Here is a 72,089-nt window from a genome sequence, read left to right as displayed (position 1 = left end):
CCTGGTAACGATAAGTTTGTTTTCTACATCTGTGACTCTACTTCTGTTCTGTAAATAAGTTCATTTATACCTTTTTTTTTAGATTCCATATATAAGCGATATCATATATTTGTCTTTCTGTGTCTGACTTACTTCACTCAGTATGACAATCTCTAGGTCCATCCATGTTGCTGCAAATGGCATTATTTTGTTCTTTTTTATTGCTGAGTAATATTCCGTTGTATATATGTACCACACCTTCTTTATGCATTCCTCTGTTGATGGACATTTAGGTTGCTTCCATGTTCTGGCTATTGTAAATAGTGCTGCAGTGAACATTGTGGTACACGACTCTTTTTGAATTATGGTTTTCTCCGGGTATTTGCCCAGTAGTGGGATTGTTGGATCATATGGTAGTTCTACTTTTAGTTTTTTAAGGAACCTCCATACTGTTATCCATAGTGGCTGTACCAATTTACATTCCCACCAACAGTGTAGGAGGGTTCCCTTTTCTCCATACCCTCTCCAGCATTTATTGTTTGTAGATTTTTCGATGATGGCCATTCTGACTAGTGTGAGGTGATACCTCACTGTAGTTTTGATTTGCATTTCTCTAAAAATTTGTGATGTTAAGCATCTTTTCATGTGCTTTTGGGTCTTTGGAGAAATGTCTCTAGATCTTCCACTCATTTTATGATTGGGTTATTTGCTTTTCTGATATTAAGCTACATGAGCTGTTTATATATTTTGGAGATTAATCCCTTGTCAGTTGCTTTGTTTGCAAATATTTTCTCCCATTCTGAGGACTGTCTTTTTGTTTTGTTTATGGTTTCCTTTGCTGCGCAAATGCTTTTAAGTTTAATTAGATCCCATTTGTTTATTTTTGCTTTTATTTTCATTACTCTAGGAGGTGGATCAAAAAAAGATCTTGCTGTGATTTATGTCAAAGAGTGTTCTGTCTGTGTTTTCCTGTATGAGTTTTATAGTGTCTGGCCTTACATTTAGGTCTTTAATCCATTTTGAGTTTATTTTTGTATACAGTGTTAGGGAGTGTTCTAATTTCATTCTTTTTTTTTAAATTTTATTTTTGGCTGCATTGGGTCTTCGTTGCTGTGCATGGGCTTTCTCTAGTTGCGGCGAGTGGGGGCTACTCTTCGTTGCGGTGCATGGGCTTCTCATTGCGGTGGCTTCTCTTGCTGCAGAGCACAGGCTCTAGGCATGCGGGCTTCAGTAGTTGTGGAGAGCAGGCTTCAGTAGTTGTGGCTTGCAGGCTCTAGAGCACAGGTTCAGTAGTTGTGGCGCACAGGCTTAGTTGCTCCGTGGCATGTGGGATCTTCCCGGACCAGGGCTCGAACCCGTGTCCCCTGCATTGGCAGGCGGATTCTTAACCACTGCACCACCAGGGAAGTCCCTAATTTCATTCTTTTACATGTAGCTATACAGTTTTCCCAGCACCATTTATTGAAGAGACTGTCTTTTCTCCATTGTATACTTACATCCTTTGTCATAGCTTAGGTGACCATAGGTGTGTGGGTTTATTTCTGGGCTTTCTATCCTGTTCCATTGATCTATACTTCTGTTTTTTTTTTGCCAGTACCATACTGTCTTGATTACTGTAGCTTTGTAGTATAGTCTGAAGTCAGACAGCCTGATTCCTCCAGCTCCGTTTTTCTTTCTCAAGATTGCTTTGGCTATTCGGGGTCTTTTGTGCTTCCATACAAATTGTAAAATCTTTTGTTCGAGTTCTGTGAGAAATGCCATTGGTATGTTTGTGTTTTTAGACTTGACGTATAAGTGATAACACACAATAATTGTCTTTGTGTGACTTATTTCACTAAGCATAATACCCTCTAGGTCCATCCATGTTATTGCAAATGGCAGAATTTCATTCTTTTTTATGGCTGAGTAACATTCCATTGTGTGTGTAAATATATATAAATAAAATAAATAAATAAATAAATATAAATATATGTAATACACAACATCTTCTTTATCCATGTATCTGTCAATGGACACTTAGGTTGCTTTCATATGTTGGCTACTGTAAATAATGCTACTATGAACAGTGGGGTGCATGTATCTTTCCACATTAGTGTTTTCATTTTCTTCTGGTACATACCTAAGAGTGGAATTGCTGGGTTGTATGGCAGTTTTATTTTTATTTTTTGAGGAACCTCCTTTTGGAAAACATACTGTTCTCCACAGTGGCTGTACCAGTTTACATTCCCACCAGCCGTGCATGAGGGTTCCCTTTTCTCTACATCCTTGCCAACACTTATTTGTTGTCTTTTTTTTTTTTGGCTGCATTGGGTCTTTGTTGCTGCATGTGGGCTTTCTCTAGTTGCAGCAACTGGGGGCTACTCTTCAATGCAGTGCGTGGGCTTCTTATTGTGGTGGCTTCTCTTGTTGTGAAGCATGGGCTCTAGGCACATGGACATCAATAATTGCAGCACACAGGCTCAGTAGTTGCAGTATGTGGGCCCTAGAGTGCATGCGCTTCAGTAGTTGTGGCATGTGGGCTCAGTAGTTGTGGCTTGCAGGCTCAAGAGCACAGGCTCAGTAGTTGTGGCACACGGGCTTAGTTGCTCTGTGGCATGTGAGATCTTCCCGGACCAGGGATTGAACCCATGTCCCCTGCATTGGCAGGTGGATTCTTAACCACTGCACCACCAGGGAAGTCCCTGTTGTCTTTTTGATGATAGCTTTTCTGACAGGCATGAGTTGATATCTCACTGTGGTTTTCATTTGCATGTCTCTGATGATTAGCGATGTTGAGCATATTTCATGTGCCTATTGGCCATCTGTATCTCTTTTTTGGAAAAACGTCTATTCAGGTCTTCTGCCCATTTTTTTAAAAAAAAATAAATTTATTTATTCATTTTTGGCTGTGTTGAGTCTTTGTTGCTGCGCGAGGGCTTTCTCTAGTTGTGGCGAGTGGGGGCTACTCTTTGTTGCCGTGTGTGGGCTTCTCATTGTGGTGGCTTCTCTTGTTGCGGATCACGGGCTGTAGGCATGTGGGCTTCTGTAGTTGCAGCAGGCGGGCTCAGTAGTTGTGGTGCGCGGGCTCTGGAGCGCTGGTTCAGCAGTTGTGGCACACGGGCTTAGTTGCTCCGTGGCATGTGGGATCTTCCCGGACCAGGGCTCGAACCCGTGTGCCCTGCATTGGCAGGTGGATTCTTATCCACTGCACCACCAAGGAAGTCCCTGCCTATTTTTTAATTGGGTTGTTGGGGTTTGTTTGGTATTAAGTTGTATGAGTTATTTATTTTTGATATTAACCCCTTATTGGTCATATCAATTGCAAATATTTTCTCCCATTCAGTGGGTTGTGTTTTGATTTTGTTGATGGTTTCCATTGATGTGCAAAAGATTTTAAGTTTAATTAGTCCCATTTGTTTATTTTTGCTTTTATTTCCTTTGCCTTAGGAGACAGACCCAAAAAATATTGCTACAATTTATGTCAAAGAGTGTTCTGCCTATGTTTTCTTCTAGGAGTTTTATGGTTTCTGGTCTTGCATTTAGGTATTTAATCTACTTTGAGTTTATTTTTGTATGTGGTATGAGAAAATATTCTAATTTTTATTTACATGTAGCTGTTCAGTTTTCCCAGCACCATGTATTGAAGAGAGTGTCTTTTCTCCATTGTATGCTCTTGACTCCTTTTTCATAGATTGACCATAAGTGTGTAGGTTTATTTCTGGGCTCTCTATTCTATTCCATTGGTCTATGTGTCTGTTTTTGTGCCAGTACCATATTGTTTTGAATACTGTAGCTTTGTAGTATAAAGTCAGGGAGTGTGATACCTCTAGCTTTGTTCTTTTTTCTTAAGACTGCTTTGGCTATTTGGGGTCTTATGTGGTTCCATATAAATTTTAGGATTATTCGTTGTAGTTGATTTAATTCTTTATAGTTTTCAGAGTATAGGTGTTTGACCTCCTTGGTTAGGTTTATTCCTAGGTATTTTATTTTATTTTAATTAATTTATTTATTTTTATTTTATTTTTTTGCGGTATGCGGGCCTCTCACTGTTGTGGCCTCTCCCGTTGCGGAGCACAGGCTCCGGACACACAGGCTCAGCGGCCATGTAAATTTTTTTACTCCCCTCCTCCATGTTTTGTGTTTTTGATGTCATATTGTACATTTCATGTTTATCATTTCACTGTCTAAGGTAATTATAGTTGGTTTTACAATTTTTTATCTTTTAATCTTAGGACTAGCTTATTTAAGTGGTTGCTCCACAGTCTTTACTATGTATTTGCCTTTACTAGTGGTATTTTTCCTTTCCTATAGATTCTTACTTTTTGTGGCCTTTTCTTTTTCACTTAGAGAAGACCCTTTAACATTTCTTTTAGGGTAGGTTTAGTATTGCTGAATTCTTTTAGTTTTTGCTTGTCTGAAAAATTCTGTATCTCTCCTTTTATTCTAAATGATAATCTTGCTTGGTAGGGTGTCCTAGGTTGCAGGTTTTTCCCTTTCAGGACTTTGAATATATTATGCCACTCCCTTCTGGCCTGCAAAGTTTCTGCAGAGAAATCAGCTGATAGCCTTATGGGGGTTCCCTTGAACTGACTCTTTGTTTTTCTCTTGCTGCCTTCAGAATCCTCTCATTACCTTTAAATTTTGCCATTTTATTTATGATATGTCTTGGTGTGGGTCTGTTTGGGTTCATCTTGTTTGGGACCCTCTGTGGTTCCTGTAGCTGGATATCTCTTTCCTTCTTTAGGTTTAGTAAGTTTTCAGCCATAATTTCATGAAATACATTTTCAACCCCTTTCTCTCTCTCTTCTCCTTATAATGTGAATGTTTTCACACTTGATGTTGTCCTAGAGGTCCCTTAAACTGTTCTCATTTTTTAAATTTGTTTTTCTTTCTGCTGTTCTGATTGGGTGGTTTCCATTATTCTACCTTCCAGATCACATATGCATCACCTGGTCTGCTGTTAAGTCCCTCTAGTTTCTTTTCATTTCAGTTATCATATTCTTCTGTACTGATTGATTCTTTTTCATATTTTCTAGTTCTTTGTTACAATTGTCACTGTGTTAATCAATTCTTTTCCCTAATTCAGTTAGCATTCTTATTACTAACGCTTGAACTCTTTATCTGGTAAATTATTTATTCTGTTTCATTAGTTGTTTTTTCAGGGTTTTTCTCTTATTCATTCATTTGAAACAAACTGCTCTCTCTTCTCGTTCTGCTTAAATTTCTCCATTTCTATGAAATTAGCTCAATCAGTTACCTATTGTGGTTTTGAAAAGGTGTCCTTACGTGGGACTGTCCCTATACAGTCTGTTCGTGCCCAGTGGCTTTGGTGGGAAAGCTGGATCCGATGTGATCATGAGTTACGTCTTTCCCCAGGGTATGCTGGCAGCTATCACCTTGATAAGAGGTGGGGCTGGACATGGAGGGGACAGAGCTAGAGCCAGAGCTAGGTGTGAGCCAGGGATTCTCCACTGCTCAGTGGCCAACACTACCCTATTGAAGGAAGGGTCAGGTCCCAAGTTCCTGGAGCAGAAGTCCTGAGGGTCAAGTCAGAGCTGGCTCCCTTCCCTCTAATTGTGTTCTCCCTCCTCCCAGCACTGTCACCCTTGCCCCAAAAGGGAGCAGTGCTGGAACAAGAGGGACTGGAACAGGCTTTTGGCATGGGTTGGGGTGTAGGCTGTGGTGGTCCTGGCAGCAGTCTGCATTCCAGACTGCTCCCAATCCGCTGACTCTGCTGGTGCCAGCAATGGCTGCCCTTGCCCTGTTTAGATGCTGTGTCAGGTCTGAGCCGGCTCTGTTCCCCAAAACTGTGCACTCCCCTCGGCTGCAGTAGCCCTTGCCTGGAATGGAGCTGCACCACAGAGTAGGTGGGGCTGGAGTGCCCAGTGTGGGTCGGGGTGTGGGCTGTGGCAGTCCCAGCACCAGTGAGCGTTCTGGACCACTCCCGACCCACTGCCTCCACTAGTGCCAGAAATGGCCACCCTTGCCCTATTCAGATGCTTTTCTGTGTTTGAGCTGGCTCTGTCCCCCAGAGCTGTGCACTCCCCTTGGCCATGGAAGGCTATGAGCCAGTGTGAAGCTGTACTGCAGAGCAAGTGGGGCTGGAGTTGGTGTTTGTCTCAGGCCGGGGTGCACACCGGGGTGCACACCGGGGTGGTGGCAGGAAACTGGCCAGAGTCCCAGGCAGTTTCTATCTGCTTCCTCTGCCTTGTTTTGGTAGTGTGTGTGATCTTCACAAGTGGAGTCTAGGTTTCTTACAGCCCTGCTGTCAGTCCCTCTGGTTTTCAAACCTGCTAAGGCAACTTGTCTTCTCAGTGTCAGACCCCCAGGCTGGGGATACCTGAAAGGTGGATTGAACCTCTCACTCCCCAGGGAGTGAGCCTGTGTAATCCCTCTCCTCTTCCCTGTTCCCTCCCGACCTGATCATTTCTCTTCCCTTCCTACCCAATTCCATCTGGATCTTGGATCTTTGTTACGACCTTGGTTGTATAAGAGTCTTTCTGCCAGATGACTTCCAGTGTGTTTTCAGTGAGAATTGCTCCACGTGTAGATATATTTTTGATGTGTTTGTAGTGGGAGGTGAGCTCTACCTGCATCCTCCTCCTCCACCATTATGATCTCCCTCTGGGCCCTTTTAATCTAGACACTCCTGTCATTAACTTTCTAGGGAATTTTCTTGTACTAATTTTTTCCTAATTTCCCCCAAAACATTTTCTCTATGTCTTTTTCCAGAATTAATATTTGACTTCTTGAATTAATCTTCTGATTTTATCTTTTTCTCTATTATTATTCACCTCTGTCTTTTAAAAATCTGTTTTCTAAAATCTTTTGCCTATAATGTCTAACCCTTTCACATGTAATTTATTTCAGATATCACATTAGTGGTAAAACTAGTGAAATCTGAAGAAGGTATATAGTTAAGAGAATTGTATTATTGTTCATTTCCTGTACCAGTGCCCTCCAGTCAAAGAACAGCAGGGTGAAGTATATATAGAAACTATTATTTCTGTGACTTTTCTGTAAATCTGAAATTATTTCAGAATACAAAGCTGAAAAAAATTAAAAGGACTAAGTTTTTTTTTTTTTTTTGCGGTATGTGGGCCTCTCACTGTTGTGGCTTCTCCCTTTGTGGAGCACAGGCTCTGGACGCGCAGGCTCAGCGGCCATGGCTCACGGGCCTAGCTGCTCCGCGGCATGTGGGATCTTCCCGGACTGGGGCACGAATCCGTGTCCCCTGCATCGGCAGGCGGACTCTCAACCACTGTGCCACCAGGGAAGCCCAGGACTAAGATGTTTGAGAAAAAATAAAGTGTTTTCTGGGATGACTATGCATGGACCACTTCTCATAAATTTTCTCTTATCTCTGAGAGGATATTAATTATAGTTTCTTTGGTTTTTTTCTGCTCCCTGAATTATATGTTTCGTCTGAATTTCTTTTTTTATCTGTTTGTTTTGGTCTCTCATTCTGAAAGCTTACTTCTAATGTGACTGCACACCCATATTTAATAGGGCAGACTAAAATCCTAATGGGAAGTTCTTTGTGAATGATGGGTTTGTCAGTGAGCTTCACTGTAGGTATTTCAGAGGGCCAGCCAACTTTTTCTCATTGGTATCAAGCATACAGTAAAGACAAATTTAATTCTTTCCATCATATTAATAGTTTCATACAGTGTTTTCTTACACTGGCTAGCAACCATTTTATCTTTCCTCTTTTTTAGTTTGTAATTTCCAGGAACATGGGATATATTTTTGAAAATTAATTTAATTTCCTCTTATATATGTTCTTATACATTATATATATATATATATATGCTATTTATCCTTATCTTCAATGTACTGCCATATGCAAAAAATTTTTCATGAGACCCATGCAGTGTGTACTTTTCTGTTTATTCATCACTGAATGGAGATCCATGACAATTCTAAAAATTGGTTTCATGAGTCCTTGACTCCCCTTACTGTTCTCTGTCCCCTCTGAGGCTATCTATAGTTAGACCTATGCACAGTCCATGAAAATTTTTACCCTCTTGTATGCTCAGAGCTGCAAAGCACAGGTTTTTCCTATTCCTGCCCTCCAGAATGCAATACTTTACAATTGTCCTCCTCTACCCTGAGGATCTGCTGAATATGAAGGAATTTTAATCTCTAAATGTTTTATAGGAAGTGTTAATGATACTGAAATGAGGAAATGGTTAGGAAGAAGACAGTAGTAGAATTTTTCTGTAAGGTAAGATAGTTGCTAATGTTTAGGTGAACGCACATTATGGGTCTCTGAGCTAAAAAAACAGACAGTGGTAGTAGGTCAAATCCCTTTCCAATTTACTTTTGAATCATTCTGTCTTTCCAACAAGTAAGGTCTGACAGGCCAATAGTTGTGTTTTTCATTCAAGCCCAATCAGTGCCTTAATTAGAAGAAATTCCTCATAGCCTGGCAAGTGGTTAAATATTATCCTTAATATAAAATGTTTTCATGAATAGCTAGTAATACATTGGAGTTAAATAAAAAGAACATTTAACTTAAAGGTTAATTTCAAATTATAATTTACTCACTTTCCAGTATCTCAATTAATCCTCATAAGAATAAACTTATTAGACACTTAAATTAATGCAAAAATGGAAAAACACTGTAAGGAAACATAAATACTTTACAATTCTCCACTTACACCCTTATTACCTAGGGATCTGATATTCATCTTAAAAGCTTCAAATGCCCAAATAGACAAAGATTTTCCTTTTGTTCCTTCCTATAGTCTAGTTCAATGGGATAATTTTAACATTATGTGATTTTGCTTTATTGACTTTAAAATTAATTCTGTATGTGACTCTGCTGAACTAGGGAATGATACCCTAATTAATACCATGTTAACCTAATAAATAGTTTCTATATTGGTCTGATTTACAATGTATTATTTGATTTGACAGAATACAGTAGCCTGTGGCTTACCGTCAGTGAGTAGCTTCTGGCAAACAGTCATTTATAGCAGTTAGACTTGTGCTCTGAACTCTGGATAAGGTCTCTGTTTTATTGATTAGATTTGTTGCTTTAAGATAGTTCTGACGTCTGAAATCACTACTTCTGGATATATACAATTAACATCCTTAAAATTATAATAGAGTTTTAAAAATGACTTACACCTTACACTTTTTTATAAAAACAATAGGCTCAAATTCTTCCAAGGAGTATTTCTACAATTGCGGTACGCAGGCCTGTCACTGTTGTGGTCTCTCCCGTTGCGGAGCACAGGCTCTGGATGTGCAGGCTCAGCGGCCATGGCTCATAGGCCCAGCCGCTCCGTGGCATGTGGGATCTTCTCGGTCCACGGCACAAACCCGTGTCCCCTGCATCGGCAGGCGGACTCTCAACCACTGTGCCATCAGGGAAGCCCAACTTTTCTATAATTTTAAGTCACCAAGGTTTTTGGTACACCAGGGAAAATTTGCATAGGAAGAAAAAAGGTTAATGTTTCAAATGTCAATATTTTAATATTAGTCTACTTTAATAAATTTTAGGAAACAATCGTCTCCTATTGATTTAGTAACATTTGTGGATTAATATTCCTATATTATAATACAAATGCACTATAAACAAAAGTAGATAATTTTCCACACAGCAAAATTTGTATAGTAAAGTATGTCTACAAGATTGTATAGTTTTAGAAAACTATACAATTGGTTTTGGAGTTTCTGTTGCTGAGTGGGGCACCATTTTCTATTGAGTGCCATCAAATCACCTAAAGAAAAATATTTGAGTATAAAATACATGGAACCTTCAACCTTGAAAGATAAAATAGGAAATATAAAACTCTATACAAAAGCCCTGTGTTGCAGTTTTGATTTTGAAGGTTTATTTAATTGAATTTTCTTTGTTTCCCCTCATCTCTAACAAAAGGGGAATTGTGGGGGTTTTTTCTGCCCCTTAACTCAAGCTTCCTACAATCCTGCATATCTAAATTAAAAATAAAATATGCCAGGGACTTCCCTGGTGGTCCAGTGGTTAAGATTCTGTGCTTCCAATGCAGGGAGCATGGGTTCGATCCCTGGTCCGGGAACTAAGTTCCCACATGCCGCACAGCACGGCCAAAAAATATAAATAAATGAATAAAAATAAAACATGCCAAACTTCATTGATTCTGAGATATACATCTTTTCATATTTCAAAAACTCTGAATCAGTATACATTTACAATTGATGGCAAGTTTTTTTTCTTTCATAGTGATACATAAAATAATGGTGTGTTGTATAATCCATGCTAGCTCAGATTCGATGAAATCTAATTACAGTTGTGTGAGACATGGGCTTTGGAGTAAGCTAGTTAACCACAGTTCATAGCTCTTAAACTCTTCCCTAGTCCTGAAATCTTAACTCTGTCAGGACCAAAATCTTCCCTAGGATGTATCCCATGTGAAAACCAGAATTATTATAAGCCTTAACAAGACAGATTAAATACAAATAGAAACAAGTCAGTGGTTTTGTTAGCCTTTAGCCTGTGGCACAGCAGAGCAAAGATCTGTATCAGGATAGAAAGGGTAAAGTTCCTCTTAGCAGCATTTCTCCAGACAAGCAAGAGGCAGATTTCTGATTCCAGTTTTATGCTTATATGCACAAAGAAAGGTGTCTATTCACACCACTGTTATGACTTATATTCAACATATGTATAATTTTTATATGGTAAAGAATAAGATACCAGTTTCTCTGTACAATTTCTGAATTACCTACTCACAGATTTAAGAAAATGTAGAAAAGTGTATACTCTTAAACGAGAAGAATTAAACTTTAAATCAAGGATGTTTAACATTAATATTCTTTGGAAATTTCTCCTATCCAACTACCACTCTATCCTCTATTGGAATTATTTAGAAGTACAACTTCAATCATTTGTGTTTATATATATGTATAATGTGTGTGTGTATAATATATATATAATCTGCAATTGATTATCTAATATGGCATAGCTATTTCAGCTATTTCTAAAGAAGTGTATCTGGAGAAAGTATTAACATTAGGAGAAGTTTGTTTTAGAAGATTTTGATACTATAATGAGCTCTCTATAAGTAACGTTTACTAACACTTTAGGCTTTGGTATTAGGTCAAAATTATGATTTTAGTCCATGTTTGCAGTACAGTGGCAAGAGCAGTGAAGGAATGCAGTGAAGGGGTGAGGAGATTCGAAAGACTGTGGAGGCTCCTTAAAGTAGACTGTCCTGGCATTGAGTTCCAATATATGGTCTGGGTCAGAAGCAAAAATATGAGTGTGAAATCGCTAACCTCCATCATTTTACTGTAAAGAGTACACTGCAAGCAAGATTCATACTACCATCATAATAGTTAATCAGTTTGGGTTCTTAGAGGTGTAGTCACATTTCCCTAATATATTTATATATTGAATACACACATGGATCTAACTAGATTACCACTCCTGGCCTGGATCTGATTTAAGGTGCATGAGCACAAAATTCCCAAACTGGAAGAGTAGATCATTAACTGTTTTCATCTCCCCATAAATGTTACATGCCATTAACATAATAAAAATCTTAGTATATGAAGTATCTAGGCAAATTCATAGAGACAGACAGTAGATTAGAAGTTACCAGGGACTGCAGAGAGAAGAATATAAAGTTATTGCTTAATGGGTACAGAGTTTCTATTTGGGGTGATGAGAAAGTTTGGAACTAGATAGTGGTGACATTTGCACAGCAATGTGGATGTAATTAATACCACTTAGCTGTACACTTAAAAATGGAGGATTTTAAGTCATATATATTTTACTACAGTAAATAAAAAGTTTTGACCATGTGTGGTTTATAAGTTGTTCAAAACTAATTCATAGAAATTATAGCTAGTTTAGAATTGTATTTCCTTCACATGAAATAATTAACTAATTCTGTACTTCTGATTGCAAATGTGACATAAATATCCAAAGTTGTTTCTTTTCAGAAGAGAAATCTGGAAAACTTGAAATATGACTGAGAATAACAGAAAAAAATCCAAACAAACTTCTTACTTTAATTGGTTCAGGCTGCATCACAGGTGCAGGCATAGCAATGGCACTTGGAGCATAAACCTGGTGATATGTTGCTTGAACTCCATGATCAGAATAAGGCTATAACAAAACAAAGAAAAAAATATTGTTTTCCATTTATTAATTAAAAATATTTATTCAGCATTACAATTTACTAGGCATTTTGCTACACAATGGAGAAACACATTCTCTATCTTTAATTCACTTATAGACTTATCTGAGACAGACTAGTCAAAATTATCCTAAGTCCTATGACACATATATAGGGATCCATGGGAAAGAAAAGAATTACTTGATGTAGCTTTAGAAAGTTGGGGAGGGGGTCAGGGGAAGTTTTCTAGTGGAGTTTATGCTTGAATTTGAAGAATTAGGGAGAGAAGGTGGGAAAACTATGTGAAAAGGCAGAGAGGCAACTAAGAGCACACCTCATTTGGGAGACCTGTGTGGGTTGTTTGGTACAGCTGGAAGGAAGATTATTCACCGAATGACAGCTGAAAGATGAGGCAGTAGAGTAACAGGCAGGGAACAGATCACGCAAAAGCAGATTTATGGCTTTTCCAGCAGATGGTGGCACCATTCAGTGAAATATGGAATATAAGAAAAGCAAGTTTGATGTTTATGTTATTGTGAGGGGGTTAAAGAGAAGAAGTTAGTTTTGTAACACATAAAAGTTGAGATATTTGTAGGACTTCTAGTAGAGGTATACAGTCAATCAAAAGCTATTGTAGATGTGGTTCTAAAGCAGCACTAATAGAAATAATGTGAACTACATGTTAATTAAAATCAAGACAGTCAAAAGGTACAAACTTCCAGTTATAGGTAAATAAGTACTAGGGCTGTAATGTACAACATGATAAATATAATTAACACTGCTGTACGTTATATAGGAAAGTTATTGAGAGTAAATCCTAAGAGTTCTCATCACACACAAGTTTTTTCCTATTTCTTTAATTTTCTATCTATATGAGATGATGGATGTTCACCAAACTTGTGATAATCATTTCATGAAGTATGTGAATCAAATCATTATGCTGTACGTCTTAAACTTACACAGTGCTGTATGTCAATTATATCTCAATAAAACTGAAAGAAAAATTTCCAGTAGCCATGTTAGAAAAGTAAAAAGAAACAAGTAAAATTAATTTCCAGTAATATATTTTATTTAAATAAATATATTAAAAATATACTAAAGTGTATTCAATATAAAATTAGTGATAAATTTTACATTCATTTTTCATACTATGTCATTAAAACTTGGTGTGTATTTTGCACTTACAACACATCTCAATTCAGACCAGCCACACATTTCAAGTGCTCAATAGCCTCATGTGGTAATGGCTATTGTTGTACTGGAGAGTGCAGGTCTAAAATTCAGAAGTGAGGCTGGGGCTAGAGAGATGAGTATGGATGATAACATCAGAGTGTGTATGTAGGGTGAAACAATGTAGAATCGAATATGAAATCACGGGGAGCAAGAATTCAGCTTACAAAGGAAAATGAAAGGAGGTAAAAGGATTGCCAGAAGAGAGCAGTATCATGGAAACCAAAGGTAGGAAGAGTTTCAAGGAGTATGTCCAATGTCTCTGACAGGTCAAGAAAGACTGAAAAGAAAGGAAACTATTTGGCAATTAAGGAATCACTGAGGAACTTTATCAAAGGCAGCTTCAGTGGAAAGGTAATGAAGTAGACTTCAGCAGGTGAGGGGAGGATGGGTAGTGAGGCAGTGGAAATACTAGATGTAGAGTAATTTTTCAAGCTTAGCTTTGAAAGGTAGAAGAGAATTAAGGCATTGGTGGGGGTGTGTCAAAGGATAGTAATTATCTCCTACCAGGTGCTAGGCACTATACAAAGAACTTTCTGTATACAACAACTCTAATCTTTGCATCAATCTTGCAAAATAGATTTTCCGGATGTCTTTATGTTATTAATGTGGATATTACAAAACCAACCCTGTGAAGAGTTAAGTGATTACTCAAAGAAACACACTAGTAAGTGGTGAAGCTATGAACCAATGGAGAGAAAATGTCTTAAAATACATGAGAAAAGAAGGATAGTAGTGGAATGAGGTCCCTGAGGAAGAGGGAAGTTATAGTATCCAGAGCAAAGAGGCACAAATAACCTTGGAAGAGAAAGGTTACTAAAAAAATATAAGAAGCTAAGGATGGGTTATGAGTCAGGTAAGTTTGTATGTTGGGGACTGGAAGCTGAGTTGGTTTCCACAAAGTAGTTTCTATTTACTTTGCAAAGTAGAAGGCACTATATTCTAAGAGTGAAGGGGGAAATAGCTACTGAAATAAGTGAGAAATAATGTTAATTCATTTTTATATTTTAGGGAATCTAACTATCAAACTCATAAGAACAAGCCCTGTGTTTTTTAATTTTAGGGAAAAAACACTTAAAATATAAACCACCCCACCCTATTTATTAAGTTATATATTAGACTTATATCTTCTACCAGAAACAATATTAAAATAAAAATATGCTTATATCATTTTGTATGGAAATATCATAAAATTAATGGTATAAGTTAAGCTAATAGAAGCAATATTTCCAGAAAAGTCTTATTAGAGTCCACTAAATAGTGAAATATAACCTGGTAAGTTACCTGATGTCAGGAATTAAGAATATGGTTCAGTGCCAAAGTAGATTGTGGCTAAAAACCTAATGTAAAAGCATTCTTACCTCACTGTTCCCCTCCTTGAAAACCAGAAAACAACAAAAAGAACAAAAGATAGATTTTTAAAATGCCATCATCAAGTAAACAAGGAAGTGTCCATGATCCTGAATCACAATGTAGAATGTCTGCCAAATGCTATGCAATTTGGACCAATATAAGGGAGAATTCTGAAGCCTGAGGAAGGTTATAATTTCCCTGAAGGTAAATGTTCTGAAAGGCCTATTCAAAGATTCTTTAGAGTCTCAAGTGTAGGGGTGTGTCATGCCAAGGCAGAAGGAGGAAAGATCTTCACAGAGATCCAATTTTACTTAATAGCAGGGGAGGCAGAATTGAAGGAGAAATTAGGTTTTCACTATTTTGTGGTCTACTACCTTGCATTATAGCTGAGGAACATTGCTGGAGGTGAAGCAGGGTGCAAGTGGAAAGTGAAGTAACAATTATTACACTCCCATACAGAAAATCTACAAAAAAAGAGACTTTGCCAGGAGCCAAATGATCTCCAGAATGCTAAAAACTGAGGGGAGAGCATCTCAAGCAGGAGACATAAGCAGACTTGGTGGTAGGCTGTTTAAGATAACAGCATGCTTCTCCTACCCTGTATTTCAAAAAATAGCTGGCATCATTTAAAGACGTATAAAGATATGAAGGAAAAGGAAGCAACCTAAGACTCTTCTCATCCTCTCCAACTCCATCAAGGGAAAAGCAGAAAGGGGGAAAAAAAGAAAAAGATGAGAAATCACTCCAGAAAATAGTAGAAAAGTTCAGATAAATATAATTCTTTAGCTCTTAAAGAAATTATAATAACATGATCTCTATAAAGAGCTCCAAAAAGATTTTAAGCCAACAGACAACATTTACAGGCAATGATGTAAGCAAAGCATCAGAGTCTGGGATAAAAAAGATAAAAATAAAATAGAGATGAAATCTTCATTAGTCATAATAAAAAGTAGACTAAACACAATGAAAAATATAGTCATAATTGTCTTGAAAAAGCATATAAAACAACATTAAAAACTACTATGATAAATTACCTCAGAGATGACAGATATGAAAGACAAAAAAGAGATCTAACATATACATAAATGGTGTTCCTGAAGAAGAAGAAACACACTGGCATAAAAATTTTTTTTTCAAAGTTCTAACAGGAAAAAAGAAACAAATAAAAACTAGCCTGAGAATCAAAGGAGCAAACTGTGTCCCAGGAAAAATATTATAAAGACTGATAAATTCCAAGACATATCCTCGTGAAGTGATTTCAAGTTAAGACAGACTTTTCAGGCACGCAGGAAGAAAAAGCAAATTACGTATAAGGGGTAAAGTCAGGCTGGTTTCAAACTTCTTTACAGCTATACTGAACATCAGAAAACAGTAGACTAGAAGTTCTAAGAGAAAAAAGTGTTGTTATGGGTTGAATTGTGTTCTCTTAAAACTTATGTGTTGAAGTCCTAACCCCCAGTATGTCAGAGTATGACCTTATTTGGAGAAAGGGTCTTTACAGAGGTGAGCAAATTAAAGTATGGTCATTAGGGTGGAAACTAATACAGTATGACTGGTATCCTTATAAAAATGGGAAACTTGGACCTAGAAACAGGAAAGATAATGTGAAGACACAGGGAGACAGTGGTCATCTACAAGCCAAGAAGAAAGGCCTGGAATAGAGCCTTCCCTCACAGTCCTCAGATGGAACCAATTCTTCCAACACCTTGATTTTGGACTTCTAGGCTCCAGAACTGTGAGAAAATACATTTCTATTTTTTAAGCCATCCAGTTCATGTACTTTGTTCCAGCAGCCTTAGCAAACTTATACAAGTATGATGCAGCTATTTTATAGCTAGTCTTAATTTCTTTCAGACTTATAGACAACAAACATGTTGAACAAACAAGGATGTACAAACTCAGAGAGTATATAGCACATATAAGCCTTCTTTAACAAAGACTGCTTGCAGATTCAGTCAACCAAGTGATAAATGGAGGGTGAGATGAAGAATGGAGAAATCATAGTAAAAGTATTGATAGTAAACATTAAGATCCAAAATTGTGGAAATTATTGTTCCAGAAAAATTATGTTATAAACCTTAGCAATAATAATAATAATTATAAAGTAATTGTAATAATAATTACAAAAATACACTCAAATTGGGACGTGGGTATTAATAGATACCCAATAGGTACCCAATCTTTCACAACATATTTAAAACATACCATGTACAGTTTCTGGCATATAGATGATGAGGTTATTAGTAATGGTTTGCAAATATAATTTAAACACATGGAAGATAATATTTACAGTTTACAGTTATAAAATAAATTTGATTTACATTTTTGAAGGAAGAATTTTTTAAAGATTATTTTCTTCTTTGACTTCATTTTTATACACTTTTAATTGACAGACTGTTAGTAACAATACAGATTGACAGGCAAACCAGAAGGAGAAGCATTTATCTTACTCTTTCAAGGGGACTGAGTCAGGGAATAGCCTAGTAGAGTGAACAGATTTGAGAAATGGTTCAGCATTAGTTAGTGAAGAAGTCTAAGATGAAGCATTCTTAGATATAAAAAAGGGGAAGAGATGTGAATAAATCAAAGAAAACATAAGATGCTCAACCTCAATGAGGGTCTTGAATAAATATCTTTAGAAAAGAAAAATAAATAAGTGTTAAGAGGAAGTGGTTATAGATAACTTACTTTGAGACTAACACATACCTCTGGAACTGAAGCTTCCATCAGAGACAGCGGAGGAGGAACATATCCACCATCCTGTGCAATTTCCACTGGTTGATAAATAACCTCAGAAGGTTGCAGGTGTAAGAATGGAGCAGAAGAGGCAGGAGACTAAAACACAAAACCATACTTCTAATTAAAATCGGATTGGTTATTTCAATTAAACCAAATGACTTACCCAACACACAAGAGAAATTGGTTTCACATTTTCCTAAAGTTGTTTTTCAGGGACAGAACAGAAGTATCTTAGCAACAAACCAGGAACTCTGGGTTGTTATAAATTCCAATTGTGTAGATGTTATTAATAACTTTATCACTTACAAGTACTAAAATTTCTTAGCACTTTAGAACCTTATATATAAATTAAGATAATCATTAAGATCACAATTAAAGGTTGTAATAATATAACCTATAGTATTTAAATTGTCATAAACGTCTATTCTCGGCTTTCCGACTTCCCATGGAAGTGGGACGTATCATTAAACAATCTTTTTGATGGTACACTATTTGTTATCAAAAGTTGGGAGATGGAATACTTATTTAGGAGCATAAATAAAACAAGCAAAATCTGAAGTAAAGCTATAAAAATGCTAAATTTTCTAATAATACTAATAGTAAAAAGAAGTAAATTTTCATTTCAGTTTACATAGCGCTCACTTATTTATAAAATGCTTTCACTTACATGATCTTATTTGACCATCACAAAAATCATGTGAGAAAACTTTCAACAATATAGTATCATTACTTCCACTTTGCAAATGAGGAAGCTGAGAAATAAAGTGATTAAATGAATTGCCAAATGTATCACAGTTAATAAATACAAGAGGAAGGTCTCAAATCTAGTTCTCCTGACTTAAATATTCAGGCAGTCTTCACAAAAACAAGGAAAAAAATTAATATTTACCTGAGGAACACCCCACTGCCACTGACCTGGTAGACACTGTGCAGGGGCCTAAAATGAAAAAAAAAAAACACCCACCCACATTATAAACAAGGGTTAAAACTGAATATCAACATGCGATAGTATGAAGCTGGACCCCTACACCTCAAACCATATACAAAAATTAACTCAAAATGGAACAAAGATCTAAATGTAAAAGCTAAAACTATAAAACTCTTATAAGAAAACATAGGTGCAAATCTTTGTGACTTTGAACCAGGTAATTAAAAAAATTATGACCTCAAAAGCACAAGCAACAAAAGAAAAAAAGGATAAACTGGATTTCATCAACCTGAAAAACTTTTGTGCTTCAGAAGACACCATCAAGGAGGTGAAAATAAACCCACAATATTGGAGAAAATATTTACAAATTATAAGAAACTTATAAGATTATAAGAATCTGATAAGAAACTTGTATCTACAATATACAAAGAACCCTTATAACTCAATAGTTAAAGGTAAGTAACCCAATATAAAAACTGGTAAAGGACATGAATAGACATTTTCTCAAAGAAGATATACAAAAATGGCCAATAAGCATATAAAAGATATTCAACATCATTAGCCTTGGGCTGTGGAAATCAAAACTACACTGTGATATCACTTCACATACACAAGGAGGGCTATAATCAAAAAGGTAGATAATAAGTGTTGGCAAGGATGTGGAGAAATTAGAACCCTCATAAACTGCTGGTGGGAGTGTAAAATGGTGCAGCCTTTGGAAAGTATGACACTTCCTTAAAAGGTTAAACACAGAGATACCATATGACTCAGCAATTCTACTCCTAGGTATAAGACCTTAGAGAAATGAAAACGTATGTCCACACAAAAATTTGTACATGAATGTTCATAGCAGCATTATTTGTAAAAGCTGAAAAGTGGAAACAACCCAAATGTCCATCAACGTAAGACGGATACACAAAATGCGGTATATATCCAAATAATGTCCAGAACAGGCAAATCTATAAAGACAGAAAGTATATTACTGGTTGCCTAGGACTGGGAGGAGGGGTAAGGGGAATGCCTACAAATGGGTAAGCTTTTTTTTTTGGTGGTATGGTTGCATAGCTCTGTGAATTTAGTAAAAACCACTCTGTTGTACACTTTGAAACGATAAATTGTATGGTATGTGAATTATATCTAAATAAAGCTGTTATTTAAAAAAAAGAGGGTCAAATTACTTAAGATACTTATTGTAAGATGATAATATAGAACATAGACTTATTATTTCTTAAATTAGTTGTATTATTCCTTAATAATAAATGTTTTACTTTTAACTTATTCTCCACATTTAAAAAGGTTTTTTTTAATTATTAAAGTAAAAAAACAGAAAAAAAGAAGATACCATGAATCTACTATCTAAACTGTTAATTTCATGCTGACCACATCAATTTCTAATGGATTACATCACTGTGTTATAATGATGACCAAGATAACGTGAGGTCTATGTTCTGTATACCATATTAAAAAAGGCAGGATAATGTATAATCTCTTAAGAAAATATTTTAATAAAAAATCTGAAATAAAATGACATATATGTAGATTTGTTAGATAAATAAAATCACTATCTACTTATGAAGTAAGAAATACAAAGGAGATAAATACTGATTGAACCAGGCATTATCTGATTTGACTAACAAAAATTTCTGTTTTGCTTGCTAAAGGATGCTGCTTATTTATTATTTTTTTGTAAATTTTTAAAATTTTTATTGGGGTATAGTTGTTTTACAATATTGTGTTAGTTTCTCCTGTACAGTGAAGTGAAGCAGAGTTCCCTGTGCTATACAGCAGGTTCTCACTATTTATCTATTTTATATTGACTAACAAAAATTGATAAAACTATCAATCTCAGAATTTGTAGAAAGAAAGAGCAAGGGAAGATATTATCAGAGTGGCAATTTTTAGGGCAGAATGATGATGAATAAATATATAACTGTAAAGAAATATGTGAAGTGAAATTATTTCTTACATTGCAAAATACTATGTTACAAATTGGTACAAAAATCTTTCCCGAGTATATCTAGGTAATATACTTCCAATTTTATAATTTGTGTCAAGTGGAAAACCAGAGCCAAAGTATAAAATTAAATTGTATCAGAGTTCTATTCAGAATACACCTATGTCATGTATGTATATATGTAATCAATTAATGAAGGAGGAGCTGGTCTCCACAAGGTGCAAGCAGAAAGAAAGCAACTTTAGTCTTTCTCATCCCTGGCACTTTAAAAGCATTGTGTTGAAGCTAGTGGTTACCAGTGGTGAGAGGGACAGGGGGAGGGGCAAAATAAAGGTAGGGGGTTAAAAGGTACTAACTACTATGTATAAAATAAATAAGCTATAAGGATATATTGTACAGTACAGGGAATATAGCCAATATTTTATAATAACTATAAATGGAGTATAATCTATAAAAAATTTGACTATGTTATACACCTGAAGCTAATATAATATTGTAAATCAACTATATTTCAACAAAAATAAACTGAAAAGGGTAAAACAAACAAACAAATAAAAACCACTGTGTTGAGCTGTTTTTCCTTGCCCCTGGATAAAAATTAGGATAGATCACTGTTTGGTGTGTGGCAGATTGCAAATGCTGACACTCTGGTTAGGTACTTTGTTCCTTTGGTGATCTCCCTGCTGAGAACTTCTGACTGCAAATCTAGACCTTGATTCTAGGACTCTACTTCACACAGATATTTTTCTCTCCTGGGGTCACCTTAAAGTTTTTTGGAAAGAGTCTCTTCTGTGAGGTTCGTATCTTGCTCTTGGGAAACATAAACCTTTGCTTGCTGTGAGACGTGCAGCACATTCCTACCGTAGCGCTTCTCTTCTGGCTCTGCCTCCATAGACCACTCCAGCTTCTTCTTCAGGCCTTTTTTTAAGGAGAGGTCACGCCTAAGTGATACTGTCGCACAAATTTCAGGGGACAAATATTAAACTCTCTTAGTCATTCTCTGAAGTCACCTTCACTTGGTTGAGGAGAATGGGAAATGCCATAGCACTCTAACAACTCTCTTGTTAAAAAGCCCTCATTACCAATCTCCCTTTTTAACCTCATCCTTTCACATGCTCCAGATGGGCAATAAGCTAAGGGTCCCAAAACTGGTTTCACAACTTTTGGCTTGTCATGTTAAATGGCCTGGTACTTAATGTTGTCTTTGAGGCCTCTCAAAAGTTTGAATTAGGAATAGTCACACAACATATATACTTTATTTATTTTTAATTTTGGCTGCGTTGGGCCTTTGTTGCTGCACCCGGGTTTTCTCTCGTTGCGGCACGCGGGGCTACTCTTCATTGCAGTGCGCGGGCTTCTCATTGCGGTGACTTTTCTGGTTGCAGAGCACAGCCTCTAGGTGTGCAGGCTTCAGTAGTTGCAGCACGCAGGCTCAGTAGTTGTGGCACTTGGGCTTAGTTGCTATGCGGCATGTGGAATGTTCCCAGACCAGGGATCGAACCCATATCCCCTGAATTGGCAGGCAGATTCTCAACCACTGCACCACCAGGGAAGTCCCTACATATATACTTTAAATAAATGCCATTAAGTTACTTTCATTTTTACTAAGTGAATGAAACACTTTAGATAATTTTATATTTAGCATAGTAACAGAATTTAAAAATAAGTGACCTCCCCAAAACCTAGTCTAACACTAAAAATAATTCCAGTAACCGTAACATTTCATGTGGGTCTATTTTAAAAGTCTAAAATGAACCCCCCCCCCCCCAGAAATAAAGTCTCTTCCACTAGTTCAAAGGTATAAAGGAATGCGATATTATTTGTGAATGCTACAGACAAGAAGTTGGCAAACGTTTTCTGTAAAGGGCCAGAGGGTAAATATTTTAAGCTTTGCAGGCCTTATATCTCTGTTGCAACTACTCAACTCTGCCACTGCAGCACAAAAGCAGCCACAGACAATATGTAAACAAATATGGCTGTGTTCCAATTACACTTTATCTACAAAACACCAAAATGGTCTGGCATTAGAGTTCACTTACCCTCAGTCTCCCACAAGAATTAATGAAAAGAGTGTTGGTTAACTAAAAGGGGCTGTCATAATATAAACCATAATCTATTACTTATTCTAATATATACTTATTAAACTGACATAATGGTCACAGTAGCATTAAACAAATATCAGCTTGTGGTCCAACATCTTTATCTTACTTTGGGAATTATTTCTATGCTAACCAGGGGAGCAAAACTGACCTCATTACATTTGATAAAAGGAAGTAAACAGTCCATCTTCTTGTATGACATTGTTTAGATCCCTCATCAAAAAAGAAGAATGCCACTGTTATCAAGGCTTAACTACCTCTTTTTAATTACGAGAGTATTTGCATGAGAAAGATTAAAATGAAACTTACTCAAAAAAGGACTGAAAGTATCAAAGAAGATCTTCATTGTAATTTAATGTTTACCTGGTAGTGATTTGCAGGTTGCTGATAAACGGGCTGAGCTACCATCACAGTGGAACTAGATATAGAACGTGACTATAAGAGGAAAGAAAAAGAAAAATTATTTTAGGCAAGATTCTTTAAAATAGTTTATAATGAAATTTATCTCACATTGTTACCTAAACCCAGTCAACTTATGGCTTATGATTGGAAATGTCATTTTTCCACCTCTTATTGATATTATTACAACTCCACTTTAAGTCTATTGAAATTATCACAGTATTTCTACTTCCATGTGGTTTCATTTCCATAGTAATGCTAAAACCACCACCAGAAAAGTTGCTTTTAGTCCAAATATTATGAAAATATAGTTCTAAGAGAATGTTTAGAGGAAAAATGGCAGCTGGACTTAAGGTGACACTGCCTATTTCCATTGTGGAGACCAGCAGTAATGTTTACATAGCATTTAGAACTGAATGAATAATCATATCTGATTTTGCCACTAATTTCCCACTATTTATGAATAATCAACATCCTATTCCTTTGTTATACATTCAATTAAAGCAAATACATTATTTATTGAAGAATTTGTTAAATTCTATTTTATCATTTTGATATTTAAATGAGATAGTCATCCAATAAATTTACAGGTGATTTATTACGTCTTAAAAAAGTACATGTAACACTTGATTATTCAAATGGAGTAAACCCCAAAATAGGTTATTTATTTATTTATTATTATTATTTAAAAAATTTATTTTTGGCTGCGTTGGGTCTTCGTTGTTGCACATGGGCTTTCTCTAGTTGAGGCCAGCAGGGGCCACTCTTCACTGCGGTGAGCGGGCTTCTCATTACAGTGGCTTCTCTTTGTTGCGGAGCATGGGCTCTAGGCACGTGGGCCTCAGTAGGTGTGGCACGTGGGGTCAGTAGTTGTGGTGCACGGGCTTAGATACTCCGCGGCATGTGGTATCTTCCCAGACCAGGGCTTGAACCCCTGTCCCCTGCATCGGCAGGCGGATTCTTAACCACTGTGCCACCAGGGAAGTCCCAAAATAGGTTATTTAAAATCAGATCATTAGAAAAACAGGCAAATTGTATTACAATATAGGTAAAATAGGCTTTAATGATAGCAATTAAAATTTAGTTTCTAACATGGGATCTAATTTGCATTGTTTTGTTTTAATGTTCACCCCTCCCCCCAAAACTGAAGAAAAGTATCATAGTTTTGCATAATTTTCAGACTATCATGTGCTAATAAAATTGTACCACAGATTAACATTAGAAAATAATAATGTAATTTATATTAATAGATTAAAGGAGGAAAAAATGATAATCTAAGCAGATGCAGAAATTGCATTGTTAAAATTCAATACCCTTTCATGATAAAAACTCTTAGTAAACAGAATAAAAAGTAACTTCCTTAATTGACTTCGGGCAATAATTCTCAACCAGGTGCGACTCTGCCATCCCCCCACCCAGGAAACATTTGGTAATATTTTGGTTTTCATAAATGTAGGGAGGCTAGGATATTGCTAAAAACCCTGCAATGTACAGCACAGTCTCCCACAAAAAAGAATCAGTTATCTGGCCCAAAATGTCAATAGTGCTGAGGTGGAGAAACCTTGGTTAAGGTTAAGAGTATCTTAACATATATATGTAGGTTTTGGAAGATACTCATATAAAGCTTAATAGTGAGTTACTGAACTTATTTCTTCTTTTAAGAAGAAGTGTCATATAAATACTGTAGCAGAGACATTGCCAGTCAATAACTTGATGAGAAAAAATGAGAAACAGAAGAGCAGAAAGAAACAGAAGTATTCTGAGTCCTAAATGATTGCCTATATGAGAGTTTGGCAGGGTTACTGATAAAAGATCAACATTTACAAATCAAAAGCATTACTACACACCAGTCACAATCTATTAGGAAGTGTGATTAAAAAAATACACCATTCATAAAAGCAACAAGAACTACAGAGTACCTAAGAATAAATCAAACAAAAGATATGCCAAACTTTTTTTACAGAGAAAGAAAATTTTATTGATGGATGGAAACTCTAAATCATGTTTATGAATGGGAAAATTCAGTATTATGCCTAAATGTCCCAAGTTAATCTATATATTTAATACAATTCTAACAAAAACTAAGGCTTTTCACAGAGCTGAACAAGCTGAATTATGAAATTTATATTTATAAAAGCAAAGACTTAAGGATAGATGAGGGACTCTTAAAGAACCGAGTAAGACTATGGCCCTATCAGATTTTAAGACTTATTATAAAGCAACAGGAATTAAAACAGAATTGGGCAGGGCAAACAAATACACCAATGGAACATAACAGAGAGCCCAGAAAGAGACTCCACACACAGAAACTCAGCATTTGACAGAGGATTCATTTCAAATCAGTGGAAGAGGATGGATTAGTCAATATGTAAACTGCAGATTTAAAATCTAGATGTGAAAAACAGCAACAGCATAGTATTTTTTTTAAAAAAACACTAAAAGCTGAAACCATAAAACATTAATACATCTATCAACATTAAAACGAAAAACTTGTATATCACAAAAAATACCATAAAGTTAATGGACAAGCCACAAATTAAAACATATTTACAACCCATAGAACTCATATAATGAACTCAAGAAAAAGATAACAATCCCAACAGAAAAAATGGGCAAAACAAATGAAGAGGCAGCTCATAGAAGAAACTGAAATGGCAAATAAATATATGAAAATGTGTTTAATCTTACCACTGACTAGGCAAATGAAAGATAAAACAAGATACCATTTCATAATAATATTGGCAAAAATACAAAAATCTAGTAAATTAAAGGACTGGCAGATTATGGAGAAATTGAAGCTCTCATAAACTGTTATCTAACCTTTATACTGGTACACTTTAGAAAGATATCTGGGAACATTTAGTCAAAGATGTGTATAGTCTATAAAGGTGAAATTCTACTTGTACACGTATGTCATAGCCTAGACCAATGTCAGAGAACACAAAAATCTTCCAGTGGTGCATGAGCATGAATAGGTTTAAGAGTATTAATTTTCAGATATTTCATATGGTCTCCTTTCTGATTTTGATCTGTCTGTGAATGTATCTGTGTACAATGGATTCTTCTTTTCAAAACTCCCCTTTTACAACACTTTTCCCCTTCACTATGAAAGGCACACTCTCACTCATTCTGGATCTTGCTATAATGCTTTGTTCTGGAATGTAAACATTAACAGAGCATCAAACAAACAGACAATTCAAAAAGGCAATGCCCTTCAGAAACAGGAAAGAGCAAAGCAAAAAGAGTTTGTATAAGAAATATTAAGGGGAAGATGGTACCTTATTTCATATCCAGGGAACAAAATAAATTACAAGATGGTTACAGGGATACATATTAATTCATTTATTTGAACTTAAAAATAGAGTCAGAAAAAAAAATAGAGTCAGAATTTTCTAATAGAGAGTAAGTTTTATTTGATTGGTTAATTTTATTTGGTTGACTAGTTTTGTTAACTGAATTATAGAGCAGGCATTTCCGTTTTTTTTTCCTTTTTTTTATTGCGAGATATTTGACATACAACATTATCCTAGTTTCAGGTGCATAACATAATGACTATATACATATATAAAGAATGAAATGATAACCACAATGAGTCTAGTTAACATCCATCACTACATGTAGGACATTTTCCAGTCTTAAATGAAATCTATAGCTACAGACTTTTATAAAATATATATCTAAAGCAAACCTACAATATATAATATGTCTAAATTATTTAAAATTATGGTAAATTTTAGATTTCAACTTAAAAATGAGAGTATTCATAATTTTTCAAAAAAATTTTAGAGGCTATATAAGCAAAAAACTTTGAAGATTACTGTCCTAGACAAACTCTCACACAATACATACAAAATCTAGATGTTCAATTTAGTCTGCTTAAAAAAATTTTATACTCTGTTTATTATTTATTTACTGTTATGCAACTTGCAACTTTTCTAAGTGGGGTAATGTATTATAATAAATAATTGTATTTATTATATTTGTATATTCAATATATTATAATCATAAACAATATATTAATTATATTTATAGAATTATATTCATACATATATATTCTTCACTCTCAGACCTACTAAATGTAGATCAGTAGGGGTTGGTTCTGCCCATTTTTTAAAAAAATATTTTTGAATTTTATTTTTTTATACAGCACTTTCTTATTAGTCATCAATTTTATACACATCAGTGTATACATGTCAATCCCAATTGCCCAATTCAGCACACCACCATCCCCACCCCCCCGTGGCTTTCCCCCCTTGATGTCCATATGTTTGTTCTGTACATCTGTGTCTCAACTTCTGCCCTGCAAACCGGTTCATCTGTACCATTTTTCTAGGTTCCACATACATGCGTTAATATACAATATTTGTTTTTCTCTTTCTGACTTACTTCACTCTGTATGACAGTCTCTAGATCCATCCACGTCTCAACAAATGACTCAATTTCGTTCCTTTTTATGGCTGAGTAATATTCCATTGTATATATGTACAACATCTTCTTTATCCATTCGTCGGTTGATGGGCATTTAGGTTGCTTCCATGACCTGTCTATTGTAAATAGTGCTGCAAGGAACATTGGGGTGCATGTGTCTTTTTGAATTATGGTTTTCTCTGCGTATATTCCCAGTAGCGGGATTGCTGGATCATGTGGTAATTTTATTTTTAGTTTTTTTAAGGAACCTCCATATTGTTCTCCATAGTGGCCGTATCAATTTACATTCCCACCAACAGTGCAAGAGGGTTCCGTTTTCTCCACACCCTCTCCAGCATTTGTTGTTTGTAGATTTTCTGATGATGCCCATTCTAACTGGTGTGAGGTGATAGATACCTCATTGTACTTTTGATTTGCATTTCTCTAATAATTAGTGATGTTGAGCAGCTTTCATGTGCTTCTTGGCCATCTGTATGTCTTCTTTGGAGAAATGTCTATTTAGGTCTTCTGCCCATTTTTGTTCAGAAAAAAAACAAAACAAAACTCCACACGTGATTCTCTGAACTTGTGGAATATGACCATAGAATGTACCCCAAGAAAGCTCCAAACGGATTAAAGACTTAAGTATAAAGTAAAATGAAATCATGGAATAACTAGCAGAAAGTAAATCTGAGTAGTTATCAGATCCCTAGTGGGGCAAAATTTTAAGTGATGAAGTAAAATGAAAAAATTAATTGATTCAGTTATAAAACTTTTAAACTCAGAAAGAATGAAAAAGATTAAATAATACCGTATAAAATTTATATATAAAATGATGAAGTTTTGATTCTACATTGTCATGCAAATTGACTAGAATAAAAAATAGGACCTCGATGGTTAAATTTTAAAAAATCACAAGCAATTTAAAAAGAGTACATGTAATATCAAAACTGCATTGAAAATACTTCATCTTACTAAATTTTTTTATTGACGTATAGTTGATTTACAATGTTGTGTTAGTTCCAGGTGTACAGCAAAGTGATTCAGTTATGCATATATATATAAATGTTTTTTCTGAATTTTTCCTTTATAGGTTATTACAAAATATTGAGTATAGTTTCCTCAATGTAGTCTTGATTGTAGGAAAAAACTTACAATGTCCATCATTAGGGAATATACACTCATACAATGGAATATTATAAAAAATTTAAATAAATGAACTAGATATGCTAGGATCAACATGGTTTAATCTCAAAAACATAATGTTGACTAGGAAAACCAGATTATTTATATAGTGTTTAAAAACCGCCTAAAGCAATACTATGTATCTATTGTTTAACTATCTCTACATTTGTAGTAAAAACATATAAAATGGAAAGAAAAGATACTCTGGTTAACCTCTAAGGAGGAAAAGAGGGTAAGATAATTGGGGCAAGGAGAGTTTACTTGAATTTGTCATATTTTATTCCCCCTATTAAAAGAACTTAAGTAAATATGGTAAAATGTTAACCTCTATTAAATTTGAGTGGTAGCTACATGGCTGTTATTATTTGTAATTGTCTGTGGTTGAAATATTTCAGAAATAAAAAATTTAATAGTAATAGATGGAAACCCTTCTAAAATGAAATTACTTACAGGCCAAGGTGGTGGGACAGAAGCTACCTCTGGAGTATGAAAATAAGCAACACCATTATGATAAGTGTAAGGATATCCAGTTGAAGTTGTTAGATACATTGTTCCAGCAGCTGGCATTACACTGGGACCTAAAACAAAGTGTAAATAGTAATAATTGAAATGTTCAGTTTGACATTTAAAAATGTAATTTCTGAACAATGGAAGATGTTTATCTTAACACATATATATAGTTACAGTAAAAATTGAATAAGTTCTTTAAAAAATTCCATATGTTAAAGTATATTTGAAATATATATTTTCAAACTCACTACCTTAGAGCTTTTGTTAGCTTAAGGTAAATGAAAGAAAAAGAAACAAGTTTAATAAGGAATACTAAAAATTCACCAATTCAGATTTTAATACTAGTATAATGAAACACAAAACTTAACAATTGAGATTATTATCAGCAAAGTCATTATTATTACAAATATAAATTACATACAATTTAGAGTTTCCTGAAGACTATAGACACTGTAGTGAAGTTCCTAAGATCTTAGTAAGACTGTCTATTTGTAAAAGGCCAAAGAAAATGGAGGCAGTGAAATTAGACAAAATTCTACTTTCCTCAAGACACTTGTTCCACCTTACAAATTCTTTGGATCTACTATCAGCAAGCACTCACTCATGCTATGACTATATTTTATTCTCTAGTCTCCCTTTGCTACAACTGCTGCTATTACAAACATGACCACAGACCTTTATGTTGCTAATTTTGGGTCCTCATCTCTTTTCCTAGGTGAAAGTTATATATACTCCTCCCCCCCAAATTAAAAAAAAAGACTTTAAAAATTTTATATGCCAAGTTAGATTTAAGTACTTGACCAACAGGTTATATAAGTTACTGAACTGGCAATCCTCCTTCCACTATACTAGTGCTTCTCAAAATTTAAAATTCATTATAATAACCTAGACAGCTTATTAAAATACAAATTCCAGTTCTTTCAAGAGATTTTGATTCAGGAGGCCTGGGATAGGGCCTGAGGAACTGCATTTTGACAGATTCCAAGTGAACTGTTGGTGGCTGCAAACCACACTGTAAGCAGCACTGGCCTGCCACTCTAAATAGCAGTACTACTTCTCAGCTTTTATATTTTCACCACATTTTATCGAGTATTGTTATAGCATATTTTAGTGGTTCTTAATCCAATGCTTTTGAGAATCTGATGAAAGCCACAGACCCTTTTCTCAAAAATACATATATTCAAACAAAATTTTGCATGCAATTCAGAAGGTCCATGAATTTCCCTCCAAAGATCGTCAAGGAACCACAGGTTTATCTGTTAAATAAATAAATTTTGAGTGTTTACTATTACAAGGCATTGAACTAGGCCCTAGTGATACAGCCAAAAAGAAAAAAGAAAAAAATGAGCATGCCATGGCCTCTATCTTCATAGAAGTTAGGTTCTGGTAAGGAAGATAGTCATTAGCTAATTACACAATTAATTAAATACAATTTTGATAAAGACATGAAGAGGTAGTATAGGGTACAATGGTGAACATTTCAAATATATATATATATGTATATATGTAGCATCTGTGAGGAAATGACATTTGTTTTGGGCTGAGCTTTAAAGAACGAATGGGATGGCAAAGATCACTCTAGGTAAAGAAAATAGTATATCAGGAATATGGTTATGTTCTGAAACTGAGGGAAGGCTAGATGGCTAAAGCATGGAAAGAAAAGAGAAGGACAGCTCAAAATAAGCAGAGAATAACATGATAAGATGTGCACTTCTGAAAGATCACTCTGGCTGCCTTGTGTGTGATAGGTTGGAAGGTAGCATGACTGGATTCAGAGAGACCAGTTAGGAGGCTTTTCTAGAAATTAAGGCAAGAAAAGTGGGTAGCTGGGTCTAGAATATTGGTAATGGAGATGGAAAAGAAGTGATAGATTTGAAAAAAAATGAGATAAGAATCCCTTATATTTTGTAAATATATCTTTAATACTTATCCTTTCTTTGTAGACAAGTAAAAATAGCTTTGGAGTCAAACTGTCCTGGATTTGAAGGCTAATGCTACCATTTGGTTAAGTTATTTAACCCCATACTTCTCAAATTTGGGCCTAGCATGGTTATGTCAGGAAACATGAAAAGGCACAGGCTGAACATGGTGATCTTCTTACAGAATCAGTCTTATTCAAACAATTATTTTTAGGAAACATTTTAATAAACAATACAGTGTTATAGAACAGAATCCAAATTGCACATGAAGTTTTATATAAACCATGAGACTTTAAAGACAGTTTAAAGAAAATTAAAGAATTTAAAGAAAATTTATAATTCTGGTATGGTGCCATTGGGTTAAGACCCACAACATGACCAGATTAACTCTCCCCTACATTTAAGATTATTTCAGCAGAAATGTTTCTAAAACAATGACTTTACCTTTATAAGCTGAATTTTCTATTTACAAAAATAGAACTAATAATACCTCACAGATTGCTGTAAAGATTAAATGAAATAAATGAAAACCCATAACATTGACCCTTGCGCTGAATAGTTCTTAAATAACTATACATCTGTTTGAAAGCATTCAGCATACTGCTGATTTATGTTCTATTTTTAGCAACTTGTGGGTCATAATATGAACATTACTAGTTGTTCCTACTGATGGTGATAATGGGCTAAAGAACTGCTATTACATGTTATAGCTTAACTCTTGCATCTAACAATAGTAGTCTGAAAATATTCAGCATTCTGCCATATTTACTGCATTCCATTTTGGAGTATCAACTTACTAAGGACACTTCAGTTATCTTCTGAATTAACAAATACTAAGTCAAAATTAAACTTGATATCTGTTAACTTCTAAGTCAAAAACAGAACAGTCCAAATGAGCACAATCTATTAATTTGTTAACAGATGTACAATATCCACCTAATGTTTTAAACATCCCAGTAGACACTAGGACACAGCTAAGGAAGAATAAAAAATTGAGTTACAAATTTTATGCGAAGTTTCTCCTTCTAGGCCAAAGATTCTGTCGGAGATTTTAATAAATATTATAGGTAAAAGTTAACTGTAAAGATGTCTAACTTAATAAATGGGAAGAGTGAGGAAAAAAAGAGTAGAGTCGAAAGCATTACCAAAATTTGAGGAAGGCATCTAACTTAGCCAGTTCCTAAAGCTTTAGGGATTGTTTCCTCTGTTATGATACATGTGGTTGGGTTACAGTATGTACCATACAACCAGAGTTTCTGATATTTGTTCTATATTTTCACTTTCTGTAATTTTACTCTAATTTTAAATTACTTTGTTAATTAGAAAATTTTCTAAATAGTAATTAACTACTTCTAATTTCTTTTGTAATTTTAAACTATATTTTTATCATAAAAGATTTTTCCTTTAAAGATGTAACTATATGGAATATAGTTAAACACCATTATTTATATAAATTTTGCCTAGTCCCCCCTACCCTGCAAACTAATATATTTTAATTTGTGGTAAGAAATATTCATTTGACCACCAACTTCACTAAATTTACTTTATTAAATGAAAGAAAGCTGATATTTTAATGAAGTTCTATTAAAACTCTAATATTTCAAAAAAGAACCATGCAAAAATACTGAAAAATACATTAGTTCTCAATACATACGAGGGATCCCTACTTGTTGTTTTCTTATTGCTGGACCAATGTTCAGTTTCTTGTCCTTGTAATTAAGTTTTTCAGCCTAAAATAAGAAAAAATAAATTATTTTATTATCATTCTTTGAAAGTGGCAAGGCATAGTGGAAAGGGCAAAGTCTTTGGATTTAAATAGATCTGGGTGTGAATCTTGGTTCCAGTGCTCTGGCCCTAATTCCTCATCTGACAATTTACTAGTTATTAGTGTGTGTGAGCAGAGAGGTGAAAAATTTGAGTCTCCTTACACACGTGGTCCCAGCTAAGGTCAAACAGGGTGACACTGTTTTCTTTTTCCATCTTTTATACTGTAAACAATTGTCCTTTTCATGTTCTATTTAGTGTCATGTTTTTCACATTTTTGTGACTTATGTTGGTATTTTTGCTATTTAAAATGGCCCTCAAGTGTAGTGCTGAAGTGCTTGCTAGTGTTCCTAAGTGCAAGAAGACTGTCATGTGACTTAATGGAGAAAAATATGTGCTAGCTGGGTTTAATTCAGGCATGAGTTATAGTGCTGTTGGCCACGAGTTCAGTGTTAATGAATCAAATATAATATCTTTAAACAGAAGCACACATAAGACAAAGTTACGTATTGATCGGCTGATGAAAATATTGTGAGCAGAAGCTTGTGGGACCCTAGCCCTGTATTCTTCTAGGTGCAGCACTTCAATATTTGCTAATTCAGTGTTCGTGGTGATTTTATAGAACACACCACTACAAATAATGAGAATCGACTGCATATGACTTAAATACAATTTAAATAAAATTTTTTCCTAAAAAATTTAAATGTTACAGTTGCCAAATTTAAAGTTATTATATATTGAACTGCAGGCTATAGACTTTTTCTATGAGTGCTCTTAGTTTATATAAAGTTTTTCAGAGGAGGGAAATAATCTCAGATAACCTCACTCTAGGAATCTACATTTGTAGTGTTTTTTAGGAATTCAAAGTGCTATTAACACTTCAGGAAAGATACATCCTTAAATTCTTAGTTTAAGCAAATAAAGTGAAAAATTATATACAAACTTCACAACCATACTTACATAATTATTTGGAATTTGTTTTTCTGTAGATAAAATTTCTCTTTAATCTTTTTTTTTTAATTCAATTTTTTGGAGACCAATGTCAATCTTAAGATGCAAAGAAGATAAAATTTTTTTTTTTTTTTTTTTAGCAATCAATCATTGTACTGGAACCCTACTATTATTAAATTAATACCTTAAAGGATTAGTTTCAGAGAAAGAAGTTCTAAAAATTAAGTTAAATACACCAAAATATCTTACCTCTTGTAAAATTTTTTGTGCATCTTCTTGTGTTTCAAAAGTGACAAAGCCATACCTAAATAAATGCATTAATTATTATCTTAGAACATTACATTGGAATATATTAAGATTAAATTTTTTTTTTTTTTTAAGAATGGGCCATTGCGGGGGACTTCCCTGGCAGTCCAGCAGTTAAGCCTCTGCATTCCCAATGCAGGGGGCATGGGTTCGATCCCTGGTTGGGGAACATCCCACAAGCCTCAAGAAGCAGCCAGAAAAAGAAAAAAAACAAAAAAGAAAGAATGGGCCATGGTAGGAGTGAACATTTTTCCTTGGTGCACCAGTATGCAAAACTTAGGAGAACCATTCACAGCTTAACACTGTCACCTCCTCTTAAAGGGAGGGGCCTAAAAGAAAAAAAAAACCCTGGGGATCTTGAAACAGTTTCAGACCTGAGCTGTAAGTAAGGCAGGAAAGCATGCGAGATTTGTATTCTGGTTTACAAATTGGAATGCAATAAATTTCAGTCCAGAGCACTAATATCCTTTTAAAATGATAGAAGTTTGGTTTAAATAGAAATCAAAGTAGAAAAAAACCTTTAAAAATTTAAAAGTTTCAACATAATAAAATTTTTTATGTGGGTAAATGAGTATACAAACATATTATTTACTATTATCAGCATATATAAACTGATAATGCAACTATTAGTATATTTCCCAAATAAAATCAATTAAAAATATGTACAACCCAGACTTTATATATGCTTTTTCATATATACTTGTTACCTTCAGAGTATAAATCATGATCAAGACACAAATACACAATGTATGCCATGTCCAAAAAGCCAAAATAGGTAGAAAAAAAGGAATGAAAGAAATAAAAAGTATATCCCCCGAAAATGTAATCTCTATTTGTATAACTTAAGGAAACTCTTCTTTGTAGTGCTAAACTATTATTTTCCTCAATTCATAATTACTATTATATAATTATGTATTGTGTAATTAGTAAACATTTACTGTTTCTTCAATTCATAATTGCTGTATTATATATGAATTTTCTTTTTCAACAAAGGAATTTCTTTTTTTCTATTTGCCCAAACATTAAACAACGGCTAAAGAAATATTTTTACGTTATTATTAGTTTTTTTTTTTTTGGTAGAACACATATACCACCCAGTGGAAAAAGCATAAAATACAGTCTACATTTCTATGTGTGTTTTTCAATGATTAAAAAATGTATATTACAAATTCTATTAAGCCAAGTAAAAGAGGTACAATCTCACTTCATCCTAATATTGATTGTCAGTCTCAGGAAATATCTCATTTCTTTAAAAATAACCTCTGCAGGATCTCATCTCTTCCAAAGTGTCCACCTGTCATACTTACATGTAGTTTCCCACTAATATAATTTTCCCTCCACCTTATTGGTCCCTTCTTTTATGCCTATAAGTATGTATATATTGTCTTTTTTTCAAGAAAACAAACATAATCCTTCATCGATTTCTTTAACTTTGCAGTCAAACTTCTTAAGCGAGTACCCTATGCAAACTACCGTTTTCTTCTCTGGTATTTGGCTTTTGAATATACCAATCCACTGAAACAGCTCTAAGGGCACTAGACAGTTCTAGACAAATCCTACTGCTTTTTTCCCTTAATTTTCATTCTCCTTGATTTGGCAGTTAAAAATCATTCTCATTAAGAGTTATATTTCTCAGATTAGTCCCCTAATTAGGTCTTTGAGGCACAACCTATGGACGCTCTTTTGTGTCAGCCTTTTTCAGGTAAAGTTCTCTCTAGTCTAAAGCAGGTATACAATTCCAAAAATATCAGATTCCTTTAGCTTCTGGTGCCTTGGCTACTGGACAAGAGCTACTTGACATTAAGTGCTTATTACCGAACAATGAATGGTCCCTCAGCCTTTGCAAGAATAACTTTCCAATAGATTAAGGAATATTATAGTGTCACTATTCCTCCAAAATACACAAACACACACACACTGAAATCAAAAGGTAGGAGGAAAGAAGAAGGCATGAAACTCTCTTTTAAAAAATGGAACCAAAGTAAATTAGTATACAAAACCTAGCAATCCAATAAAAATACAATTGTCAATTCCATGTACTATCCATAGTGATACTAACCCTTTGGGCACTCCAGCTCTGTCATTTACAATCTTCACTTCTTTTACAGACCCATACTGGGAAAAAAATTTTCTTAAATCATTTTCATTTGTCTAATGGTATAAAAAGAAAACACACAAAAACCATTTTAATTGATAAAAGATGAAACAACTCCTATGCTTGGTTTGGAGACACAAAAGGTAACATAAATAACAATATGGATGTAAGAATGCCTCTCATCATAAAAACAGTGCATGAAACCACTAGGTTATTAAAATCAATATGAATACTTTGCTTTATGCAGAGTTGTTAATACTATGTCATAAAATATTACACTGCAATAAAATATTTTAAGCTGAATTTTTAAAAAACTACAAAGAAAGCTCACTATTTAAAGGAATTCTTGTTCTCTAGTTAGCCAGTTTTTAATAAAATGTACTAGGCATGGCTATAACTTTACTAAGGGCATACTACTATTGGTTCTTGTGGTTCAGAGAGGCCCACAGTCATAGCAGTGGAACTAGGTTATGCTGGCCTATACCAGTCACTCTATTTAAATCAGCAGAGTCCCCAGGAAAAGTAAGGTCTTAGGAAGGAAATATATTTCCAAAAGTACCTGAACTCAATTTGTGATAACAACAGAGAGGCTACAAGATTTAAAGTTTTTAGATGCTTTATCTGTATTCAATATACATGTCAGCTAAATACAGACATTATGATGATATGCAAAAAAAATTGAGTCATAATTAGACTATCATGTACAAGATGCCTACAAAGATAGTTTGGCATATCTGGTTTTAATTGAAATAGTCTCAAAATAGACCCATATCACCTTTCTCTAGAGTATTCACACTAAATTCATTGCAATTTCATTTTCTGGTTCAGCTATAAGTGTTTGCCCCCAAGAGGTACTTTAAATATCCATAGAAAAATTTTTTCTTTATATATCTAGGAAAAGACATGCCTAACAGCAGAGCAATATTTCTTGAGTTCCACTGCTACCTCACTACTTACTGGTTTTTAGTTGGTAACCTAAAGCCTGCTAAACTGGATGATGACAAATACTGAGTTAATCTGAGAATAACTGACTGCCTCATTTCAATAAACACAAAATGGAATCAACGTCAGAATAAGGTTTCTATTAGAGACTTGAAAACAAATTAATTCAAACTATTCTCTGATAGAAAAATCACTAGCTCAATTTTGCAGCTCCATTTCTTTGCTGAAAAGTAAGGACACAGAAAGTCAAGATGATTAAATATTAAAAGGGATGGGCTGTAGGGTTCTAAAAAGAAGAATTTTAAAAAGTTTGAGACTGCTTGCTACTACGGTAAACTATTTCCTTGCTGGAAATTACCTATGGTTTTGCGAAAGGTGTAAGTATGAGGGAGAGAACCCTAGCAGTTATGTTAAAGCTATGACTGTATTGTAACAATGGCCCCAAAGTTCATATTGTAGCTGATTGGCTTCAATAAAAACCTACACTAACCTAGCCATATAAATTATTACATTTATTATTTATTTAAAAGTATACTGAGCTAATATAATATAAATTCTGAACAAGAATATTCAACTTGAATATTTATGGTCAGCTATTAATATTTGCTACAGAAACAGAAAATTTTTTTTTAAAAATAAGCATTTCATAAGAAATTATTTTCCTTAATTTATTTTTAGTGAACCAATCACATACTTGCTTAAGACTCACAGTTTTGACAAATACATTAAGTGTAACATTTATCTTGAGCAGGAAAAAAGTAATTCCATACAAATTGTGAGAGATTGATCATTGGAAGATAGCGAGTATTAAATGTCAAATATCATACCCTAATTGCACAAGTTTTTTTTTTTTATTAAGACAACTCCCCCTGAAATTTCCAGTATGTAATATGGAAGCTTGGAAATCCTTCGATATATCCACTTGGAAGTAAGAGTGTTCCTAAATTATCCATGCTTGCCTTTCCTGTAGGTGTTTAACTACCACCACCCACATGGGGGTGCTGCAAAACATCTCACAAAACCATGCCTCTCTGAAAGAGTGAAATGGCTATTACATTATTTAAACATATTACTGTTAAAATGCTTTATTCTGACTAGGACACAGGCCTTTTTTAGTGACCAAATTCTAAATTAGGTGATAGAAAGCAACCTGCAAAAGACAGAAATCTAGGAAGTTACTCAGGAGCCTAAGATGAAAGTTGGGATAAAGAAACAGGATTTCATAAAACTGCTGTGTTTTTGTTTTTTTTTTCCTTAATTGAGTCTTCTTTTGAAAATTATAGTCACTCATTATTTGGGCTATTAGAGTGTTATGTAAAAAAGTATAATTAGTGTGGTATGGTGAAATAAAGCATGTGGAGATATGAGTCAGAAAAACAGAATTCTAGTTTTCACTTTGTCACTAAGTAGCTAGGAGCTTATAGATATGTCAGTGAGCCTCAATTTCCTTGTATGTGAAATTGGACAATTATATATACTCTATTTAACCTACATTGTTGTTGAAAAGATTCTTTGTATTAAGACAATTTGAAACCTACTAATCATTATGCAAATAGCAAATATGTTATTTTTAAAGTTGCAAGAAGAAACAATTTCTGAGAAATAAAACACTTCTAATACAAAGAATACACTATGTTGCATGCATAATTAGGTACCTTAAGGTCGATTCCTCCTACAAAGATGCGATTAGGGACCACTGTTCCATATCTTGGGGCACTTGTTGGGTTATTCAAAGGCACAGGTGACACAGGATTAGGGGATGGAGATAATGAATCTGTTTGCATCTGATTCGATGTTTGCTGTAAAATAAAATTCTTTTAAACTCTTAGTACTGGGTATAAGTTTTGATGCAGGATGAAAGCATATATCCTTCAAAAAGATAAGTCATTGACAAAATGTAGTATTTCAGACTTTAAATTTATGCTAATATTATGAAGATTATAATTAGAGCTAATAACTTTTGGGGGCAACAAAAATATAAGAAATGTAGAATTCATTCCTCTACAGAGACGATCTTAAATCTTAAATATATTATTTAAACATACATATGTTAGTTATTATTAACTGTACTATTTAAATATTATAAGCATTAAGAAGGAATATTAAACTCAAAAAGAAGTTTGAAAAAGAGAAGAATAACCCTGGACAGCTAGGAGCTGGCCTGGCACAACCAACTAGGCCCTGGTGTTAGGAGTTGGCCGGGAACTCACAGCTAGGCTGTGGTGTTCTCTTGTTAACAGAACACCAACATCGGGCAAGGCTCCTCTGTGATTGTGGTGGATGAAGATAAAAACAAGATCACTCCATAATCGTATCTGTACATTGACAAAAACAAAAGCATTACCCAAACCACAAGAATGACCAAACGTCCTTCTCTCCTGCCTGATAAGACTGCTCCTTTTTTTTAACAATCACAGCTTTAGCTTCAATCTATTTTTCTTGTCTCCTAGGTAAGAATTAACATACCCAATTATAGAATTACTCCCACCTCCTGACAACATGTATTTCAGAGTAAAGCTTTCTTCATTAAACCCTCTCTAAAAAGTGCTTAATATAAGCTTAAATCCTATAATAAGTTCTTCTAACACCTTGCGGAGAGGCCGCATGGTGTATGTTCTTCTTTGTTGTTAATTCAGAAGATCCAACTTTAATAAACTGCAGGTGTATTTGTGGTAGTCTTTGGCTAAAGGGCATTGACGAGTAAACAGACTCCGACACAAGTTCACGGTTTTTCAACTCTAAAGTCAAATTTTTAAAATGCACTTGGCAATTGGAAAAGTGGACCGATATAGTAAAAAAAAAAAAAAAAAAAAAAAATTGTATACCTATAACTCATAGGTATAAATTTTTATACTAAAATTTTTTATACTAATTTTTTCTTTATGCTAAAGAATTGAGTTCATATACATATGTTCACAATTCTAAGTCGGCAACCTAATTTAGATTCTAATAAATATATATTAACATATACACCTTCGCACAATGGCAAGATAGTAGACTCCTCAGGTACACCTGAAAAAAAACAAGACTTGAGAATAGAATTTTAAAGAGAAACTAATTTAAGAACTTGCTAATTATTCTCCTTCTGGGAACACGAAACAGACTTGAGACCCTAAATGAGTGCTTCAAAAAGCTTGGAGTTGATGATTTAAATTCTCTGAAAAACAAATTCATGAAAATGAATTTCCAACTTAGATAATGGAGTTGTTCTTTTTCACATTTGCTCTCCTTTCACTTCATTGGCCAATAAAACCATAATCCCTAAATTAATCTCTGCAAGATGTACAGAGAAATGACTAGGCCAGTAGTGACTATGGGGCTATAGGCTGGACCTTATGGGCTATATTCTCCATCTAGTCTTAAGGGGGAAAAACACTCCCTAGTAAGGGAGTTCATAAAAACATCTCTTAAACCACAGAGTCATCATATTTAATAACTGCTATGTTGTAGTTGCCAATTAAAGAAACTGGGAATCCTAACAGCATCCTCCCTGGGCATCTGGACGTTATTTGTAACTTCAGTCACTTTACTTGTAAGACATAGTGCCCAGACTGGATGATTCTGGGATGCTTCGTTTTACTTTTCAAGTGTGGATTTGTATTGCTAGAGATAATAGAACAGCTCTGGTAGATACAATCTTTTCTCTCTGCCGGGTTACAGAATGTAGTCATTACCTATTTGCAAAGTTAAAAAAAAAATCAATCTTCATGTAATTCTCTTCTTAAAAACAAAATGAATTCAATGGATGACCTCTTTTGTTCCAAATTTGTTTAAATAAAAGTCAACTCCATTAGTTTTCATTAAGAGAGGAATGACTTGAATGGAAGAGAACAGAGTGCTTTACTTCCAATCTTGAGAAATCAGTTAAATGATACCGAGGAAGGAAAAACATGAACTTTTTACATATCACTCACTTCATTCTTCATTTTCTAAGACTCCTGTTCTATTGTGGGTTCCAACTGTTTTATTTTTCTCCTTACCACTTACCAACATGTAATACCATGTAATTTATTTATTATGTTTGTTATCTGTCTCTTTCCACTATAATGTAATGTTCAAGAAGGAAGAGGGTTTTGCCTGTTTTGTTCACCGCAGCATCTAAAGTAGGGACCATATATAGCACATGTTCAATAAATATTTGTTGAACGAATGAATAAATGAGTAATTTCTTCCTGCTCACGATATGCCAACCCTTAGGTTGTGGGCTGAAGACTACAATATGAATAATAGCCTAGAAAATATTTTAATCTTGGTAGTAGCAAGGCTCAGGTAGAGACGATCTTTAAGTTCCTCAGAGAAGGTTAGCGATTCACTGAGTTAATTAAGAAAGCCTCAAATTCTACTGGCAATAATTTTGCAAACGTATGAAAAGCACTTAGATTGGTGCTGTTTTGGGGTTAGAAGTAAGGGTCCTTAATAAAACTTCTAGTACTAGTTTATTTAAAATTTCCTCCAAAGTAATGTGCCCCCACTGCCTCCTCCTCTCTAAAATTAACCTCGAAATCTATCATCTACTTTGCCAACAAAGACAACAGGAAAAGGGCGGGCTAACCGTCGCAGTTACGGCCTCCGTGCTCCTTCCCCTCCGAAGCCAGCAAGCTGAGGCGGTGGGGGAAATGGCTGAGGCGACAACTCCCTTGGGTTCTCTCGGGTCATCATGAACTTGATCACTGTCTCGAGGATCCACCCCCTCCCCACCAAAGTGCGGGAGGGAAAAGAAAGCTAGCCAGCGAGAAATTTTGCCCTGCAAACCCGCCAGCAGCAGTGGCGGGAACCCTCAACGGCACCGACCCCGACGCCGGCCTAGTGTGCAGCCTGCCCTGCGAGCCTCGCATGGCGCTCGCTGATTGGCTGCTGGCGGGCGCCGCGCGGGGCGGGGCGGCACGTTGCCGCAGCCCCTCGGGCCTAAGCGGTCTCCCGCCCCTCCCCAGCCCAGCCCTGTCAGGCTTGGGCGCGCACCTGGTGCTAGAGGTTCCGGTCCGACCTGGGCACAGGTCCCCGCTACCCAGCCCCGCCCCCGCCCCCTGCCAGGTCTCTCGGGCCTTCTGGTCCCCAATGACCAGTCGAGGAGAGAAGGCGTCAGCCGCCAGGGCAACGCCTCAGGGGGGCGGCCGGGCGGAGTCCGGTGGGAGTGGGCGTCAAAGACGCAGCAAGCCTAATTTCGGCGGGAAAGCTATTTCTCTAGCCTGGGCCCGGCCTGGTGCACAGGGCCCAGCCACCCACCGCCTCCGGTCGCTGCCGAGGTCTCCCAGCCCGTCTACACCCCGTTCAGGCCCGGTGGCCGCACCTTCCCGACCCCACGACACAACCCGACGGGGCCTGCAGGCGGGCCGCTCTTCGTGGCAGTCGATGGGGCTACCTGACCACGTTACTTCCCGACAAAATCGCAGGCTCTAGACTCGCCCTTCCAGTCCCTCACAGACGGAGTCCACATTTCTCCTTCTCCCCACTACCCCGGGGCCCAGGACTCCGGGCCATGACCGCCGTACTCACCGCCCCGGACTCGGTCTCCATCCTCCTCTCTGTTCTTCAAAAGCCAGGGGCAAAGGAACAGAAACCTAAGGTTTGAAAGCACCTTCACACCCAGGAAGCAGCACCACGTTTGCCGACGGAGACTCTCTCCCACTGGCGGCGACGGCGTTGGTGGCAGTTGCAGGGCCGGAGACTCGGACCCGGGTCCTGAACCTGCCACCCCGGGGGGTGAGGAGGGACAGGCGGCGTCGCCTAGGGCGGTGGACTGCGGTGCGGGCGGGCGCCACAGCCCGGGGAGGGGCGCGGGCGGGCGGGTTTCGGCGGTGGCCCGTGGTCGCCGAGCTGGGCCGTTTCAGGGGCAGAGCGTACAGCAGGTCGGGGCGGGCGTGGAGTGTGCGGAGCGAGGGCTCCCTTCTGGAGCCACTCTCGCCTGTTTTCGGACGGCTGGGGAGGAGAGAGCGAACGGTTATGCAGAGTTCCATGCACCGCACGCCTTTCACGCCTTTCCTTCTCCCCTTTGGAGAAAAGTTGGCCTCTGGGACTGGTGGGTTTCGAGAGGTGGAGGTGACCTCAGGCTTTGCTAAGGTGCAAGAAGCCTGTTGAGGGGCGACTTCGGAAGGCTGGTGCGGGGCGAGGAGGCCAGTTTGCAGAGTCGAAGTGTGACTCCCTGGGGCCTGACGCGCCAAACTCGGAGGCTCCGGAGAAGCCGCGGAAGCCGCGCGGCACCGCACCTGTTGTCGCCGTCACTCATCCCAGCCGAGCGGGCGGGGCGGCGCGGGAGGCTTGTCCGGGGCCCGCCGCGCCGCGCAGACCGGGCCCCGGCGCCCGCCCCAGGCCCGCGACCGCTGAGCACCGCCCGGCCGCCGCACAGCCTGGGGAGCCGGCCCGCGACAGAGCCACCCGCGCGCTCGAGGGGTGAGGACTGTGCCACTTGGCTGGAGTGGCTCTAGCCACCTTGGGATCTCCTTTGGAAGAAGACTGCTTCGTAAAATATATTGCCAGAAGGTAGCTGCGATTTATTTACATATCTCGCCGATATCACATATTTTATGTATATAAAATATATAACCAAGTTCTAAATAATTACAACTAGGTTAACTTCTGTAATAATGATGATGATTATGGCTACCATTTATCAAGGCCTCACTTTGGTGCCAGGCGCAGTGCTTTACAATCAGTATCACTTAATCATTTCATTTTTACAGCAACCCTTCAAATAGATGCTCCTGTTATCTTCATATTACAGGTGAGCAAATGGAAATATTAAGTTAAGTAATATTAAGTTAAGTTAATTAAGTTAATTAAGTTAAGTTAATATTAAGTTAAGTAATTTGGTCAAGTTCTAAAGCTATAGATGTAACCCGGATGTCTCTCTGACAGCAGGTCATGATCTTAACCATTTTGACATATATTTTTAAAGAATTAACAACAACGACTGTTAAAAGTTACCTCAGTAATAACTTTCGTACTCTCTATTATAAAAGTTTGTTTTTTTTACTTTCAAGATAGTTAAAAATTATTATGTATTTAATTTTTAATCTGTTCAAACATTAGCTCTTCATATTATTTACCACAAATAAAATGGGAAACGTAATTATTTTCATTGAATACAGTTCAGCTAAAGCATCCTAATATACATTTGTGCATACAATTTAAGCTCAATTTCTCAGGTTTTAGTTTCTTTGGAAACAGAGACTACAAACCTATTAAAATTAAAACTCATGTTTCAAGCAGAATAATTTTGCTGTTCAATACCATTAGAACTGATCTTCTTTGGGCATTTTTTTCCAGTAGTAATGATGGGTTTAAGTAGATATTACTGACATCTCTTTTGTTCAAGTCTTTTTTGACTAAAAACACTTATTTTTGAACACTGTATTCACCATACTAGGTGTTCAGTCTGTGACACACAATTTAACCGACACAATTTAGGGAACACTGACTGTATATTTCAAGATCCGTGTTGGGTGCTAGGGGGCTATACTGTATTTGCAGTATGGTAATTCTCTGTTCTCCTTCTAAGTCTTTTAATCCTTAAGCAAAACGTTTTTTTGTTTTAAAACTTGCATAAAACATGTAGAATTATACAATTCAACGTAGTACACGTTTATAGAGTTCCTATTATGTTCAGTACATAATACTATATGCAGTGAGAGATAAGAAGATGAACAAGATCAAACCTCTGTCCTTGACGTGTTTTTAATCTAAAAAGAGAGAAAAGACTAATTACTCAAAATAATTACATCTAAATTGCTTATAATAAATAGGATACATACAAAATAGGGTAAGTGGTACGTGAACTATGATCAAAGGCCTGTGGGAGTACAGAGAACAGCACTGTGGAGCACAGTGTCCAGGGCTGGGTAAGGGCACCGTCAAAGCTGAAATACTAGCGTGAGTGGGAAGGGGAGAAAAGAAATTGATCCGCCATGTACCCAGCAGTGGGCAAAACACATAAATTTTTTTAAAAAAATTTTTAAATTTTATCTTATTTTTTTATACAGCAGGTTCTTATTAGTCATCAGTTTTCTACACATCAGCATATACATGTCAATCCCAATCGCCCAATTCATCACACCACCACCACCACCCCACTACTTTCCCCACTTGGTGTCCATACGTTTGTTCTCTACATTTATGTCTCAATTTCTGCCCTGCAAACTGGTTCATCTGTACCATTTTTCTAGGTTCCACATATATGCGTTAATATACGATATTTGTTTTTCTCTTTCTGACTGAATTCACTCTGTATGACAGTCTCTAGATCCATCCACGTCTCAACAAACGACCCAAATTCGTTCCTTTTTATGGCTGAGTAATATTCCATTGTATATATGTACGACATCTTCTTTATCCATTCGTCTGTCGATGGGCATTTAGGTTGCTTCCATGACCTGGCTATTGTAAATAGTGCTGCAAGGAACATTGGGGTGCATGTGTCTTTTTGAATTACGGTTTTCTCTGGGTATATGCCCAGTAGTGGGATTGCTGGATCATGTGGTAATTTTATTTTTAGTTTTTTTAAGGAACCTCCATACTGTTCTCCATAGTGGCTGTATCAATTTACCTCCCCACCAACAGTGCAATAGGGTTCCCTTTTCTCCACACCCTCTCCAGCATTTGTTGTTTCTAGATTTTCTGATGATGCCCATTCTAACTGGTGTGAGGTGATAGATACCTCATTGTACTTTTGATTTCGATTTCTCTAATAATTAGTGATGTTGAGCAGCTTTTCATGTGCTTCTTGGCCATCTGTATGTCTTCTTTGGAGAAATGTCTATTTAGGTCTTCTGTGCATTTTTGGATTGGGTTGTTTGTTTTTTTAATATTGAGCTGCATGAGCTGTTTATATATTTTGGAGATTAATCCTTTGTCTGTTGCTTCATTTGCAAATATTTTCTCCCATTCTGAGGGTTGTCTTTTCATCTTGTTTATGGTTTCCTTTGCTGTGCAAAAGCTTTGAAGTTTCATTAGGTCCCATTTGTTTATTTTTGTTTTTATTTCCATTACTCTAGGAGGTGGATCAAAAAAGATCTTGCTGTGATTTATGTCAAAGAGTGTTCTTCCTATGTTTTCCTCTAAGAGTTTTATAGTGTCCAGTCTTACGTTTAGGTCTCTAATCCATTTTGAGTTTATTTTTCTGTATGGTGTTAGGGAGTGTTCTAATTTCATTCTTTTACATGTAGCTGTCCAGTTTTCCCAGCACAACTTATTGAAGAGACTGTATTTCTCCATTGTATGTCCTTGCCTCCTTTGTCATAGATTAGTTGACCATAGGTGCATGGGTTTCTCTCTGGGCTTTCTATCTTGTTCCATTGATCTATATTTCTATTTCTGTGCCAGTACCATACTGTCTTGATTACTGTACTGTACTTTGTACAAAGCTACTGCAGTTTTGTACTATAGTCTGAAGTCCGGGAGCCTGATTTCTCCAGCTCCGTTTTTCTTTCTCAAGATTGCTTTGGCTATTCAGGGTCTTTTGTGTTTCCATACAAATTGTGAAATTTTTTTTCTAGCTCTGTGAAAAATGCCATTGATAGTTTGATAGGGATTGCATTGAATTTGTAGATTGCTTTGGGTAGTATAGTCGTTTTCACAATGCTGATTCTTCCAATCCAAGAACATGGTATATCTCTCCATCTGTTTGTATCATCTTTAGTTTCTTTCATCAGTGTCTGATACTTTTCTGCATTCAGGTCTTTTATCTCCTTAGGTAGGTTTATTCCTAGGTATTTAATTCTTCTTGTTGCATTGGTAAATGGGAGTGTTTCCTTAATTTCTCTTTCAGATTTTTCATCATTAGTGTATAGGAATGCAAGAGATTTCTGTGCATTAATTCTGTATCCTGCAACTTTACCAAATTCATTGATTAGCTCTAGTAGTTTTCTGATAACATCTTTAGGATTCTGTATGTATAGTATCATGTCATCTGCAGTGACAGCTTTACTTCTTCTTTTCCGATTTGGATTCCTTTTATTTCATTTTTTCTCTGATTGCTGTGGCTAAAACTTCCAAAACAATGTTGAATAATAGTGGTGAGAGTGGGCAACCTTGTGTTGTTCCTGATCTTAGTGGAAATGGTGTCAGTTTTTCACCATTGAGGATAATATTGGCTGTGGGTTTGTCATATATGGCCTTTATTATGTTGAGATAAGTTCCCTGTATGCCTACTTTCTGGAGTGTTTTTATCATAAATGGGTGTTGAATTTTGTCAAAAGTTTTCTCTGCATCTATTGAGATGATCGTATGGTTTTTCTTCTTCAGTTTTTTAATATGGTGTATCACATTCATTGATTTGCCTATATTGAAGAATCCTTGCATTCCTGGGATAAGCCCCACTTGATCCTGGTGTATGATCCTTTTAATGTGCTGTTGGATTCTGTTTGCTAGTATTTTGTTGAGGATTTTTGCGTGTATGTTCATCAATGATATTGGCCTGTAGTTTTCTTTCTTTGTTACATCTTTGTCTGGTTGTGGTATCAGGGTTATGGTTGCCTTGTAGAATGAGTTTGAGAGTGTTCCTCCCTCTGCTATATTTTGGAAGAGTTAGAGAAGGATAGGTGTTAGCTCTTCTCTAGATGTTTGATAGAATTTGCCTGTGAAGCCATCTGGTCCTGGGCTTTTGTTTGTTAGAAGATTTTTAATCACCGTCTCAGTTTCAGTGCTTGTGATTGGTCTGTTTATATTTTCTATTTCTTACTGGTTCAATCTCGGAAGGTTGTGCCTTTCTAAGAATTTGTCCATTTCTTCCAGGTTGTCCATTTTATTGGCATATAGTTGCTCATAGTAATCTCTCATGATCCTTTGTATTTCTGCAGTGTCAGTTGTTCCTTCTCCTTTTTCATTTCTAATTCTATTGATTTGAGTCTTCTCCCTTTTTTTTCTTGATGAGTCTGGCTAATGGTTTATCAATTTTGTTTATCTTCTCAAAGAACCAGCTTTTAGTTTTATTGATCTTTGCTACTGTTTCCTTTATTTCTTTTTCATTGGTTTCTGATGTGATCTTTATGATTTCTTTCCTCCTGCTAACTTTGGGTTTTTTTTGTTCTTATTTCTCTAATTGCTTTAGGTGTAAGGCTAGGTTATTTATTTGACATGTTTCTTGTTTCTTAAAGTTAGGATTGTATTGCTATAAACTTCCCTCTTAGAACTGCTTTTGCTGTATCCCATAGGTTTGGGGTCATTGTGTTTCCATTTTCATTTGTTTCTAGGGTGTTATTGACTTCCTCTTCGATTTCTTAAGTGATCTCTTGGTTATTATGTAGTGTATTGTTTAGCCTCCATGTGTTTGTATTTTTTACAGATTTTTTTCCTGCAATTGATATCTAATCTCATAGCATTGTGGTCGGAAAAGATACTTGATACAATTTCAATTTTGTTAAATTTACCAAGGCTTGATTTGTGACCCAAGATATGATCTATCCTGGAGAATGTTCCATGAACACTTGAGAAGAAAGTGTATTCTGTTATTTTTGGATGGAATGTTCTATAAATATCAATTAGGTCTGTCTTGTTTAATGTATCATTTAAAGCTTGTGTTTCTTTATTTATTTTCATTTTGGATGACCTGTCCATTGGTGCAAGTGGGATGTTAAAGTCCCCTACTATGATTGTGTTACTGTCGATTTCCCCTTTTATGGCTGTTAGTATTTGCCTTATGTATTGAGGTGCTCCTATGTTGGGTGCATAAATATATATAATCGTGAAATCTTCTTCTTGGATTGATCCCTTGATCATTATATAGTGCCCTTCTTTGTCTCTTGTAATAGTCTTTGTTTTAAAGTCTATTTTGTCTGATATGAGAATTGCTACTCCAGCTTTCTTTTGATTTCCATTTGCATGGAATATCTTTTTCCATCCCCTTACTTTCAGTCTGTAAGTCTCCCTAGGTCTGAAGTGGGTCTCTTGTAGACAGCATATGTACCGGTCTTGTCTTTGTATTCATTCATCCAGTCTATGTCTTTTGGTTGGAGCATTTAATCCATTTCCATATAAGGTAATTATCAATACGTATGTTCCTATTACCATTTACTTAATTGTTTGGGGTTTGTTATAGTAGGTCTTTTCCTTCTCTTGTGTTTCCTGCCTGGAGAAGGTCCTTTAGCATTTGTTTTAAAGCTGGTTTGGTGGTGCTGAGTTCTCTTACCTGTTGCTTGGCTGTAAAGGTTTTAATTTCTCCATCAAATCTGAATGAGATCCTTGCTGGGTAGAGTAATCTTTGTTGTAGGTTTTTCCCTTTCATCACTTTAACTATGTTCTACCACTCCCTTCTGGCCTGCAGAGTTTCTGCTGAACGATCAGCTGTTAACCTTTTGGGGAATCCCTTGTATATTATTTGTTGTTTTTCCCTTGCTGCTTTTAATATTTTTTATTTGCATTTAGTTTTTGATTGTTTGATAAATATGTGTCTTGACGTGTTTCCCCTTGGATTTATCCTGTATTGGACTCTCTGTGCTTCCTGGACTTGATTAACTATTTCCTTTCCCATATTAGGGAAATTTTCAACTATAATCTCTTCAAATATTTTCTCAGTCCCTTTCTTTTTCTCTTCTTCTTCTGAGACCCCTATAATTCGAATGTTGGTGTGTTTAATGTTGTCCCACAGGTCTCTGAGACTGTTGTCAATTCTTTTCATTCTTTCTTTATTCTTCTCTGCTGTAGTTATTTCCACTCTTTTATCTTCCAAGTCACTTATCCATTCTTCAGCCTCAGTTATTCTGCTATTGATTCCTTCTAGAGAATTTTTAATTTCATTTGTTGTCTTGTTCATCATTGTTTGTTTGCTCTTTAGTTCTTCTAGGTCCTTGTTAAACATTTCTTGTATTTTCTCCATTCTATTTTCAAGATTTTGGATCATCTTTACTATCATTATTCTGAATTCTTTTTCAGGTAGACTGCCTATTTCCTCTTCATTTGTGTGGTCTGGTGGGTTTTTACCTCACTCCTTCATCTGCTGCATATTTCTCTGTTTCCTTATTTTGTTTAACTTACTGTGTTTGGGGTCTCCTTTTCGCAGGCTGCAGGTTCGTAGTTCCTGTTGTTTTTGGTGTCTGCCCCCAGTGGCTAAGGTTGGTTTAGTGGGTTTTGTAAGCTTCCTGTTGGTGGGGACTAGTGCCTGTGTTCTGGTGGATGAGGCTGGATCTTGTCTTTCTGGTGGGCAGGTCTGCATCTGGTGTTGTGTTTTTGGGTGTCCATGACCTTATTATGATTTTAGGCAGCCTTTCTGCTAGTGGGTGCGGTTGTGTTCCTGTCTTGCTAGTTGTTTGACATAGGGTGTCCAGCACTGTAGCTTGCTGGTCATTGAGTGGAGCCGGGTCTTAACGTTGAGAAGGATATCTCCTGGAGAGCTTTCGCTGTTTGATATTACAAACATCTGAGCTGGGAGGTTTCTGGTAGCCGAATGTCCGGAACTCGGCTCTTCCACCTCAGAGGCAGAGGCCTGACACCCAGCGGGAGCACCAACATCCTTTCATCCACATGGCTCATAATAAAGGGAGAAAGAGAGAGAGAGAGAGAGAGAGAGAGAGGGAATAAAGTTATTAAAATTAAAGGTAATTATTAAAAATAAAAAAATTTGAAATGTAATTTAAAAAAAAAGGAGAAAGAAGAGAGCAACCAAACCAAAAAACAAATCCACCAATGATAAGAAGCACTAAAAACTATACTAAAAAAAAAAAAAAGGGCAGACAGAACCCTAGGACAAATGGTAAAAGGAAAGCTATACAAACAAAATTACACACAGAAGCATACACATACACACTCACAAAAAGAGAAAAAGGAAAAAAAAAAATATCATTGCTCCTAAAGTCCACCGCCTCAATTTGGGATGATACCTTGTCTATTCAGGTATTCCACAGATGCAGGGTACATCACACTGATTGTGGAGGTTTAATCCACTGCTCCAGAGGCTACTGGGAGAGATTTCCCTGTCTCTTCTTTGTTAGCACAGCTCTAGGGGTTTAGCTTTGGATTTGGCCCCATCTCTGTGTGTAGGTCGCCTGAGGGCATCTGTTCTTCGCTGAGACAGCACGGGGTTAAAGTAGCAGCTGATTCGGGGCCTCTGGCTCACTCAGGCCATGGGGAGGGAGGGGTGCGGATGCGGGGGGAGCCTGCGGCGGCAGAGGCCGGCCTGACATTGCAACAGCCTGAGGTGCGCCGTGTGTTCTCCCGAGGAAGTTGTCCCTGGATCACGGGACCCTGACAGTGGTGGGCTGCACAGGCTCCCGGGAGGGGAGGTGTGGATAGTGACCTGTGCTCGCGCACAGGCTTCTTGGTGGCGGCAGCAGCAGCCTTATCGTCTCATGCCCGTCTCTGGGATCCGCACTGATAGCCGTGGCTCGCGCCCATCTCTGGAGCTCCTTTAAGCGGCGCTCTTAATCCCCTCTCCTCATGCACCCCGAAACAAAGAGGCAAGAAAAAGTCTCTTGCCTCGTAGGCAGTTGCAGACCTTTTCCCAGACTCCCTCCCAGCTAACTGTGGCGCACTAGCCCCCTTCAGGTTGTGTTCACGCAGCCAGCCGTAGCCCTCTCCCTGGGATCCAGCTGAAGCCCAAGCCTGAGCTCCCAGCCCCCGCCCGCCCCAGCGGGTGAGCAGACAAGCCTCTCGGGCTGGTGAGTGCTGGTCGGCACCGATCCTCTGTGTAGGAGGATTACTTTGCCCTCTGCACCCCTGTTGCTGCGCTCTCCTCCATAGTCCCAAAGCTTCCCCTGCGCCCATCCTCCGTCTCCGCCAGCGAAGGGGCTTCCTAGTGTGTGGAAACCTTTCTTCCTTCACAGCTCCCTCCCACTGGTGCAGGTCCCGTCCCTATTCTTTTTTCTTTTGCCCTACCCAGGTATGTGGGGAGTTTCTTGCCTTTTGGGAGGCCTGAGGTCTTCTGCCAGAGTTCAGTAGGTGCTCTGTAGGAGTTGTTCCATGTGTAGATGTATTTCTTTTTTCTTTTTCTTTTTTTTTTGCGGGCCTCTCACTGTTGTGGCCTCTCCCATTGCAGAGCACAGGCTCCGGACGCGCAGGCTCAGCGGCCATGGCTCATGGCCCCAGCCGCCCCGTGGCATGTGGGATCTTCCCGGACCGGGGCACGAACCCGTGTCCCCTGCATCGGCAGGCAGACTCTCAACCACTGCGCCACCAGGGAGGCCCGTAGATGTATTTCTGATGTATTTGTGGGGAGGAGGTGATCTCCACCTCTTACTCTTCCGCCATCTTGAAGGTCTCCTCCTCCATTATTTTATTCTTTTTTAATGGCTGAGTAATATTCCATTTATATATATAACTGGACAATATATTAATATTCCATTTATATATATAAATGGAATATATATATATATAGTCACTTATATACATATCAGAGTGTTTCCATGTCTTGGCTATTGTAAATATTGCTGCTGTGTACACTGGGGTGCGTGTATCTTTTTGAATTAGAGCTTTTTGTCTTTTCCAGATATATGCCCAAGAGTGGGATTGCTGGATCATATGGCAACTCTATTTTTAGTTTTTTGAGAAACCTGTGTACTGTTTTCCATAGTGGCTGCACCAATTTAAATTCCCATCAACAGTGTAGGAGAGTTCCCTTTTCTCTGCACCCTTTCTCCAGCATTTATTATTTGTAGACTTTAATGATGGCCATTCTGACCAGTGTGAGGTGATACCTCAATGTAGTTTTGATTTGCATTTCTCTGTTTGCCACATGTATGTCTTCTTTGGAAAAATGTCTATTTAGGTCTTTTGCCCCTTTTTTGATTTTTGTTTGTTTGTTTTGTTATTGAGTTGTATGTGTTGTTTGTATATTTTGGACATTAACCTCTTGTCAGTTGCATCATTTGCAAATATTTTCTCCCATTCTGTAGGCTGTGTTTTCATTTTGTTCATGGCTTCCTTTGCTCTGCAAAAGCTTATAAGTTTGACTAGTTCCCGTTTGTTTATTTTTGCTTTTATTTCTATTGCCTTGGGAGGCTGATCTAAGAAAACATTGCTACTATTTATGTCAGAGAATGTTTTGCCTATGTTCTCTTCTAGGAGTTTTATGGTGTCACGTCTTAAGTCTTTAAGCCATTTTGAGCTTATTTTTGTGTATGTTGTTTGGGAGTGTCTTAACTTCATTGATTTACATGAGGCTGTCCAGTTTTCCCAATTCCACTTGCTGAAGAGACTGTCTTTTCTCCATTGCATATTCTTGTGCTCTTTGTCAAAGATTAATTGACTATAGTTGTGTGGGTTTACTTCTGGGCTCCCTATTCTGTTCCGTTTATATGTCTGTTTTTGTTCCAGTACCTCGCTGTTTTGATTACTGTAGTTCTGTAGTATTGTCTGAAGTCTGGAAGGGTTATGCCTCCAGCTTTGTTCTTTTTTCTTAGGTTTGCTTTGTCAATTTTGGGTCTTTTGTGGTTCCGTATAAATTTTAGGATTATTTGTTCTAGTTCTGTGAAAAATGTTATGGGTAATTTGATAGGGATTACATTAAATCTGTAGATTGCTTTGGGTAGTGTGGCCATTTTAACTGTATTAATTCTTCTAATCCAAGGGCATCAGATTTCTTTCCATTTTCTTGAATCACCTTTGATTTCCTTTATCAGTGTTTTATAGTTCTCAGCGTATGTCTTTACCCTCCTTGGCTAGGTTTATTCCTAGGTATTTTATTTCTCTTTGATGCGATTTAAAATGGGAATATCCCATTTTCTTATATTTTGTGCTAGTGTCCCAGTGTCCCTCAACTTTTTCCTTCACACAGTCTGTTAAGAGATTTACCCAAGCTTACCCTCTTTCTTGTTTGCCTTCCCTTACTGGCAGTTCTCCTGTTCCTGCCTCTTAAGTTTGCTAGCTTGAGATTCTAATGCCTAATATCTATTTTCAGCAGTCCTCTTCTTGATAAACCTTTGGATGCTTCTCTAGCTTATAGACCTAGATAACCATTTGCTTACCTCCTGTGGACCAGCCTTTAAGGCAGGGGATATGGCAATGATTAAGACCTGGTTCTCGCTCTTCCATAGCCTGTGGTCTAGTGGGAAAAGGAGCTAAGTAAATAGAATGTTTATACACTCAGTGTGCTAAGTGGAAGCATAGAAGAGTTGCGAGGTTCAGAGATACCCCAGACCAGGGAGTGACTTAACTTGGTAGATAGAACAACATGAAAAGACATATTTAAAAGATGCCTCTGCTTCCATTTTATTTATTCCTTGTTCTAAGGTCTATTAACCTATTGTTGTATTTTGGAGGATTATTAGGTGCTTTCTTTTTCTCTGTGCTAGTTGGATATTTGAAATAGGAGAGGTGAGAGACAGGATTGAAAAACAATCTGCCTTAAGGAAGCAAAGAGGTAAGATTTCCTTTTCTTCTACCAGGAACACAATACTTCCATGTAGAGAGAATATTATAGAGATAGTTTAGAGCAATTTCTGATTTATTGGAAAATTCCTTATAAAAATTAATGGGTTTATTTGATTATGCTGTTTACTTTGAGCAATTACTTAGACACAAGAATATACAATGTAGAACCTGTTGTGCAGCATAAGGTAGGAGCTCATAAATATTTATAGAATAAGAGACTAAATTAATAGACAACCCTCACTGCACCCTCCACCTAACTATTTTACTCTTCCTTCTGGACTGAGAGTGAAGAACAGTCAATCATTGCCAGAGAACCTTTTTCTTTTCTTTTCTTTTTCATATCTTTATTGGAGTATAATTGCTTTACAATGTTGTGTTAGTTTCTGTTGTACAACAAAGTGAATCAGCTGTAAGTATACATGTATCCCCATATCCCCTCCCTCTTGAGCCTCCCTCCCACCCTCCCTTTCCCACCCTTCTAGGTGGTCACAAAGCATCACGCTGATCTCCCTGCACTGTGCAGCAGCTTCCCACTAGCCATCCATTTTACATTTGGTAGTGTATATATGTCAATGCTACTCTCTCACTTCGTCCCAGCTTCCCCTTCCCCCCCGTGTCCTCAAGTCCATAGAGAACTTTTTTCTTGATTCATTCACACAAGTATGGTTTGATAATTATACACATGTTTTCAGTTGCTTTTTAGGGAAAGACCTCATGTTTGGAACATCTCACCTGTATAATTCTTTGAACATTCTCAGATAGTTCCTTAAGAGCAAATCATACTACTGTGTACAAAAATAAGACCCACAGGGCTTCCCTGGTGGCGCAGTGGTTGAGAGTCCATCTGCCGATGCAGGGGAAGCGGGTTCGTGCCCCGGTCCGGGAGGATCCCACATGCCGCGGGGTGGCTGGGCCCGTGATCCATGGCCACTGAGCCTGCGCGTTCGGACCCTGTGCTCCGCAACGGGAGGCCACAGCAGTGAGAGGCCCGCATACCACAAAAAAAAAAAAAAAGACCCACAGCAAGACTTAAGGACAAGAATGATTACCCAGAACATATTGTTCCCTTGTAGACTCAGTCCTACAGTGTTTGCCTCACCTCCTGACCACTAAGTTTGCTGGTTTTTATTCTCTTCCCATTCTTATCTCATTCTTGGATTTGAACTGTAAGGGAGGAAAAAGTTTTCCTCGACCTTCTTAGGGTCCTTGGCTGGGTCTGAAAATTAAACTGACAAAGACAGATTAACAGGAGAAAAGCATACACATTTTATTGAATTTTCACATGTACATGGGAGCCTTCACAAGAGAATGAAGACCTGGAGAAGTGACCAGAACAGGAAGCTTTTATACCTTTTACACAAAGAAACAATAAATTTGTAAGGAATTGACAAGATGAAAGGGTTTGGGCTAGAGATAGTAAGTGGTGAAGAAGTAACTAGTAAGATAAGGGTTAGTTAAACAAGATTTGTTTGCAGATTCTTCTAGGCTGATAGGAGAATTTGTTTTCTTTCTTTAGGAAGAAAAAGGGGGGCTTTTTCTGCATTTACTGCTTCTTAATTGCTTTCAAATTAAAATAATTAGTATGTCAAAGAGACATATTTTGGGGTGACATATTCTGGTTTCCTTCAAATGCATGCGATATTTTCACAGCTACAATCATGACACCTCTTAATGAATTTTTCTTACACCCTTAGGCATCTTGGCAATACTCATGTCATGTCTCTAGTGTTCTTCTCTCCTTGACCTTTCAAACATCTGTGTATAAACATTTATTGAATTGAATTGTCACTGGTCTGCTCTCCTCCAGCAACTACATTGTTTGAGTAGCATGCAGTTGTTGCCTTGGTGCACACTGATCTTTTGTACCTAAGGCAGGCCACCATGTACTGTTGTGTAGATTATTCAGTGCGTAAGGGTGTCTGGCCAAAGGAGTGAGTAGGCTGAAATCCAGTCCTTGCTGCTCCACTCACATCACCTTGTAGCCATAGGGCCCCATCCATTCAATGGGAGAGCTTTTTTCTAATTCATAAAAAGGTGCTGAATGGGTCAGTTGCAGCCCTGCCTAAATATAGCTTCTGCACATTATAAGATGGTATCAGGAAACACTGGTTTATATTCATCATATTTTACTATCACATTCTCAGAAATAAGTAACTGCTTGACATTTGGAAAAATTTTCATCTGGGTGAGTGTTTCAAGTTGAATTCCTCAGGAAACAGACTCTGAGATTTGCAGGCAGGAGTTTTTTGCGGACCTGTGCTTGGGAACAGCACCTGAGAAGAGTGAGGGAGACAGAACTGGGCAGAAGAAGTTGAATTGTGATGTTGCAATAAAGTCCTCAGCATGGATGACTTTCAAAGTTGTCCCTAGTGACCAGGATTCCCCCCCCACCCCCTACAGTCTATAGTCGCTGAATTCAGCCTTCTCTCAGGGAGTAGACCTGACTTTGGGCATGATGGCTCTCTTCAGCTTATGGCAACTTCTGGAAAGGGGCTGAGCTGAGAACAACCCACACTCCCAACATTGGGTGGAACAAGGGCTCAGTACTGAAGTGGATTTGGGCACACCACAGCATATACTAAAGTAACTTCATAACTATTGAGTGACTTTTTCTCCACAATGGGATTAAGCAAGTTACCAGTGCTTGCTTTTGGTTGAAGGAACACATGATAGAAACAATAATTCCAGGAAAAATTCAAACTTTTTTCTTAGAGAGGGCACCTCAGAGATCACAGTGAATGCCAGTAGCATAGATCCAGTAACCTAAGATTGTCTGAAAATCCAGGTTGCACATTGTATTTAAGGACTGTAGGCTTGAAAATATCTTTCCGTGAGTTTGTCCTCTGTTGGTTCCATGCTCAAGAAAACATCCATATTGGTTATCGCTGGGGAAACATAATTAAAAAACAAAACCTTCTTGCACCCAGAAAACCTCTCCACAAAAGTGATAGAGACAGAAAACAATTTCATTATTGAATAAGCATGAGACCTGTGGTACCCATGACAGGCAATCCACCCTTAAGAGACTGCAAAGACAGAAAAGAATCTTACCCCCACCCCCTTATATAGCCAAGCATATACAACCCATTACACCACACATAGTCCATCCCAAATTTACCTGGTAACTGGGGTGACCATCTTATTGGCTTTATCCAGAGGAAAAACAAACTTCTCATATCTTTGTAACAGGAAGTAGTTTTGCAAATTAGAGCCAGGCAACCACCTAAATTAAGCTCTTACCTTCTTACTGAAACTGAGAGATAGGGGAGCTATAACTCTTGAAATTTGAATTTCCAAAAGTTGCACTAAAAAATGATTGTTCTTGAGGAAACATTTCTGAGACTGGCAAGAGGCTTATTTAGCCACTATACAGATTTACATACATTTGAAAAGCACAGGGAAAGAAAGTCCGAAAGAAAAAGGAGAAGGGGAGAAGTCTCTTCCCTTATTTTCAGAAGGGAGAATTAAGCCTCTTATTTTTAATTTGTATTTTCCCTTTCACAATATATGTGGATGTGTTTAAGCCTGGGTCTCCTTGAGGCACTGAAAATTTTTAGAGGCAACCAAAATTCAAAGCCATCGTTTAAGTATCTGGAGTAGCTTCATTGACTATCATGTGATGATAAGTTTGGGAGATGTCAAGTTTTGAGGGGGTAGTGTTATAATATAGTGATCCAGTGGTGGTGATGGTGAGGCTTTGGATTCTGACTCTGCTGTGTGCCCTGGAGTGTGTTATATAACCTCTGTTTTCCATCCCCCAAATAAGGATGATAGCATTTACTACTACAGTCTATAGATTAATTGAGATAATGCATATAAAAGTCTTAGCACAAAACCTACATTCAATAGGAGCTCAATGATTGATTGATTGTTGATGTTCTGTTGTTCTGCTGAGCTCTATTTCCCCACAGTAGTAAAAATATGATTAACTTAAGGACTTTGTTTCTTTTTTTTAGAATTTTATTTTATTTTTTATACAGCAGGTTCTTATTAGTTATCTGTTTTATACATATTAGTGTATATATGTCAATCCCAATCCCCTAATTCAACCCACCACCACCTCCCCTACCCCCACTTTCCCCCTTTGGTGTCCATACGTTTGTCCTCTACATCTGTGTCTCTATTTCTGCCTTGCAAACCGTTCCATCTGTACCGTTTTTCTAGATTCCAAATATATGCGTTAATATACGATATTTGTTTTTCTCATTCTGACTTACTTCACTCTGTATGACAGTCTCTAGGTCCATCCAGTTCTCTACAAATGACCCAATTTTGTTCCTTTTTATGGCTGAGTAATATTTCATTGTATATATGTATGACATCTTCTTTATCCATTTGTCTGTCGATGGGCATTTAGGTTGCTTCCATGACCTGGCTATTGTAAATAATGCTGAAATGAACCTTGGGGTGCATGTGTCTTTTTGAATTATGGTTTTCTCTGCGTATATTTCCAGTAGTGGGATTGCTGGGCCATGTGGTAATTTTATTTTTAATTTTTTAAGGAACCTTCATACTGTTCTCCATAGTGGCTATATCAATTTACATTCCCATCAGCAGTGCAAGAGGGTACCCTTTTCTCCACACCCTTTCCAGCATTTGTTGTTTGTAGATTTTCTGATGATGCCCAATCTAACTGGTATGAGATGATACCTCATTGTACTTTTGATTTGCATTTCTCTAATAATTAGTGATGTTGAGCAGCTTTTCATGTGCCTCTTGGCCATTTGTATGTCTTCTTTGGAGAAATGTCTATTTAGGTCTTCTGCCGATTTTTTGATTGGTTTTTTAAAAAATATTGAGCTTCATGAGCTGCTTATATGTTTTGGAGATTAATCCTTTGTCTGTTGCTTCATTTGCAAATATTTTCTTCCATTCTGAGGGTTGTCTTTTCATCTTGTTTATAGTTTCCTTTGCTGTGCAAAAGCTTTGAAGTTTCATTAGGTCTCATTTGTTTATTTTTGTTTTTATTTCCATTACTCTAGGAGGTTGATCAAAAAAGATCTTGCTATGATTTATGTCTAAGAATGTTCTTCCTATGTTTTCCTCTAAGAGTTTTATAGAGTCCAGTCTTAGATTTAGGTCTTTAATCCATTTTGAGTTTATTTCTGTGTATGGTGTTAGGGAGTGTTCTAATTTCATTCTTTTACACGTAGCTGTCCAGCTTTCCCAACTGCTTATTGAAGAGACTGTCTTTTCTTCACTATATATCCTTGCCTCCTTCATCATAGACTAGTTGACGATAGGTGTGTGGCTTTATCGCTATGCTTTCTATTCTGTTCCATTGATCTATATTTCTGTTTTTGTGCCAGTACCATATTGTCTTGATTACTGTAGCTTTGTAGTATAGTCTAAGTCAGGGAGTCTGATTTCTTCAGATCTGTTTTTCTTTTCCCTCAAGATTGCTTTGGCTATTCGGGGTCTTTTGTGTTTCCATACATATTTTAATATTTTTTGCTCTACTTCTGTAAAAATGCCATTGGTAATTTGATAGGGATTGCATTGATTCTGTAGATTGCTTTGGATAGTATAGTCATTTTCACAATACTGATTCTTCCAATCCAAGAACATGGTATATCTCTCCATCTGTTTGTGTCATCTTTGATTTCTTTCATCAGTGTCTTATAGTTTTCTGAGTACAGGTCTTTTACCTCATTAGGTAGGTTTATTCCTAGGTATTTTGTTCTTTTTGATGCAATGGTAAATGGGAGTGTTTCCTTAATTTCTCTCTCATATTTTTCATCATTAGTGTATAGGAATGCAAGAGATTTCTGTGCATTAATTTTGTATCCTGCTACTTTACCAAATTCATTGATTAGCTCTAGTAGCTTTCTGATGGCACCTTTAGGATTCTCTATGTATAGTATCATGTCATCTGAAAAGAGTGACAGTTTTACTTCTTTTCCAGTTTGTATTCCTTTTATTTCTTCTTCTTCTCTGACTGCTGTGGCTAGGATTTCCAAAACTATGTTGAACAATAGTGGTGAGAGTGGACATCCTTGTCTTTTTCCTGATCTTAGAGGAAATGCTTTCAGTTTTTCACCATTGAGAATGATGTTTGCTGTGGGTTTGTCGTATATGGCCTTTATTATGTTGAGGTAGTTTCTCTCTATGCCCACTTTCTGGAGAGTTTTTACCATAAATGGGTGTTGAATTTTGTCAAAAGCTTTTTCTGCATCTATTGAGATGATCATATGGTTTTTCTTCTTCAGTTTTTTAATATGGTGTATCACATTGATTGATTGGCGTATATTGAAGAATCCTTGCATCCCTGCGATAAATCCCACTTGAGCATGGTGTATGATCCTTTTAATGTGTTGTTGGATTCTGTTTGCTAGTATTTTGTTGAGGATTTTTCCATCTATATTCATCAGTAATGAATATAGGTCCTTTTTTTGTATATCCTTTTCTTCTCTTGTGTTTCCCACTTGAGAAGTTCCCTTAGCATTTGTTGTAGAGCTGGTTTGGTGGTGCTGAATTCTCATAGCTTTTGCTTGTCTGTATAGCTTTTGATTTCTCCACCGAGTCTGACTGAGATCCTTGCTGTGTAGAGTAATCTTGGTTGTAGGTTCTTCCCTTTCATCAGTTTAAATATATCGTGCCACTCCCTTCTGGCTTGTCCGGTTTCTGCTGAGAAATCAGCTGTTAAGCTAACGGGAGTTCCCTTGTATGTTATTTGTTGTTTTTCCCTTGTTGCTTTTAATAATTATTGTTTGTCTTTAATTTATCTCAGTTTGATTACTATGTGTCTCAGCATGTTTCTCCTTGGGTTTATCCTGCCTGGTACTCTCTGTGCTTCCTGGACTTGGGTGCCTATTTCCTTTCCCATGTTAGGGAAATTTTTGACTATAATCTCTTCAAATATTTTCTCTGGTCATTTCTCTCTCTTCTCCTTCTGGGACCCCTTTAATGTGAACATTGGTGCATTTAATGTTGTCCCAGAGGTCTCTTAGGCTGTGTTCATTTCTTTTCATTCTTATTTCTTTATTCTTTTCTGTGGCAGTGAATTTCACCATTTTGTGTTCCAGGTCACTTATCCGTTCTTCTGCCTCAGTTATTCTGCTGTTGATTCCTTCTAGTGTATTTTTCATTTCAGTTATTATATTGTTCATCTCTGTTTCTTTGTTCTTTAATTCTTCTAGGTGTTTTTGTCTTTAGTTCTTCTAGGTCTTTTTTAAACATTTCTTGCATCTTCTCGATCTTAGCCTCCATTCTTTTTCTGAGGTCCTGGATCATCTTCAGTATCATTATTCTGAATTCTTTTTCTACAAGGTTGCTTGTCTCCACTTCATTTAGTTTTTTTTTCTGGGGTTTTATCTTGTTCCTTCATCTGGTACATAGCCCTCTGCCTTTTCATTTTGTCTATCTTTCTGTGAATGTGGTTTTCATTCCACAGGCTGCAGGATTGTAGTTCTTCTTGCATCTGCTTTCTGCCTCTGGTGGATGACGGTATCTAAGAGTCTTGTGCAAGCTTCCTGATGGGAGGGACTGGTGGTTTGTAGAGTGGGGTGTTGCTCTGGTGGGCAGAGCTCTGTAAAACTTTAATCCTCTTGTCTGCTGATAGGTGGGACTGAGTTCCCTCCCTGTCAGTTGTTTGGCCTGAGGTGACCCAGCACTGGAGCCCACAGGCTCTTTGGTGGGGCTAATGGCTGCCTCTGGGAGGGCTCACGCCAAGGAGTACTCCCCCGAACTTCTGCTGCCAGTGTCCTTGTCCCTGTGGTGAGCCACAGCCATCCCCCCCGCCCCTGCCTCTGCAGGAGACCCTCCAACACTAGCAGATAGGTCTGGTTCTGTCTCCTATGGGGTCACTGCCCCTTTGCCCTGGGTCCTGATGTGCATACTACTTTGTGTGTGCCCTGACAGAAACAGTGGAGGCCACACACAAAGTGGAGTCTCTGTTTCCCCCAGTCCTGTCAAAGTTCTGCAATCAAATCCCGCTAGCCTTCAAAGTCTGATTCTCTGGGAATTCCTCTTCCTGTTGCCAGCCTCCCAGATTGGGAAGCCTGACATGTGGCTCAGAACCTTCACTGCTGTGGGTCGACTTCTGTGGTATAATTGTTCTACAGTTTGTGAGTCACCCACCCAGTGGTTATGGGATTTAATTTTATTATAATTGCGCCCCTCCTTACGTCTCCTTGCAGCTTCTCCTTTGTCTTTGGACGTGGGGTATATTTTTTGGTGAGTTCCGGTGTCTTCCTGTTGATGATTGTTCAGCAGTTAGTTGTGATTCTGGTGCTCTCTCAAGAGGGTGTGAGCGTCCGTCTTTCTACTCCGCCATCTTGAACCAATCTCCAAGGACTTTGTTTATAAAACAAATATAGGCACACAAATGCCTCAGTTTAATTTAGGCTTTCTTGTGATACTAGTTACTTTGGCCCACTGAATTTATTAGTTTGGTTTGGGTACAGCTTATTTGATTATGCACTCAAAATGCAAATTTTCCTTTTGCTTGTTCCTTTTTCCTTTTGAGAAAGTGGACTCAAGCAATGGCTGTCTAGTGTAGGGGAATGCCTTGGGAAATACCTTGACAAATTTGAATTGTTCTGATGGCTTGAATGCCTTGACTGCTGTGCTGATTCCTAATGAAATGGACCAGTTCCTCTTCATGAGTTTTTTGCTTTGCTCCTGTTTACTTTCCTAGACTCTCCTTCAAGCTTCCCTTTATGATTCTTCTTTCTACCATTAAGTTCCTTCCCATCCTTTCCCCATGGTAATTCATGGTAAAGGATTTCCTTTCATCCTCAACATGTTTGATGAATACTTCCTCCATCTTCCTGACCTAATAAAACATGAATAGACCCTGAGGACCTCACTCATCTGCAGGGGTCTCCACACTTTAGTTTCACTCTCTTACTGGTTTTTGAGGATATCCATCATTTATATTTATTTATTTATCTATTATATGTATTTTTTTCTTTACTAATATTTATGCACATCATAAAACATACACAAAAGAGTTTTTAAAAAATGAAGCAAATATTTCTTTAAAATGTTTTGTCACTGGTCATGGTTGTTTTCAGAAGTGAATATGTATCTGCATGTCAAAAAGTGAAAAAATTATTTTGGCTGACTTCTTGTCAGATATATGGTCATTGTTTTTTCCTCTTAATATAAGCAATTGTGTCCTTGTATTGAACAGGAGAAGAGTCAGCTCTGCTATTTTGAAATGCTCACTAGAATTATCTTCAATTCAAGATGTTTTCTAGGAATATTTTAAGCCATCCATCCATTTTGGGTTAGTTTAATTTAAACTATACAATATAATTTTAAAATTTATTTAACTGGATTTATGTACCAGGTAACGAGTTGGCACTGTCAACTTCTCCAAGTTCTGGAACTCCCAATCATCCCTCAAAATACCTCTTTCACCCCCATAGGGATCAAGTGGTGGTGTCAGTGGAACCTGCATATTAACATGGGCAAAGCTTGATTTACTTCTTATTCAATTTAGATAAGTATAAATATAAGTCCTAATATTTTCTTCCCACATCCTCAGAGGGGAATGGCCAGAGGACCATTGCTTTAATTTAATAGTTTAAGAAAAATGTATTGAATGCTTTTTTTGTATCATAGGGTCAAGTTCGAAATGTACAAAAATGAATAAGAAATGAATTTTACAGCCTAAAGCAGAAGGCAGACACACTTAAAGAGATGTATCAATGTAGTGTAGTAGGTACCAACATATTAATGGAGGGTAAAGTGTAAGCTGTGGGTTTTGGAAAGGCTTCCTGGAAAAGATGAAGTCTGAACTGAATTTTGCAGAAGGAATAATGGTTAGTTCAGTGAAGAGAGGTGGGAAAGACTTTTCGTGTAACCAAAATGTGACAGCATGAAACAGCATGTGGTATTCAGTGGACTTTAAGTAACCTGATAGTCCTAAAGTATGAACGAAGAGAAGTGGAGTAGTCAGAAAGGAAGCCAGGGATGTAGATAGGAGCCATGGCCACATATCCCAAAGAGCCTGGACCCTATTCAGCTGGCACTGGGAAGCCAATAAAGCTTCATAGTGGGGAGTTGGGTTTTTTTCTTTAGGTAAGTCCCTCTAGCTACAATATGGAGTGAGCATGGGTATAAGAACATACCACAAAGTCACTATAAACAAATTAATATGTATTGGATGGGAATCAGAACAGAAAACTCAGAAGTAGACTGAAGTACATGTAAGAATTTAATATATGACAAGAAGGATAATTCAATTCAGTAAGAAAAGAATAGATTAGTTCATGAAGAAAATAAAAAGTAGACCACCATCTTATTTTTTAAAAATTTACTTAACTTTGTACACATTTATATAGACATACAAACTAAATTTAAAGATAAATTATAGAAAAACCAAATACTTAAATGTTAAAGAAAAGCAATAAAAATCTTACAAAAATGGTAGGAGATTACATGTACAATCTAGGCGTTGGAAAGTGTTTCCTAACCAATGCTGAGAAGAGACATATTTGATTATATGAAAATTAACATAATGCATATGCAAAAATACCATAGACAAAGTCAATAAACAGTTCTGGAAAAAATGTTACAAAAGCAGATAACGTAATAACTGTTAACATCTATAATATGTTGGTTGGGTTCTTTGAGAAGCATGATGAGTTAGAGGTACAAAAGGTTTATTGGAAAGTAACACAATAGAGGAAAAAGGGAGGGGCAGGATTGGGCAGGAGGAGCCTAGGTACAGACCTGACAAAGTCTCAACCAGCCCAAGGGGCAGCTCTGGAGCAGTGATTGCCTGTTGGAGGAGCCCTGCCACGGTGGAAATGGCCAGGACCCATTGGCTGGAGATTGCCCAGAGAAGAGAAGAGCTTGTCCTCAGCCATCAACGCCTCACTCATTCATTGGCAAGGGGCTTCTTCAAGAAGAATAAGACCATGGGTCAAAAGTTGACATGGACCCTAAGTTACTGGACAGCTGAAGGCTGCCAGTGAACCATACGCCTTGCAGCTGCAGAGTGAGCCCTTTATTGAAGCAGAATCTGAGTGTGGCATCTCTGTGTTTGACATCTAACTCTCACAAACTGAGAAGAAAAAGGCATTTAATCCAAAGGAAAATTAGGCGAAGCACATGTATAGTTTACTGAAGATTAAGTCTAAATGGCCAAGAAACATTTGAAATGTGCTTAGTAATCTGGAAAGTGCAAATTACAATAATGGAATATAATTTTGTACCTATAAGAGGCAGAAATTAATGAGAACTACAACACTCATTGGGATGGAATATAAAGTGTTGTTACTCTTTGGAAAATCTATCTGGCATTATCTAATAAAATAAAAAATACATATACCCTTAGACCCAAAATTCTACTCCTGGGAATCTATCTGATGGAAATGAAATGACTGATTCATAAAGATGTGTGTACAAAAATGATTATTACAACATTGTTTGTAGTGGTAAAAAATTAGACATAAATTGAATACCCCAAATAGAGAAATGCCTGGATGAACTATGATATATCCATACCATGGACTATTATGCATTAATTTAAAAGAATGAATTAGTAGATATTGCGGATGAGGTGGTGGGATCCTTACCAGGTATTGTTGAATGAGAAAAGGAAGTTTCGAAATAGTATGTATAAAAATGTCTCCCCCTGCTTTTTTTGTAAATCAAACAATGACAAAAACACACTCTATTTATATGTGTATATCTACATATATGAATGTAAACCAAAACTGAAAAGATGCATACTAGGTTGTTAATTTGAGTTATTTTGCAAGGAGGGAGAGGGTTGAGTGGTTTGAGGAGTAGAGAAATGTGCAACACAGGTAAAAGAAGATTAAAAAATTATATGAAAAAATATGCATATGATCATATTTATGCTGTTATTTCTAAATCTCTTAAGAAAGGCAAAACCAGGCTTATACAGCTTGCAGGGAAGAAATAAATGAGAAAAATATGTCACAGAAATGGAAATGATCATACAAAATTTTATTGAATATACAAAAATTTTTTAGTTTTTACTGGTTTAATAGATGCCAAGATTGTTTATTCGCTACGCAAATCAAACAGTATCTGACCATATGAACCAATAGCATGGTTGTGGAAAGAACAGGGCTTTCGGTAAATTTATGTGTCTGTATCAGGAGAGTTTAGAGACTACTATAGTAACAAATGACCTCCAAATCTGAGGGACTTACCACAAAGGTTGCTGTCTTGCTCATGTTTCATGTTCATTGCAGATTTACTTCAGCTCTGCATCGTGCCATTTTCAAGATCCAGCCTATGTCTGGTGAACAATTAATACTGTGGCAAAGGAAAATGAGATAATGGTAAGTATATACTGGCTCTTAAGTCTTCTGTACACAAGGAATTCTTCCACTCATCTTTCCTTGGCCTAAGCAAGCCACATGCCTGTGCCTGCTGTCAATGGGATGAGGATGTATTAACTCTTGCATAGAGAAGCATCAGTGAACATCTCCCAGAGTAGGATGATCTGCTTTACAACAAAGAGTATTAATGAAGTATTTTTATGTGATCATAATAATGAATGTTGTTAATGATTGGTGAGTGAGCAGAATTAATGATGAGAAATAAGAGAAAATATTTTTTATAATTCATTAAGTGCTTGTTTCTCATCCTCTGGGTGTACAGGTAAGAGACACCCCTTTTGATTTTAATTTAGTTTCAGTCACAGATCACAGACTATTCTTGACATTTTCAGAACACAAACTAAAACCATTTTAATCTGTATTTTGCATAGGAAAAATTCAGGTAGATGGAAGGGTAAGATTCTATTGTATCCACATATTTTATTTCTCTGAAGTTTAGAATTAATAGCAGTAGGTTGATGAGAAATGTAATGTTTATCAAAAATCAGAAAAATATTCCTTCCTTTAGAAGTGATAGTCTGGGGACTTCCCTGATGGTGCAGTGGTTAAGAATTCGTCTGCCTATAAAGGGGACATGGGTTTGAGCCCTGGTCCGGGAAGATCCCACATGCCGCAGAGCAACTAAGCCCATGCACCACAACTACTGAGCCTGCACTGTAGAGCCAACGAGCCACAACTGCTGAGCCCACATGCTGCAACTACTGAAGCCCATGCACCTAGAGCCCGTGCTCTGCAAGAAGAGAAAACACCGCAGTGAGAAGCCCGTGCACTACAACAAAGAGTAACCCCTGCTCACTGCAAGTAGAGAAAGCCCGCATGTAGCAACGAAGACCCAACACAGCCAAAAATAGATAAATAAAATTTAAAAAAAAGAGAGAAATGATAGCCTGAAAATAATAGTGTTTGGTACTTTTTGCTTAGAGTTTAAGTATTTGCTCCTAAAGAATCTTCCAAATAAATTCTATCTGCAGTTATCAGTTTAGTTATTGAAAACTCAGTTTGGCTAGCAGAAACTTTAAAGAAAGCTCTGTAACCTCTCATTACACTAATTATAGTATTGCACTATGTTTGTTGTTTGTTATCTCACTTCACAGTTTCAATTAAATTTTAGTCCTGTGCTTTTGCTCAATATTTCAGATGATTCTTGCAAGATGTTTTTTTCCCATAATCTTTATTTTTGCTGTGTTGGGTCTTCGTTGCTGTGCGCGGGCTTCCTTTAGTTGCGGTGAGTAGCGTCTACTCTTTGTTGTGGTGCGCGGGCTTCTCATTGCAGTGGCTCCTCTTGTTGCGGAGCATGGGCTGTAGGTGCGCGGGCTTCAGCGGTTGTGGCACGCGGGCTCAGTAGTTGTGGCTCCTGGGCTCTAGAGTGCAGGCTCAGTAGTCGTGGCGCACGGGCTTAGTTGCTCTGCAGCATGTGGGATCTTCCAAAACCAGGGCTCGAACCCGTGTCCCCTGCATTGGCAGGCGGATTCTTAACCACTGCACCACCAGGGAAGTCCCTCCCCTAACCTTTGAAAACAATTGTGACATTATCTGAACAGTTTCGCCAGGACATTTTATAAAGAGCAGAGAATGGCAAAATTCCCAAGTGCAGTTCAACAGCTGTTGCTCCTCCACTGTGGGTTAAGGGTAGAGGCACTGTGTCCATGGTGACCTATTTGAGTCAGTGAGGGTGGGAACTGTGAGATTCTCATAGAGGTTAATGACAGAGCAAATGCTAGCAATCCAGTTTTCACTAGACATTTGGCTTCTTAAGGGAAATTTATGTTTTTAAAGAAAGGATCCACTCTCTAATTTCCTCATTTTAATAAAGCAGATAAACTTGTGCTAAACCAGTTATACACCTGAAAACTTATTTGGAGCCAAGAAGTGCTTATGAAAGAGACCATACTTTACTCTTGTCTTACATTTTAATTTAGAACGTGCATTATGATTTTGTGCTTATTTAAATATCTCACTCTGCTTCTTCCAAAAGATTTGAGGTAGGCTACAGCAAAGGCATAATAAGGCTAACAAAATAGGTATAAGAGTAATGCATCATGATCAGGACTTCCCTGGTTGTGCAGTGGTTAAGAATCTGCCTGCCAGCAGTGGTTAAGAATCCACCTGCCAATGCAGGGGACATGGGTTCGAGCCCTGGTCCGGGACGATCCCACATGCCGCGGAGCAACTAAGCCAGTGCGCCACAACTACTGAGCCTGCACTCTAGAGCCCATGAGCCACAACTACTTAGCCCATGAGCCACAACTACTGAAGCCCACTCACCTAGAGCCCGTGCTCTGCAACAAGAGAAGCCACCGCAATGAGAAGTCTCCACACCGCAACGAAGAGTAGCCCCTGCTCGCCGCAACCAGAGAAAATCCCCTGCGCAGCAACGAAGACCCAATGCAGCCAAAAATAAAGTAAATAAAATAAATAAAAAAAAGAATTTGCCTGCCAATGTAGGGGACACGGGTTCGAGCCCTGGTCCGGGAAGATCCCACATGCTGCGGAGCAACTAAGCCCATGTGCCACGACTACTGAGCCTGCGTTCTAGAGCCTGCGAGCCACAACTACTGAGCCCGCGTGCGCAACTGCTGAAGCCCGTGCGCCTAGAGCCTGTGCTCTGCAACAAGAGGAGCCACTGCGATGAGAAGCCTGTGTACCACAACGAAGAGTAACCCCCTCGCCACAACCAGAGAAAAGCCCGCGAGCAGCAACGAAGACCCAATGCAGCCGAAAATTAAATTAAATAAATAAATAAATAAATAAATCCTCCTGCCAATGCAGGGGACATGGGTTCGAGCTCTGGTCCGGGAAGATCCCACATGCTGCGGAGCAACTAAGCCCATGCGTCACAACTCCTGAGCCCACGCGCCGCAACTACTGAAGCCTGTGCGCCTAGAACCCGTGCTCCTCAATAAGAGAAGCCACTGCAATGAGAAGCGTGCGCACCGCAACAAAGAGTAGCCCTGCTCGCCACAACTAGAGAAACCCCGCACACAGCAACAAAGACCCAACACAGCCAGAAGTTAAAATAATAAATAAATTTAAAAAAAGTAATACATCATGATGAAAGGAAAGGAGTGCATTAGAGAAAGAAATATGACTCTATATTTTCTTCTAGTGGGTCCTGTGATACTGACAAGCATTAATGAACTTCATGTCTTGGCAAAATTGGAGGAAGAATCCCCATCACATGCGGATGAATTAGATTTGGGGTTTGTACCTGGGGTGGGGGAAGAGGAGGAGGAGGAACCTACCCCATATTCACTCCTGTATCACAAGTGTCAGGCATTGGGTGTATGTTTGATTTGAAGAGGTTTATATTATAAAACCATACCTGGAAACAGCTCAAGTTGTTAAATAAAACAAATAAAGAAGAGAAGCAAGTTTTCATAGGGGTATCATTAGTGCCATTCTAGTGGTACTTTTCATAAATGCCTTTGTGGCTTCTGCATCTGTAGGGAACATAACCACGACCTGAGCTCCAACTCCAGGATCTGTGTCAAAGTAAATTAACACATAGAAAATAATTCAACACTGACTCTATTTTTAAAAGACCTTTGCCCTGAACATACAGACTGTTCCCAGACGACTGGCCTGGGGCTCCTGATAGCATATTTTAGCCTCAGGGTCTATGTGGGGTGATTCCTGAGGGGCAGTGGTAATGGACAAACACCTGGCATTCTGTTCTCATGCAGGTAGTACAGGTTTGCAGCAGCCATCAGACATTGAAGAACATTGTCTGTAATTAGAGATTTCTTAAATATTTATTGTCTTTCAGTACTTGGAAGATTTATTAAACTGATGAACCTAGATCTATCCTAAACAATTAGTAGCTTCTCATTTTTTTTTTTTTTTGGCTGTGCTGCGTGGCTTGTGGGATCTCAGTTCCCTAACCAGGGATTGAATCTGGGCCACAGCAGTGAAAGCCCGGAATCCTAAACAGTAAGCCACCAGGGAATTCCCTGTAACTTCTCATTTTTGTAGGACTGTTATCAAGAAGTGGAGTGTCCTACTTAGAAATGAAAGTAGTTGATTTTTATGTTTTAGTTACTGAAATAGAAGGGATGAAGGAATACCTGTTGAGAAAAGGTAATCTTGAATTTTAAGAGGTTGTATTAAGTTTTGCTTATCTTTCATTGACTTAGCATATATTTGCTCTACTATAATACTTATACTATAAATTACCCTGCAAATTGCTTTTTCTTGAACTAGCAAATCAAAATGACTACAATGTGTATTGGGGAGCTCGGTGACTGAATATAAAGATATATGTGGCTCATTTGAAAATGCTGTACTCATATTAAATGCATCTTTGAACTGGCTCTTAATATCAAAATATTCTTTCATACGTATATGTGGATCACAGGATAAATGTGTTTCTTCACACACTGATAAATCAATCAGCCTTATACTCCGTCATGATGAAACAGAGGTAATGCTGGTGTTAAGAGAAGAGGTAGTTGTGCCTAATGTGAGTGGTCCCAGGTTTGAAGGAGTGGTTCTTCAGAATAACTGAAGTCTCCAGGACCATCCCGGGACTTGTACCCTATGAGAGCCTTGTGTAGTACAAAGAGCCACAAGCTTCAAAGTCATCATCTGGGACTCAAATCCTGGTTTTGTCACTTGAGCAAGTGAATTGACCCTTTTGATCCTATGTTTCCTTATCTGTAAAGAATTCTTCATAGAGGATTATCTGGTACATAGAAAGCAGTGATAAGTTCTCTTCCCAACTGTGATTTCCTGGTAATGTATGGAAAGTCTTACTATTCTCACTGGATTTTTCTTAGGCCCAGGGTTCTGAAGTGACTAACCTGAGCTGGAAGGACTACATTGACATACCAAGCCTTCAGTTCTGGGCTAGGTATTTTCAGGTTTGCTGCAGCTGGCTAGGTTCCCATCAGTTGTTTTTCAGTCCAATTCTAGATTTCATGTTACTCCAATTTATAAGCATCCTTCTAATTTTGCAACTACTTGCTTTGGGTCTGCTCTGAGTTTTGCCCTAGGATGGAATTCCAGGATCCTTGACAATAAGAAGTCCTCAGTGACAGAGCCCTTTTTCTTTATCAGAAGTGGTTGTTTTATTCAGCTAGAGGGCTGCAAAGGTAAAGATTCTGTCCACAAATATTTATTGAGCACCTACTCTGCCAGGCATGGTTTTGGGAGCTGGAGGTACAGCACTGAACAAAATAGACAAGTTTTTTATGCACATGGAGATTACATTCTCCATTTCAGTGGGGCAGAGACAGGAGGTCAGTGTGAAAGACTATATAAGTAAACAATTCCATGGACAGGACAGTTTATTTACAGTGATAAAATCCTATGAGAAAACAAAACAGAATAATATGAGTGATATGGTATGTGTGTGAGGTTGAAGGGGCAACTTGAGACGTGTGGTCAGAGAAGACCTCTCTGAGGTGGTGACATTTGAATTGACAATTTATGATTCTTACTCACATCCCTTCTCCCTCTCCCTCCCATTCCCCCAACTTCCAATTTGCCCATGAGGTGGTTGTCACATTACTTGGTGAATGATTGGGAGACAGGAGTTGTGGGTCATAGTAACTTGGAAAGGGTTTTTTTTTTAAATGGAGGGTAGGAGTGTTTATATGGCTGCTGATCTGACCGAGTCTG

The 72,089-nt window shown here is 37.4% G+C and overlaps 1 protein-coding gene across 1 annotated transcript; it reads right to left on the bottom strand.

The window, feature by feature from the left end:
• Positions 1–11,833: 11,833 nt before the first annotated feature.
• On the bottom strand, positions 11,834–42,363 carry BOLL (boule homolog, RNA binding protein). The gene is made up of 10 exons (XM_060015399.1): positions 42,343–42,363; positions 38,505–38,648; positions 35,872–35,963; positions 33,756–33,810; positions 32,446–32,521; positions 28,813–28,940; positions 22,735–22,806; positions 18,280–18,327; positions 17,358–17,486; positions 11,834–12,058 (listed from the first exon to the last, which is right to left on the bottom strand). The coding sequence occupies exons 1-10, from the start codon at positions 42,361–42,363 to the stop codon at positions 11,834–11,836; spliced, it is 990 nt and encodes a 329-aa protein (XP_059871382.1).
• Positions 42,364–72,089: the final 29,726 nt, after the last annotated feature.

Source organism: Delphinus delphis, chromosome 7, assembly GCF_949987515.2.
Source record: "Delphinus delphis chromosome 7, mDelDel1.2, whole genome shotgun sequence".
Taxonomy (NCBI): domain Eukaryota; kingdom Metazoa; phylum Chordata; class Mammalia; order Artiodactyla; family Delphinidae; genus Delphinus; species Delphinus delphis.
The sequence above is the reverse complement of the archived record's forward strand: the minus strand, read 5'-3'. Positions and strand labels throughout refer to the sequence as shown.

Coding starts and splice junctions, on each gene's coding strand:
- BOLL (XM_060015399.1), bottom strand. CDS start 42,363: ATGGAGACCGAGTCCGGGGCG. Junction 35,964..38,504: donor TAGGAGGAATCGACCTTAAG/GTACCTAATTAT, acceptor TTATACCATTAG/ACAAATGAAAATGATTTAAG. Junction 32,522..33,755: donor CACAAAAAATTTTACAAGAG/GTAAGATATTTT, acceptor TTCTTATTTTAG/GCTGAAAAACTTAATTACAA.